General features: G+C 46.2%; 1 protein-coding gene across 1 annotated transcript; it reads left to right on the forward strand.

Annotated features, from left to right (window-relative positions):
- The first annotated feature begins 17,145 nt into the window (after positions 1–17,145).
- On the forward strand, positions 17,146–39,034 carry LOC120979780 (protein kinase C delta type-like). Its single transcript, XM_040408737.1, has 8 exons — positions 17,146–17,545; positions 30,578–30,858; positions 31,033–31,124; positions 31,753–31,954; positions 33,404–33,541; positions 36,138–36,263; positions 38,263–38,387; positions 38,977–39,034. Exons 1-8 carry the CDS (start codon positions 17,146–17,148, stop codon positions 39,032–39,034), a joined length of 1,422 nt encoding a protein of 473 aa, XP_040264671.1.
- The last annotated feature ends 23,633 nt before the right edge of the window (positions 39,035–62,667 follow it).

Here is a 62,667-nt window from a genome sequence, read left to right on the forward strand (position 1 = left end):
ATTGTTCTCCCCCCCCCCCCCCCCCCCGTTACGGTTCTTCTTGTGATGTAGCTGGGATGACCCGACAAGATTATCACACGCAGTAACTTAGAAGTTGGCTAAATCCCACAATACTGGGCAACTGTACAGGGAGTGCAGAATTATTAGGCAAGTTGTATTTTTGAGGATTAATTTTATTATTGAACAACAACCATGTTCTCAATGAACCCAAAAAACTCATTAATATCAAAGCTGAATATTTTAGTTTTAGCTATTTTAGGGGGATATATGTGTGTGCAGGTGACTATTACTGTGCATAATTATTAGGCAACTTAACAAAAAACAAATATATACCCATTTCAATTATTTATTTTTACCAGTGAAACCAATATAACATCTCAACATTCACAAATATACATTTCTGACATTCAAAAACAAATCAGTGACCAATATAGCCACCTTTCTTTGCAATGACACTCAAAAGCCTGCCATCCATGGATTCTGTCAGTGTTTTTATCTGTTCACCTTCAACATTGCGTGCAGCAGCAACCACAGCCTCCCAGACACTGTTCAGAGAGGTGTACGGTTTTCCCTCCTTGTAAATCTCACATTTGATGATGGACCACAGGTTCTCAATGGGGTTCAGATCAGGTGAACAAGGAGGCCATGTCATTAGATTTTCTTCTTTTATACCCTTTCTTGCCAGCCACGCTGTGGAGTACTTGGACGCGTGTGATGGAGCATTGTCCTGCATGAAAATCATGTTTTTCTTGAAGGATGCAGACTTCTTCCTGTACCACTGCTTGAAGAAGGTGTCTTCCAGAAACTGGCAGTAGGACTGGGAGTTGAGCTTGACTCCATCCTCAACCCGAAAAGGCCCCACAAGCTCATCTTTGATGATACCAGCCCAAACCAGTACTCCACCTCCACCTTGCTGGCGTCTGAGTCGGACTAGAGCTCTCTGCCCTTTACCAATCCAGCCACGGGCCCATCCATCTGGCCCATCAAGACTCACTCTCATTTCATCAGTCCATAAAACCTTAGAAAAATCAGTCTTGAGATATTTCTTGCCCCAGTCTTGACGTTTCAGCTTGTGTGTCTTGTTCAGTGGTGGTCGTCTTTCAGCCTTTCTTACCTTGGCCATGTCTCTGAGTATTGCACACCTTGTGCTTTTGGGCACTCCAGTGATGTTGCAGCTCTGAAATATGGCCAAACTGGTGGCAAGTGGCATCTTGGCAGCTGCACGCTTGACTTTTCTCAGTTCATGGGCAGTTATTTTGCGCCTTGGTTTTTCCACACGCTTCTTGCGACCCTGTTGACTATTTTGAATGAAACGCTTGATTGTTCGATGATCACGCTTCAGAAGCTTTGCAATTTTAAGAGTGCTGCATCCCTCTGCAAGATATCTCACTATTTTTGACTTTTCTGAGCCTGTCAAGTCCTTCTTTTGACCCATTTTGCCAAAGGAAAGGAAGTTGCCTAATAATTATGCACACCTGATATAGGGTGTTGATGTCATTAGACCACACCCCTTCTCATTACAGAGATGCACATCACCTAATATGCTTAATTGGTAGTAGGCTTTCGAGCCTATACAGCTTGGAGTAAGACAACATGCATAAAGAGGATGATGTGGTCAAAATACTCATTTGCCTAATAATTCTGCACGCAGTGTAGTGATATAGGAGCATAACAAATGGCAACTATGTTATCATCTAGTTAATAAAGACTGCGGTCCTAATTTGCTATTTGTTTGATTGTCACCCCAGCGTTAATAGTCATGGGTTCAATAACTTTAGAAAACTAAATACTTTCATCTCGTTACTTGATTGTTATATATTTTCAATGTAACACATGTCATGACATTAATGATATGTACACCATTCTGATCTATGTTTAAGATTTTGATTTACACTATCATTTTATTGTAATACAAATTTGTTCTTTGAACCTGGAAAATTTGAATAAAAAAAGAATTTAAACAGTGTGCCTCCAGCTGTTGCAAAACTACAACTCCCAGCATACCCGGACAGCCTTTGACTGTGCGGGCATGCTGGGAGATGTAGTTTTGCAACAGCTGGAGGCACACTGGTTGGGAAACACTGCTCTAAAGAGCACGCTGGGAGTTGTAGTTGCACAGCAGCTAGACCCAGTTGGTCATTTGCATATAATAAAACATATACAGATGGAGCAGGGTTAGCACTAAAGCTCTTAACTCAAGTTTATTAACTCATCGCATTATCTAGAGACGAAAGACATTGAAAATCAATTGAAGGTGTTTGCTTAGATTAGATAACACATCTCAGAAAACAGGAGTGTTAATTCTACTCCATTGTTTATATTTTACAGAAATTAAGGCAGCCAACTAAATAACCATGTACCCCAATAACAGAAGCCCTTAAAGAACCTTTGCATGTAGCAGAGCTGTATGGGTCTTTAGAGTAAAAAAAAACAATAAATACATTTAAATATAGGAAAGTAACAGGGGTCAGCAACCGCCGGCACTACAGGTGTTGGGAAACTACATCTCCCAGCATGCACAGTTGCTTGGCTGCTCTCTAAACTCACAAACACGTGGAAAGAGCACACTAGGAGTTGTAGTTGCACAGCAGCTGGAGTGCTGAAGGTTGCTGATCCATGATGCAGTTGTGGCAAAAACAGACCCAGTTGGTCGCAGAGGACCATTTGCATAGAATAAAACCTATATTTTTCACAGAAACTGAGGTACATTAAGGCAGCCAGCTAAATAACCATGTACCCCAATAACAGAAGCCCTTAAAGAACCTTTGCATGTAGCAGAACCGTATGTGCGCATATAGCAGAACCGCATGTAGCAGAGCTGTATGGGTCTTTAGAGTAAAAAACAAATTAATAAATTGAAATAAAGGCAAGTAACAGGGGTCAGCAACCGCCGGCACTACAGGTGTTGGGAAACTACATCTCCCAGCATGCACACTTGCTTGGCTGCTCTCTAAACTCACAAACACGTGGAAAGAGCACGCTGGGAGTTGTAGTTGCACAGCAGCTGGAGTGCTGAAGGTTGCTTATCCCTTACCTATAACCATGTTCTTAGCCAGACCTGACAGGAATGTTTAACTTACGGCCCTCCAGCTGTTGCAAAAACTACAACTCCCAGCATGCCAGTACAGCCTACAGCAGAGATGCCCAACTTTTGGGTCTCCAGCTGTTGTAAAACTATAACTCCCACCACGCCCTGCTGTAGGCTGACAGCAGTAGGCTGTCCGGGCATTCTGGGAGTTGTCGTTTTGCAACAGCTAAGACCGCAGGTTGAGCATCCCTGGCCTACGGCTATAAGGGCATACTGGGAGTTGTAGTTTTGCAATAGCTGGAGGGCCGCAGGTTGAGCATCCCTGCAAGCAAGGGAAACGTGTGTTGGTGGCGCCGAGGGGGTTAAGTGAAGGCGGCATAGACTGGGGAGACGGATACAAAAGGGTTAAGGCGATTCAGCAGCTAGCAGTTTGAGTATGGAAGTACCAATATACAAGGGGGGTAGCTCCCCAAACATGGTGGGCTGGTTATTATATTCTTGGGTGTCTCAAGTTTATCCGCCCCTTCCCCTGATTGGTTGCCATAAGTGGTAGGTACCACACAGGGTTAAATAGGGGTTTAGGCAAGGCTCTGCCTCTTCCTCTACGGCTCCAGCAGGCAGCTCTCTGCTCGCAGCAGGTATGGCCACAGAGGAGCAGCTTTTGCTGCACATTTTCAAAATGAGGGCCCGGCTTTTCTAGCCCGCATGATGGCGGGCTTACAAGCGCCCCAGTCACCTACTCCCCCGCCCGTCCCTTGCGCACAATCATCGGAGCGGCCGGGTGGTAGGCGGCCCATCAGAAATATCCGCCCACCCGCCCGACTCAGTCCCTCTCCTGCCCCAGTACCTCGCCGCACCAGGAGCCGGCGGCAGCAGCGGCGCGAAGATCCTCCGGCTTCCACTGTTCGGAGGACTCCTGCGCTTCGGCCGGCACGTCCGCAGGCCACGCCCACCACTCACCAACTTCCGGTACCGCGGGAACAGCAGCAGTTCCCGCTGGCCGAGTCACAGTCCCTCCTCCCTGCTCGCCCTGCACAGTTCAGTATGGGCAATCGTCACAGCGAGCGCTCCTCTGCTGAGGAGAATGTAACAATGTCAACTCAATCGCAGTCATTTGTCCCTACCGAGGAGGCCCATTTGGGGGAAGCTGTTTATAATGCTGCTGTGGTTGTAGCACCGCAGGTCACGCAGCCCATACAGCAGAGTATGCTCCCTCCAGGCCCTTCAATGCAGCTGCCTACTAGCTGTGTTCCTCCCCCCCCCCCCGCCACTGGTACAGTCAACCCCTCCTTCCCTTCCCACACCAATTGCATCTGCCAATGTACAGATGACCAGGCCGGCTACCGCTCCTGGACAGGAGTCTGCCCCACGCTACTCTTCCCAGCATAGATCACCTGCAGTTGCTCACGACCGTCGAGAAAGGCGCAGGTCGGGTTCTCACCGTTGCCGCCGTTCCCGCCATGCATCCAGCACCCATAGCCGTAGTAGCCGTTCGAAACGGTCTAGATCGGCGAGATGGAGGTCGCCTTAGTCTTCAGAGTTGAGCTCCTGCGGCTCGGATTCCGGCAGGTCACATTCTCGGAGTACGCGGGCCCCCAGACGTCAGTCAAGAAGGCCTTTCCGCGTGGCGGAGTCTGCCAGCGCGGTTCCACAGGCGAGTTTAGTCGCTCCTACACATCAGAATCCAGCTACCGGTGAGTACAATTTTACTGGGGCCTGGGGTGCGGATACAGTAGCCAAAGGTTTGGTTCCTGCGCTTAGGGCCTTGCTAGCACAATTAGACCCCGGTGCTTCCCTGACACAACCCTCCACAGAGGCTTCTCTGTCCAGCAAGTCCAGACCTAGCGATCATAAAGAATCCATATTTTGCGGCTTGACGCCGTTGGGAGCCCACCTAGATGATGACACCAAAAATAAAATATGGGCTAACCAGTATATTGACATCTGGTCGTTAATTTCGGTGGATCAGCATACGGTGGACAAAGAGAGGCGCCCCAATGCTGAGCGTTTCATAGACCGCAGACCAAAGGTGGCGCGTACCATAGGTAATTGGATACAAGAATTTGCGGTTTTGGGTTACACTATGGCTCAGCGCCGCCCTGAACTCTCGGCGGACCTCTTCGTCTACATGGACTCTATTTATAGCGTGTTTAAGGCGCATGGCGGTTCCGCTTGGTGGCGGTATGACGAAGAGTTCCGCCGAAGGTTAGCTTTACAACCTGATATAGGTTGGGGGGTAAAAGCAGCAGATTTATGGCTCCGTCTTATGATGTCACAGAGAACGCAACCCTTTCATCCCGCGGCCACTGCTCCATCAGCAAATGCATACGGCACAGTGGCCGTGCGCAGGCCAGGAGCCTGCTAGTTATACAACGAGGGACATTGTAAATTTTTTGCCCTATGCAAATACAAGCATGAGTGTTCCGTCTGCGGAGGCTCACATGCTGCTATCCGATGCCAGCGCCAGCTGCCAGTACATAAAGCCCACACTGCTGCCGGAGGGAAAGACCCCAGTGAGCGTGCACGCGATGTCCCCGTGGCTAGACCAATACCCCAATGAGCAGGCGTCCGCTCAACTGCGTTCTGGTTTCACGTCAGGGTTTTTCATTCCATTTTATTTTTCTTCCCTACCCACAATTTCTGATAATTTGAAGTCTGCAAAGGATAACCCGGAGCAATTGAGAAGCAAAGTAGCTAAAGAAGTCTCTCTAGGGCGTATAGTAGGACCATTTAAGTCCCCTCCGTTTAAAAACATACGTATTTCCCCTTTAGGCCTTATACCTAAAAAAGAGGCAGGTTCATTCAGATTGATACATCATTTGTCCTTTCCAAAGGGCGCATCTGTGAATGATGCTATTTCCAAGGAGGAATCTTCGGTGTCCTATGTGTCATTTGATAGGGCAGTAGCTTTAGTTAGCCGTGCCGGAACTGGCGCATTGTTGGCCAAATCTGACATTGAAGCAGCTTTTCGTTTACTCCCTGTACATCCTGATTGTTATCACCTATTAAGTCGTATGGTGGACGACGCCTATTACTATGACACATGCCTACCGATGGGCTGCTCGATATCATGCCATTATTTTGAATTGTTCAGCACCTTTTTGGAATGGGTCATCCGTTTTGAAACGGCCTCACAGAATATTATCCATTATTTAGATGATTTTCTATTTGTTTCTCCTGGCAATTCAAAACAATGTCAATTCCTCCTGGATACATTTCGTTTTTTCATGGCTCGATTTGGTGTCCCCCTCTCTGAGGATAAAACGGTTGGTCCGGCGACAATCATCACGTTTTTGGGTATTGAAATTGATACCAACCTGATGGTTTTTCGCCTACCAAGCGAAAAATTACAAAAATTTAATTATCGGCCTTGATATTGGGTTTCATTTCAGTAAAATCAGTGACGCTACGACAAATGCAGGAGTTATTAGGATTATTAGTATTTGCGTGTCGCATCATGCCGATGGCTCGTGTTTTTTCTCGTAGACTATCACTGTCCACTTGCGGGGTAAAAAAGCCTTCTCACCACATCCGGTTGACCAAGCAGCTGAAATTGGATTTGCACGTCTGGAAATCCTTTTTGACTCAGTATAATGGCCACACTTGTTATCAATCTGTACAGATTTCATCTCCGGATTTGTCATTATTCACGGACGCTGCTGGGTCTACCGGTTTTGGTGCCATATTAGGCAAGGAGTGGTGCGCTGCACCGTGGCCTGACTCTTGGCGTTCGCTGGGCCTCTGTTCCAACATCACTCTACTGGAATTATTCCCTATTATTGTAGCCATCAACGTATGGGGTCCCTGTTTTCGAAACAGGCGTGTCTGTTTTTACACGGACAACATGGCGGTAGTCTGCTGTATTAACTCATTAACCTCTTCTTCCCTCCCAGTTCTCTCGCTACTCCGCCACCTGGTCCTCCGATGCCTAGAGTTCAATGTCTGGTTCCGAGCCCAGCATGTGCCAGGCGTAAACAACCCTATAGCTGACGCTCTCTCTCGTTTTCGTTGGCAGGAATTCAGGTTCCTGTTGCCGGCGGCAATCCAAGATGGGATCCCATGCCCGACAACGCTTTGGGATTTGCCGATCAACGACTGATGAGTATGGTACAAGCTTCAGTGGCACCAGCCACATGGTCAGCACATGGTAAGGCGTGGGCAGAATGGAGGGCGGTGGCGGAGAATTCGGCAAATGTTATATTGCCAGCTGCATGTTTACAGGTGACCATTGCTTATATCTTGTCCCTGAAAGCCAAGGGAGTTAGTGCTTTGGTTGCGCAGCGTAAATTGTGGGGAGTTGCGTATTATCTTAAAATGCGAGGTTGGCAGGACGTGACTCAGCATTTCTTAATCAGGCAAGCTATTAGGGGTTGGCGTAAGGAGCATGTCCGCCGCGAATGTCGCCGCCCGGTATTATTTGCTTTGTTAGCCAGCATTTGTCAATTACTACCTTCCATTTGTTCATCTCCTTATGAGGTGTGTTTATTTAGGGCTGCTTTTTGCTTAGCCTTTTTTGCGGCCCTTCGTATTGGAGAGCTGGTTTCCCCTTCCCTCGCTCGCGCAGGAGGTTTGGCAGCTACAGACGTTTTCATCAGCGACTCGGCCCTAAGGGTCTTCATCAGGAGCTCTAAAACAGACGTTTTTGCGCGGGGGGCTTGGCTTCCATTGCATAAGATTGGCGGCCCAGCTGGTCCCCATGCCGCTGTAGCCCAGTTCGTGTCTACTCGACCTGAGGGAGCTACCTTCCTGATACATGCTGACGGCACCCCCCTTACTCGTTTTCAATTTAGTTCCATATTTCGCCGTTGCCTCCTTTTTCTTCACTTACCAGTTTCAGAATTTGGCACTCACTCTTTCAGAATTGGGGCAGCCACGGAGGCGGCTCGCGCTGGGTTGCCAGAGGCTGAGGTTCAGAGGATTGGGCGTTAGAAATCTGCCTGCTTTGCTTCATATGTTCGACCTCATTTACTGATTTGATTTTCTTTTAGATGCGGCCCAGATTACAGTATGTTTTTATCGGCCATTCGTACATTTTTTGGGCAGGACAGAGAGCAGTAAGTCGCCCGGGCAGGCGATGCCTTGGTTTCCGAAATATTCAAGCACGCTGGCGGGGTGTCCGGGGCTTACGCTGGTCTCAGGTTCTCCCGGAAGCGGTGGAATGTAGTCATCTAGTGCGATCCCCGGTGATATTAGTTATACATGCTAGGGGCAATTACCTGTGTCTGCTAAAAATAGCGGAATTGATCACATTGATAAGAGCTGATCTGGAGAGACTCCCTTCTTTCTTCCAAGAGGCGATTATTGTGTGGTCGGAAATTATTCCCCGGGTTACGTGGCAAGGTGCCAGGGATGCCACAGCCATAGAAAGGGCCAGGTGCACAGTCAATAACCGCATTTCACGTTTTATCCGATCCAGAGCTGGTGTAGTTGTACGCCATCGCCAGTTGGAAGGCGACAACGGGCGTTTGATGCGGCCCGATGGTGTCCACTTAAATGACATAGGGTTAGATATTTTCTTATCTTGTTTTACAGGATGGAATTGAGCAGGCCCAGTTCTTGTTGGGTGGGGTTCGGTGCGGCGTGTAGGAATACACGGGCCCCTCCGTGGAGGTCGGTGATAAAAGCAAAACGGAGAAGAAGGCGGACTTGCCCACAGAGGGAGTCTGTGGGGCATACCGCTTCTGGAGACTCCAAATTTGTTGATGTTGGTTTGAGATATAAAATAAAAGTTGGTCTGATAAAGAAATAAGTAATAAAGCTGTGACTGACTCTCACCCAACAAAAGAAGGTTGTCATGTCATTATTCCTAGCTGCTAAGTGTTAAGGGGGTCAGTTAGTTTCATTCTCCACAGTCTACTCTCACCGTTCAGACGGTTGATCTGTAAGTGTGCAACCGTGACGCTGCAAAAAATCAGCAAAGAAGTCCTGTGGGTCTGAAAAGTCGCTGTTCCGATAATTTAGGGATTTGTAGGAAACAATGCTCAAGTTCGCAACCATCTTCATCAAATTCTCCTTTGCCTCCATCATAGCTTGGTTGATGTCTTCAGCACTTTGCATTTTCATGCATACTCGGCGGAGATGGACCGACAGCTTGTCCTGAAGTTTGACGCAGTTCTTGCAGACAAGGCGGGTGTGCATTTCAACCTTGTGAGAGGCCATCTCTGCTGTATTCAAAATGGTGGCTCAGCTAGCAAAGACAGGAGAAAACAGAAAACAGTTCTTCCTCTAGCTTTTGCAAAAATGGTCTGAGGGCCAAATAGATTGATACTTTGTACACTGCTCAAAAAAATAAAGGGAACACAAAAATAACACATCCTAGATCTGAATTAATTAAATATTCTTCGGAAATACTTTGTTCTTTACATAGTTGAATGTGCTGACAACAAAATCACACAAAAAATAATAATATGGAAATCAAATTTTTTAACCCATGGAGGTCCAGATTTGGAGTCACCCTCAAAATTAAAGTGGAAAAACACACTACAGGCTGATCCAACTTTGATGTAATGTCCTTAAAACAAGTCAAAATGAGGCTCAGTAGTGTGTGTGGCCTCCACGTGCCTGTATGACCTCCCTACAACGCCTGTGCATGCTCCTGATGAGGTGGCAGACGGTCTCCTGAGGGATCTCCTCCCAGACCTGGACTAAAGTATCTGCCAACTCCTGGACAGTCTGTGGTGCAACGTGACGTTGGTGGATAGAGCGAGACATGATGTCCCAGATGTGCTCAATTGGATTCAGGTCTGGGGAACGGGCGGGCCAGTCCATAGCATCAATGCCTTCGTCTTGCAGGAACTGCTGACACACTCCAGCCACATGAGGTCTAGCATTGTCTTGCATTAGGAGGAACCCAGGGCCAACCGCTCCAGCATATGGTCTCACAAGGGGTCTGAGGATCTCATCTCGGTACCTAATGGCAGTCAGGCTACCTCTGGCGAGCACATGGAGGGCTGTGCGGCCTTCCAAAGAAATGCCACCCCACACCATTACTGACCCAATGCCAAACCGGTCATGCTGGAGGATGTTGCAGGCAGCAGAACGTTCTCCACGGTGTCTCCAGACTCTGTCACGTCTGTCACATGTGCTCAGTGTGAACCTGCTTTCATCTGTGAAGAGCACAGGGCGCCAGTGGCGAATTTGCCAATCTTGGTGTTTTTTGACAAATGCCAAACGTCCTGCACGGTGTTGGGCTGTAAGCACAACCCCCACCTGTGGACGTCGGGCCCTCATATCACCCTCATGGAGTCTGTTTCTGACCGTTTGAGCAGACACATTTGTGGCCTGCTGGAGGTCATTTTGCAGGGCTCTGGCAGTGCTCCTCCTGTTCCTCCTTTCACAAAGGCGGAGGTAGCGGTCCTGCTGCTTGGTTGTTGCCCTCCTATGGCCTCCTCCACGTCTCCTGATGTACTGGCCTGTCTCCTGGTAGCGCCTCCATGCTCTGGACACTACGCTGACAGACACAGCAAACCTTCTTGCCACAGCTCGCATTGATGTGCCATCCTGGATAAGCTGCACTACCTGAGCCACTTGTGTGGGTTGTAGACTCCGTCTCATGCTACCACTAGAGTGAAAGCACCGTCAGCATTCAAAAGTGACCAAAACATCAGCCAGGAAGCATAGGAACTGAGAAGTGGTCACCACCTGCAGAACCACTCCTTTATTGGTTGGTCAATACAAGCACATTGTTGGTGATCTGGATACCAGTGAAAGCGAAACTGGTTAGACTTATCGCGAGACTACGCGATCCCTGCACATTACTTCCTGGAAGGCGACACGCAAAGACATCACGTGGAACGCCGAGACCGGAGGGCAGTAAGCAGTGAATTTAAAGTACCGGATCCCACATCGTGACATAAAGGATCCAGCGACCATTGGCAGCATAAATCACACAGGCATTCTAAAAGGGCAAGGTAAGAGGGTTCACGGATAGGGGGACGCCCCATTCATAAAACCCGTCTACTTTAATATATACTGAACCCTGAGTGCGGACTTTGTATGCTGGTGAAACCGGATGGTTCACATCTCTATATTAGCGCTACATTAGTTGCTACATCAATCTACATGGACACAATTATCACCTAAGAAGACACATGCAAGTTCTTTACAGCTGCTCATTCAGCAGTTTTTTTCACTTTTGAATAACCCTTCATTCACAGGTATTAATGTGTCTTGCTAATTGCCTATAATTTCCACCTGTTGTCTATCCCATTTGCACAACAGCATGTGAAATTGATTGTCACTCAGTGTTGCTTCCTAAGTGGACAGTTTGATTTCACAGAAGTGTGATTGACTTGGAGTTACATTGTGTTGTTTAAGTGTTCCCTTTATTTTTTTGAGCAGTGTATATGCATGTCAACTGACCATGTGGTATGCCACCTGGAATGCTATTGGTCCACAGCTCACAACATTCAGACTTTGAAAAAAAATAGAAGTTCAACACCTATATCTAAGCCCACCATGGCACCTGGCTGTCTGGGACGAAGTTTAATCTTATTTTAACCCTTATGGTAATTGAGGGATCGTCCATGAACAGTTTCAGACTTCATTAAAACTAAGGCTCCATTCACACGTCCGCAAAATGTGTCCGCATCCGTTCCGCAATTTTGCGGAACGGGTGCGGACCCATTCATTCTCTATGGGGACGGAATGGATGCGGACAGCACACAGTGTGCTGTCTGCAGCCGCAATTGCGGAGCGCGGCCCCGTTTTTGGGTCGGCAGCTCCGCAAAAAAGATAGCGCATGTCCTATTCTTGTCCGCAGCTTGCGGACAAGAATAGGCATTTCTGCGGGGGTGACGGGCTGGTGTGTTGCGGACCCGCAATTTGCGGGTCCGCAACACACCACGGACGTGTGAATGTAGCCTTAGGCTCCTTTTACACCTGCGTTTAGGTGTGGATCCGTCTGCTATCTGCACAGACGGATCCGCACCCATAATGCAAATGCTGATATCCGTTCAGAACGGATCCGTCTGCATTACTCTGTCAAAAAAAAAAGGTCTAAGGCCTCATGCACACGACCGTTGTGTGCATCCACGTCTGTTCTGTCATTTTTCACAGTTTATGGGAGGTCCCATTCATTTCTATGTAGCTGTAAAAAAAAAATGATAGTTCTCAGTTTTTTCTCCGCATCCGTGATCCGTGATTCCGGTCCGTCAAAAAAATATAACCTGTCCTATTCTTGTCAGTGGAAAACAGAAGACGGACCCATAAAAAAAGAACGGATGCACAACTGGTATGTCATCCGTGTCCGTGTCCGTTTTTTTCTACAAGACCTTGGTGCAATAAAATTAAACTTTTCATTAACTTTCCTTTTTTTTCCCCCTGTCAGACAAAAAAAAAAAAAAAAGAGAAGAAGGAAGACACAAGGAAACACAACTGAAGCAAAATCGGACACGGACCACTGAAGCCAAATCACTGACCGTGAAAAAACACTGTTGTGTGCATGAGGCCTAAGTCTAAGGTCTCATGCACACGACAGTTGTTTTTTGCGTCCGCAATATGTCAGTCCAGAAAAAAAAAAAAAGGATGCGGCATCCGTTTTTTTTGGAGGATCCGTTTTTTTCCACAGATCCCTTGTCCACAAATGTAAAAAAAAATGTAGTACATGCACTACCTTTTTTTGCTGAAGGGAAACACTGACAATGGACGCGGAACACAAACGGATGAACTATCAGCATTTTTTTGTTTTGCTGACCCATTTAAATGAATGGGTCCCCATCCCATCCGCAGAAAAAAACGGAACGGAGGCCGAGAAAAACAACTGTCGTGTGCATGTGGCCTAAGTGTAAGTCAAACGGATCCGTCCTGACTTACATTGAAAGTCAATGGGGGATGGATCCGTTTACAATTGCACCACATTGTGTCAATGTAAACGGATCCGTCACCATTAACTTACATTGCAAGTCAGGACGGATCCGTTTGGCTCCACATCGCCAGGTGGACACCAAGACGCTGCAAGCAGCGTTTTAGTGTCCGCCTCCAGAGCATAGGCGTGCACAGCCTATTGCATTAGGGTGTGCGCCCTAAAGCACAAACGCAGACACCGCACGCGTGTATATGTATATATATATATATATATATTTATTATCAGCCCTTATGTCTCATTAGCCCCCCATTATGCCTCTCAATAGCCCCCATTATGCCTCATTAGCCCCCATTATGCCTCATATGCCCCCAGCAGCCTCATTTTTTATAAAATAAAATAAAAACACTTACCTCTCTGCTCCTGGACGTTGCCACTCCTCGACGCCCGCGATCCTCTACCTCCTGCTGTCGGCTGTGCTCTGAACTGGCGCGCACAGTGTGATGCCACAAAGCCCTGCACAGCCAAGGACCCAGAAGCGGTAAGAACATAGTGTTCACAGCTTCCTGGTCCTCCGGTACTAATGAGCGCTTCCAAAATGGAAGTGCTCATTAGTATTCGCCGGCCAGCAGGCTTAATTAGGGTGTGCACAGGAACACCCGGCACACCCCCTGCGCACGCCTATGCTCCAGAACGGAAAGGAGGTGGAACGGAGCCAAACTGATGCATTCTGAACGGATCCTTATCCATTCAGAATGCATTGGGGCTAAACTGATCCGTTTTGGGCCGCTTGTGAGAGCCTTGAAACGGATCTCACAGGCGGACTGAGAAACGGCAGTGTGAAAGTAGCCTTAGTGCAATGCAATGACAAGGACCAAGATACATCTCTCTCTTTCTAATATAACATGCAGTTACATAGTATGAATGTTATAAGGTCTGTATTGTACCAACAGATTAAGGGCACATTCACACGAACGTAGTGTTTATCGGATTCTCAAATTGCGGATCCGCAAAACATGGATACCAGGCGTGTGCGTTGCGCAATTTGCAGACTGCACATGTCCATTGCCATAATAGAATATGCATATTTCTGTCTATGAATGTGGGCAAGAATAGGACATGGTGTATCCTTTCCGCAGGCCGCAGAACTGAACCACAGATGCGGACAGCACAAGCTCTACGATTCTTTTGCAGCCCAATTAAAATCAATAGCAAAACAGGTGGGGACCCATTCATGCGGCCATCTGAATGGGCCAAAACTGTCATATATTCTAATCGTTGGTCAGATGGGCTATTACCCGCTGTCAATTGGTCAGAATGGACAGATGTTGGTCAGATAATCTGCTTTGTGAAATATAGACGCTGCTAGCCGTTGCCGGGAGGGAACCGAACCGTCCCGGCTATCGCTAGATAGCTAGCGCATGACAACGCTGCTGTTACATGCTGTGTGTGCTCTGTCACATGGAGAGGAGCGATCAACATGCTATCACTCATCCCCATACCGTATAAGAGCGATGCGATGGTACTGTGCCTCTCTGGGAGACTGTAATCTACTTCCTTGAATCAAGTTCTCTGAGGAGCAATGTCTGAAGACAAATTGTGCAGACAATTTTTGAATGATGTGACAGGCTTTCATTCAGTAATGACCAAGCAGTTTTTAAACACATAAATCCCCTGACATGAGTTTACAGCAGGCATCCTCTAACTGCGGCCCTCCAGCTGTTCCAAAACTACAACTCCCAGCATGCCCGAACAGCCTACAGGTAGGTAGGTGTGTGTGTGTATATATATATATATATATATATACACTCACCTAAAGAATTATTAGGAACACCATACTAATACGGTGTTGGACCCACTTTTGCCTTCAGAACTGCCTTAATTCTACGTGGCATTGATTCAACAAGGTGCTGATAGCATTCTTTAGAAATGTTGGCCCATATTGATAGGATAGCATCTTGCAGTTGATGGAGATTTGAGGGATGCACATCCAGGGCACGAAGCTCCCGTTCCACCACATCCCAAGGATGCTCTATTGGGTTGAGATCTGGTGACTGTGGGGGCCATTTTAGTACAGTGAACTCATTGTCATGTTCAAGAAACCAATTTGAAATGATTCAAGCTTTGTGACATGGTGCTGGAAGTAGCCATCAGAGGATGGATACATGTTCTCATTCTGTTTACGCCAAATTCGGACTCTACCATTTGAATGTCTCAACAGAAATCGAGACTCATCAGACCAGGCAACATTTTTCCAGTCTTCAACAGTCCAATTTTGGTGAGCTCGTGCAAATTGTAGCCTCTTTTTCCTATTTGTAGTGGAGATGAGTGGTACCCGGTGGGGTCTTCTGATGTTGTAGCCCATCCGCCTTAAGGTTGTGCGTGTTGTGGCTTCACAAATGCTTTGCTGCATACCTCGGTTGTAACGAGAGGTTATTTCAGTCAACGTTGCTCTTCTATCAGCTTGAATCAGTCGGCCCATTCTCCTCTGACCTCTAGCATCCACAAGGCATTTTTGCCCACAGGACTGACGCATACTGGATGTTTTTCCCTTTTCACACCATTCTTTGTAAACCCTAGAAATGGTTGTGCGTGAAAATCCCAGTAACTGAGCAGATTGTGAAATACTCAGACCGGCCCGTCTGGCACCAACAACCATGCCACGCTCAAAATTGCTTAAATCACCTTTCTTTCCCATTCTGACATTCAGTTTGGAGTTCAGGAGATTGTCTTGACCAGGAGCACCCCCCTAAATGCATTGAAGCAACTGCCATGTGATTGGTTGACTAGAGAATTGCATTAATGAGAAATAGAACAGGTGTTCCAAATAATTCTTTAGGTGAGTGTATACATATATATATATATATTTATTTTTTACTTCCCCCCACAGCATACAACATTCATTTACATACCAATGAACAGTATAAGGCCTCATGCACGCAAACATATTTTCTTTCCGTGTACGTTCCGTTTTTTTTTGTTTTTTTTGCTGACCTTAGATGGAATCATTCATTTCAATGGGTCCGGGGGGGGGGGGGAGTTTCTCCATTTTCATTCCGTTTCCGTATGTCTGTTCCACCAAACAATAGAACATGTCCTATTATTGTCAGCATTATGGACAAGCATAGCACTGTTCTATAAGGAGCCAACTGTTTGTTTCCGCAAAATACATAATGCACACGAAAATCATCCAGATTTTTCCCAGATCCGTATTTTTTGTATTTTCGCCGGACAGCACATGGACCCATTCATTTAAATGTGACACTGACATGGAAATGTGAACGAGGCCTAAGAGCACATTCACACAAAGTATGCTATTACATGCAGCAAACATGGAGAGGAGATAACAATGATTAGGCCCATACTTGTTGAACTTGGCGCAATGCAGCGCACATCATCTCACTTTTGCAGCACTGAGTTTTAAAAAATTCCTCTATACCAAGTTTACCAATGGGGAGTGACTTATCAAGGAAGAGATATGACTTAAAAGGAAATGGGGTGCATTCCAAGATATAACATTTTATTTTAAAAATTGCACATTTTGGTGCAAAATTCTGGCATTAAAAAATGCAACCAACAGGTCTGTCCTTGTGTTCTGATGCTATTACTCCAGGACATGTAAGAATAAGGCAGCACAACATGGAGAATTTTTGTCATGCATCTAATTGATTTTATCTATCACACTTTGGCGACAGTCTGAAGAAATACATTGCATTGTATGAAATCTTGTGGACTGCAGATAAAATGTGATAAACTCAATTAATAGTGCTACCAAAAGTTTCTGTGCAGCTCAACCCTAACTGACAAGTCTTGTTACCATTCCCCTTGTCCATAGGATCAGGTTATGTAGGGACACAGCCCTTTGACAAGAGTAATGGTAACACCCAGCTGCCAATCTATTCATAAATCTCTAGGAGGAAGGAGGAATAGTAGAAGATGCAGAGATTTATCATAAAAACAGAGCTCTTCCATAAATATGGTGCTTGTTTCTCCTGCCATTTTTATAATGAAAATTATTACTACACCTTTGTGGCACATTTTATTTGATAAAAGTCTTTAATGTGTTTCATAGAGATCAAAGTAAAAATGGAAAATTAAATCCATTATAATTCATATAAGAAATGTATTTTCATACAAAGTATTAAAAAAAAAAAAGCTGGCACATAAGGCTGAACGCTATTGGTCAGTTACTGGGCACATCACAAGTGTGTCGCCACGGCAACTGCGTGTCTAATGATAGGTGGCAGTTGGAAGTGGCAGTTGGAGTTGACTGGCGACGGTGGACATTTCTGCTTACCCCGAGGAAAGCGCAAAAATGGAGAAAGAGAAGATTGCGAGGAAGAGAGGAAGAAAGAAGAGGAGACAGATTTCTGACTCATCGGCTGATGAGCAGAACGTGATGGAGGAAGAAGAGGAGAGGATCATTGGGAGGAAACGATGGAAGAAGCAACGTACCATCCTGACCTCACCAGATGAAGAAAAGGAGACACCCAAGAGGAGCAAGAAGAGGAAGAAGAAAACCCCCAGCTCCTCTGAGAAGATGTCTCCTAAACAACAGATCGTTCCAGAGGAAGAAGATCTGACTACGAAGCCAAAATGTGCCAAGAAGAGGAAACTCAACCTGACCTCTTCAAACAAGGCAAAGAAGTCACTGATCAAGAAAGATGACGACGTCCTGAAGGCAGAAGACAAGCCGGAGGACCAGAGAGTCTCAGGTAGATGCACACATAGAGGAATACAGAAGCTACACATCCTGAACACATTGCTATAAGGGCTCATTCAGACGGCCGTATGCTGTCCGCAAAAATACTGAATGCTATCCGTTTTTTTGCAAAAAAATTGGATAGCATTCAGTATTTTTGCGGACACATAGACTTCAATGGGGCCATGTCCTGATTTTCACGGACAAGTATAGGACATGTTTCATTTGTTTTGCGGAACCGTGGAATAGAAAAGGGCCCCATAGAAGTGAATGGGTTAGCATCTAATCCACAAAAAACGGATCCGCATTTTTGCGGATAGGATACGGCCGTCTGATTGAGCCCTAACTTCACATTAATCTGTTCTGTAGAGCTAAGACCTGAGACAAGCAGAAGAAGGGGATTCCACATTTATAGCCGGGGAGTTACTAGGGGCAGGGGAGGGGTGCTAGCGGGTATGTATCCTGGCAGCGCCAACAAGTCTTTCTGCCTTGGTCAGGGTATTTAGATACTGGTCTAGGGCAGGGAGGTGTGAATTGGACCTTATACAGTTCCATGTTCAGTAATTATTTCCTTTAATGTTATTAAAGTGTCCTGTATGAGTTGTCAGCAGAGCCTGTGCATGGAAAGAATTCAGGCTGTCACAAACAGCAGCCTGTATTGTGTATAGTACAACACAGTAACAACCCTGCATGCACGGGAGTGATTCTGATACATGGGACAATGTGCCCCCTATTGTAAGTGATTAGAAGTCATCGGGGGAGATTTATCAAACTGGTGTAAAGTAAAACTGGCTTAGTTGCCCATAGCAACCAATCAGATTCCACCTTTTATTTTTGACAACTCTTTTGGAAAATCGAAGGTGGAATCTGATTGGTTGCTATGGGCAACAAGGCCAGTTCTACTTTACACCAGTTTGATAAATGTCCCCCATCATGTCCATATCAACATACAAGGCCGCACACCAAGCACATGTCTACATACCTTTCTAATATCAGGCGGTTGACCCCTATATGCAGTAGAATGGTATGGCCCATGTAGCAGCCCTGTGTAATGTATTCCTGGTATCAGTCACACCATTCAGTAAGCAGCAGTGTTACATGACATACGTGTGCTGGGTCAGAGCACAGGACACATCCAGGTGATCAGTACATAAGACTAGTGGTAGAATAACCATTTTATCTGGATATTACAGTTACTACATCACTATGTGTATTCATATGGATGCTTGTCTTTAGGTGAAGTTGTCATGTTGTTAATAAAGTTTACTGGGAAAAAAAAAAAAACACATAGAAATCTGCTTCTGGTCAGAGCCTGCAGACATGGGGCATCTGCTGCAGGCAGTAATACTGGACATGTTCTGCTCCTCAATACACCGCTATTCACCTGTCAGATACCCGGACAGTTAAAGGGGCTCTGCTTTTACTGATTACATTTGTTTCTTAAGGGAATAGGATGTCCAAAATGTTCTAATATTCATCTATGTAAAGATTTCCTCCAAGGCCCCGAGGCTGCAGTCACACGTGACTGATTAGCTGCAGATTTGATCTCGCAGATTTTCGTGTGACAAATCCACAACATGGTACAGAACCAGCAAAGTGAATGAGAAATTCTGAATTCTCCTCCGCAAGCTGCGTACAAAAAACACAGCGGAAAAGGTGCGGCATTGTGGATTTGAGAACATTATTCTTTATGATACTCACTTCAGCTGCTGCAGAACTTCTTTTTGAAGAGTCACTTTCACACTTGTGTATTTAGTTTAGTATTTGTAAGTCAAATCCGAATAGAGCCAACATACAGAAGAAATACAAAGGTTTCCATCATCTTCTGTCTGTGGAGTTTCTGACTTTCCATTTCAAACGTCCTTCATACTGTGGTCTCTACACAATGCCTAGGGGGTCATTGTACATGGCGGTTTTGTTTTGCGGTTTGAACCGTGATGTACAATAATCCCCAAAGACACAGATGTCTGCAGGGCTGTGCAGGGATGCAGGGCTGGAGGCTAAATTACCGCCCCTGCTGTCCTAGCACACCGCCTCACTTTCCCTAATTATAGATGCGCCCCGGATGTTATCTGTATTCTGTCACCAGTCCAATTCCAGTGATACCAAATGTGGAGTTTTAATATGTTTTATTAAATAAAAAGCTTTAAAAAAAACCTTTGTCACTGTATTCTAAGACCCATAACTTTGTTACTTCACCATCCATGGAGCTGTGGAAGGACCTGCTATTTTTCCAGTCTGCGTGCTAGTTTTTATTGGTTCCATTCTGGGGTAAGTATGATTTTTTGATCACCTCTTTTGGGAGGTGAGTAACCAAAAACCAGCAATTCTGGCAGCTTTTTTTTCATGTTCACTGTGTGAAATAAAACAATTATGTTTATTTTATTATTGTTTACATATTTTAGATGGTAAATAGGAATTTTTCTCAGATTTTAAAATGGATGACCTATCTCCAGAATAGGTCACCAAAATGAAACAACCAGACAAATAAACGATTCAGTTAAGAGTTATGCCATTTACTTAGAAAGTATGGTGCCACCTGGTGTTCAAATTATATAGCAATGTGCACATCCATCTGCTGAGCTGAGTGCTGCTGGTCACACATGCTCAGTCACTCTGCCACAGCCAGGTCTCTGCTCTGCATAATGATCCTCTGTTCCCTGCAGAGCAGTCAATTAGATACAACCTTCTGCATGAAAGAAGCCATTTTTTATTAGCTCCTCTGCAGTGATCACAGTGAAGGACGTGCAGCACTCAGCTCAGTACATGAAAGTGCTGATTTAAGCACCAGGTGGCGCCATACTATACAATGATCCCTCAAGATACAATGGCCTCAGGATACAGTATTTTCCACATACAATAGTCTTTTCTTGGCCATTGTAAGTTGAAACCAGACTCAACATACAATGCCTCAGACTCAGATCCAAACAATTAGTATGGCTATTTCTCTGGTAAAACCCCTTTATCGGTTGTCTAGTAGCTCCTCTGCAGTACTACTAAGTTCTGTACTGCCCCCTTGTCTGGTACATCTATGTACTATGCAAGACCCTGAAGAAGCTCATGTCCTCACCATAGAGAGTGATTTACAGCTTCCAGCATCTATTCCTGTCTGTTTTCCTTAAAGGGGTTTCCAGCCCCAAGTTAGAAATCTTTCTTAAAAATTGCCTGTGGAAGGAAGGATAGCCCGTCTTCTTCTCTTCCTCTGTGAAAGAGGAGACAGCGCGTCATCACTGACGTCACCTCCTCCTGCCGGCCTTCTTTATTCCCGACCCCTATACACTATTGCGCATGTGCCGGGGAAGCCAGCAGTCTTGTCGGCGCACACGCTGATATGTGACGCCTATACTTTTCTCACTCATGCACACAAGGGCGGACTGGGAACTAACAGTGGTCCTGGAAAAAACTAAAAGAAGCCCCATATTGTAGGCGGGTCCAAACTGAAAGTCAACACATAGTGATCAGCCTCTGTGCTGTCACTGTGCTGTGGGGCACTCTGGATAGCACTGTGGGGCACACAATGGATGGCAATGCAGGGGGGGCACTGTGGATGGCAATGTGGGGCTCATTGTTGATGGCACTGTGGACAGGCACTGTGGGGGGCACTGTGGGGCACTCTGGATGGCGTTGTGGAGGGCACTGTGGATGGAAATGGGGGCACTGTGGGGCACACTGTGGATGGCACTGTGGATGGCATTTATGGGGACACTGTGGATGGCACTGTGGGATACACTGTGGATGGCACTGTGGGGTGGCACTGTGGGTTACTCTTTGGATGGCACTGTGGGGCATACTGTGAATGGAATTGTGGATTAAACTGTGGGGCAAATTGTGGAAGGCACTGTGGGGGACACAGTGGATGGCACTGTGGGGCACTATAGATGGCACTGTGGGGAACTCTAGAAGGCAATAAGGGAAACACTTTGGATGGCACTGTGGGACATACTGTTGATGGCACTGTTGGGGAGCACAGTGGATGGCACTGTGGGGGGAGCACTGTGGATGACATTGTGGGGCACTATGGATGGCACTGTAGGGCACACTGTGGATGACACTGTGGATGGCATTGTAGGGCACATGTTGGATGGCACTGTGGATGGCACTGAAGATGGCACTGTAAGGCACTCTGGATAGCACTGAAGATGATACTGTGAGCTCTCTGGATGGCACTTTGGAGCACTCTGTGGGGCACACTGTGGATGGCACTGGGGGGATACTTGGCACTGGGGGGCACTATGGATGGCACTGTGGGGCGCTCTATGGATTGCACTGTGGATGTCACTGTTATAGGAGTGCAGTATTACGTTCACATGTGGGATTTTACAGCGGAATTTACAGCCAGTTTCTGCATCCTTTCTGCCTCCTATTCATGTCAATGGGGGGCAGCGGTGAGGATCCCGTGACTTTTCAGAGCTGCTGCTCTGTGATCCTCAATGCTGCATCCCATTGAAATGAATGAAAGGTAGAAAGGATAGGGTGGCGAAATTTCGGTGAGGCTGCCCACACCAAAATTCAGAGGTAAAACCCGCTATGTTTAATGGCCCCTAATAGGGCTGATGCACATGACTGTATTTTTTGGGGGCTTGAAAACACGGATCTGCACCATCCGTGTGCTTTCAACATCCGCATGTCTTTTCCACAAGGGATGTCGTATTCTGGTCCTCAAAATGCGAACTACAAACTTATTGAAGTCAATGATGGTATCCTTGTTTTGCACATCCGTGATTTGCACACCATTAAATGGATACAGTCATGTGTATGAGGCCTTAGATACACAGCTCAGCAGACAGAACCACATATACAAATCTTTGATACGGAACAGTAGACTGCAGGGGAGATGACAGACTTAGGGTACTTTCACACTTGCATTAAACTTTTCCGGTATTGAGTTCCGTCCTAGGGGCTCAATACCGGAAAAAAACTGATCAGTTTTATCCTAATGCATTCTAAATGGAGAGCAATCTGTTCAGTATGCATCAGGATGTCTTCAGTTCAGTCACTGTACGGTTTTTGGACGGAGAAAATACTGCAGCATGCTGCGGTATTTTCTCCATCCAAAATTCCGGAACACTTGCCAGATACAGCATTATTTTACATTGAACTGCATTAATGCTCAAGTGTTCCGGAAAAACGGATCCGGTTTTGCGGTCTGCGCATGCGCAGACCTATAAAGATGCGAAAAAGATAAATACCGGATCAGTTTTTCTGGATGACAAACGGAGAGACGGATCTAGTATTGCAATGCATTTGTGAGACGGATCCGCATCCGGATCCATCCACAAATGGTATCCGTTTGCATACAGATTGCAGGAATCCAGCAACGCAAGTGTGAAAGTACCCCTAGGCCTATTGCACACGAACTGTGCTACGGTCCCGAACACCCACCATTGGGCAGCCGCAGCGGAACACGGACCCATGCACTTAATGGGTCCGCAATCCAGCCGTTCCGCAAAACGATAGGACATGTTCTATCTTTTTGCGGAACGGAAGTACAGGACAAAACCCCACGGAAGCACTCTGTAGTGCTTCCGTAGGGTTCCGTTCCGTGCTTCCGTTCCGCACCATTCCGCATCTCCGGATTTGCGGACCCATGGAAAGTGAATGGGTCCGCATCCATGATGCGGAATGCACATGGAACGGTGCCCGTGTATTGCGGATCCGCAAATGCGGTCCGCAATACAACCATGGAGCGCACACGTTCGTGTGCAATTTTTGCTGATAAGGCAAGATATGCGGCAGTTTAAAGAAAGAGTGGGAGAGTTGGAGGGTCGCGTTAGCGACATGGAGGACCAGCTACCGCCTGTTAAAAGGGACTTGCAACGAGTTATACATAACGTATCCCTACTCATATCCAAATCTGACGATATGGAAAACCGTCTAAGACGGAATAATGTGCGGTTAATTGGAATACCGGAGCGTACTGAGGGCTCAGACCCTGTCTCATTTATGGAAAAGTGGCTGGTGGACATAATTGGGAAAGAAAAGTTATCCCCACTCTTTGCAATAGAACGTGCACATCGAGTGCCATTTCGCCCGCCGCCTCCGGGGGCGCCTCCAAGACCTCTCCTGATTAAAGTCCTACATTATAGAGACCGGGATGCCATACTTAAAGCAGCCAGGGATATCCCTGATATTCAAATTGGCGATAGCCGAGTTCTAATGTTCCCGGACTTTTCTGCAGAAATACAGAAGAGGAGAGCGAAATTTTTGGCAGTAAAGAAGAGATTGAGATCATTGCAGTGGCCTTATTCCATGTTGTATCCGGCAAAGCTTCGGGTGGTGGCGAATGGATCCACACATATGTTTGAGGATCCGCTAGAGGCAAGCCAGTGGCTGGACACTCATGAAAATGATCGGCGTGACAACAATACCTGATGAGATGGTGATATCTGCAATGGAACTGTTTTTGTTTTTTCTTGTGTCCTTTATTTGACACACAGTAATGCTAGAAATAGTATTGAGTTATCTAATGCTTTTCTAAAAAGGAAGGTTTTATATGTTGGTTTTTCACTGGTTTGGTTCTACACTGTATGGGTTAATATGTGGTCGGGGGGGAAGTTGGGTGAGCCAACACACTGGCGCATCCAGGGTGTAGCGCTGGTATAAGCTAAGCACTTATTTTTTTTCATCTGTGCCTTTAGTGTTAACCCATGACGGTTAGGTTCACTTTCAATGTCTATGGTGTACCCCTGTTTATTGGGTTCATGACTGACAGAATGTTTAGGGTAGTTTGGGGACAGTTGGGAGGGGGGAGGGTTAAGGTAGGATATATTTTCAGTATTACTACTAGGGGCAGGTTTGCTTGGGGTTGTCGGCACCACACTCTGCATTTGCTTATGAGATACCATGATGTCTTCCGTTAATATTTGTGCATGGAATGTGAGAGGAATGTCTTTGGCATCTAAACGTTCAGCTATTTTCCATGCTATAAAAGATATACAGCCAGCTATTGTATGTTTATCTGAGACCCACTTGACTGCCGATAAGACACACCTAGCACATAAAGCATGGGTGGGGTGTGAATTTCACTCTACATACTCCACACATGCTAGAGGGGTTAGCATTTTGGTGCATAAAGCTATTCCGTTTAATGCTCAGGAATCGTACGTTGATGATGATGGAAGATTTATATGCATAGACTGCTGTATTTTTCAGTTTAGGATTATCTTAGTGGCGGTGTATGTTCCCCCTCCATATTCGGCTGAAATTATGAAGATGGTTATTACCTTTACTTCTAAATTTCCGTTAGTTCCTACATTAATTGTAGGTGACTTTAACACCTATCTCAATGGTTTTTTGGATAAATTTCACAATGGGTCGGGAACATACACTGCTGCCCCTACCTCTCTGGCGAAACTGATGGGGGAGATAGACCTGTGTGATATATGGAGAACCAAATATCCTGATCGGCGTCAATATTCATGTTACTCAGCATCACATGGCTCCCTGTCCAGAATAGATTTGGCAATAGGATCCTCATCATTGGTAGCCCTAACAAAAGAGATTTTATATCTGCCACGTAGCCTTTCTGATCATTCTCCACTGTTGATTACACTGGAGGTGGGGAGGCACATATGTGCTCCTAGACCCATCTGGCGATTAAACCCATTCTGGCTATCAATAGTGGATACAGGAACTGATATATCTAAAGCTATCATTGACTTTTTAACTATTAATATAGGCTCGACTTCAGGGGCGGTGGTTTGGGACACCCTGAAGGCGTTTGTGAGAGGTTTATACATTAAGCGCATTAGTGTTAGGAAAACTAAAAGTCGTCTTCTGGACAGGGAGCTATCAGATAGAGTTACGCAACTGGAAACAACGTATATAACACAACCCACGTTGTCTAATGAAGCACAATGGAAGGAAGCTCAGAAGCTTTTGAGGGAACATATACAGAATAGAGCAGATGATAAACGTTTATTTATGGCCCAGAGGTATTTTGCTGAAGGGGAAAGTGTGGGGCATCTGTTGGCTACAATAACTAAAGCACAGAATGGTCCCTCCTGCATAGCCTCGCTCAGAGGAATAGATGGACAACTAATAACAGGAGATGAGAATATCCTGGGAGAATTTTATACCCACTTTGGAGAGGTGTATAGGTCCAGACTGGTCACCACTACTTCTGATAGAGCTGGTTATCTTGAAAGAATTAGTGTCCCTACCTTATCTATGGAGAATAGCTCACTTCTTGAGGAGGATATAACCCTGGAGGAACTGGAGATGGCCCTGAATTCTATGCCTAATGAAAAAGCACCTGGTGCCGATGGTCTTCCTGGGGAATTTTATAAAAGGCATGGGGAGATATTACTTCCACATTTATTAACGGTTTTTAAAGATGCATACGGTGAAGGTAAATTGCCATGTTCCATGAGAGAAGCCATAGTTGTAGTGATACCCAAGCCGGGAAAAGACCCTTCGCTCGTAGATTCATATAGGCCTATCTCACTCCTAACGGTGGATGTGAAAATTCTGGCCAAAGTCTTGGCTAATCGTTTGTCTAGGGTCATTCAATCTATTATTCATGATGATCAATCTGGGTTCATGCCTGGAAAATCCACGGCATTGAATCTTAGGCGCTTGTTTATAAACCTGCAGTTGGAGGGGAGGAAAGGTCAGGATAGTGAAGCTGCTGTGATCTCACTTGACGCTGCCAAAGCTTTTGACAGCGTTGAGTGGGAGTATTTGTGGGCGGTCATGACTAGGATGGGCTTTGGAATAAGTTTTCTAAAATGGGTCAAGCTTCTGTACAGTGAGCCCAGAGCCAGAATTAGAGTAAACGGACAATTATCACCCTCGGTTGCATTGGAGAGGGGGACGAGACAGGGCTGCCCGTTGTCTCCCTTGCTATTTGCAATAGCAATTGAGCCATTGGCGTGCCTTTTACGATCTACTCCACTGATGAGAGGGCTAGGGAGGGGCTCTAGTGAGGAGCGCGTATCTCTATATGCAGATGACATGCTAATCTATGTAGGTAATCTGGTGGATTCCATAGACTCCATAATCTCTATAATATCGCAGTTTGGTGATCAGTCTGGACTTCGTATAAACTGGGATAAGTCAGTAATTCTCCCGGTATCGTCTCGAATGCATACCACTCATGCTACTTTCTCTGAACTCAAGGTGGTGCAATCTTTTAAATATCTTGGAGTGACTGTGTCAATGAACCCTGCAGATTATATTCCTAGTAATTTAATACCCTTGTTAGGGAGGTTTAGAAGCAAGGTTGCTGTTTGGCATAAATTGCCTCTCTCTATGATCGGTAGGGGCAATTTGCTTAAAATGATATTCATGCCTCAGTTGCTTTATATTTTGCATAATTCCCCCATATGGATCCCAGTGCACTTCTTCCATAAAATACAGCAGCTGTTCCGATTTTTTATTTGGAAAAATAATAGAGGAAGAATAAAATATGAAATTCTGCAGAGGAATAAAGAAGCCGGTGGTCTGGCCTTGCCTAATCCTATGCTCTATTTTCTGTCGGCTCAACTCCAACATTTTAAAGGGTGGGGGGTAATAGATGACATGGGAGGGAAGAGTGGTCAGCTGATAAAGTGGGCTGCAAATAGGTCTCCCCCGTTGGTAGCCATTGAAGGAGAAATAAAAGGAGAAATGGGAAATATTCCGACCTTGATTCTTATGAGGAAAGTATGGAATAAGGCAAAGAGTATTTTAGGGATGACAGGATTGATGAACATCTCGCCCTTATGGCATAACCCCGCACTTCAGGAATTGGAAAATCTGAATGGATTCTCCCAGTGGAATAAAAAAGGGGTATGGAATCTGAGCCATATTTATTTTAAAGGAACTTTAAAACAATACCAACAATTGTGCTCTGAATATGGGCTGCCCTCTTCACAGTTCTATCGATACTTACAACTTAGACATGCTTTAGAAGCTCAATCTAAGATAGCCCCAGTGACATTTATGTCAAGCCAGACATTGAATATGGTGGTTGCAGCTGGTTCAGTGAAGGGAGCAATCTCCAGGGTGTATCAGGCCCTATTAGAGGACTTTCTTAAAGGGTATCCATTAACAAGTAGACGTCAGTGGGAAAAAGATCTAGGGGTACTCACGGATGAGCAGTGGACTGAGGCGGTGGAACTTACCCCTACTTTATCCCTTAGTGAGGCAGCACGGTTATCCCATCTATATTTAATACATAGGGTATATAAGACCCCAGTGTTCTTGCATAAAATAGGCTACAGAAATAGTCCAGCCTGTCCGAAGTGTGGAAGTGATGAAGCTGACCTTCTACACATGATGTGGTCATGTTCATCACTGTCATCTTATTGGAAAGCAATACTACATCTGGTGAACAAAGTATATAGTGCTAGTTTTAAGTTGGATCCCAAACTGTGTGTATTAGGCCTGGTACCAGATAATAATTTACAGTCTGTTATAACTACTGGAATAGGTAGAATGTTATATCAAGCTAGGAAAACATTGGCAGCAAAGTGGATCCAGCCCATACCTCCTGATATATCAGAATATGTTGCTAGATTAAATATTGTGATTCGTCTAGAAAGAGGAGTATATCAAAAAAGGAAGTGTCTGTCCAAATTCGAAGCAATCTGGGGCAGCTGGATTGATAATTCTGGGTGCTGTAGCTCCTGGCTGGCACTTACAAGGACTTTTTCTATGACAAGGTGAATGCAGTGAGAATGGATGATATATATAGAATATTGGATGGTGGCACGTGTGCAATAAGCCTTAGAGACATAGGCACAATGAACAGCATTGGACATGATGGGCTTAGATACACACCACACCAGACAGTATCCTACAAGATGGGATTAGATACACAGCACAACAGGCAGTATCACACAACAGATAATGTTACAGTCATAGCAGGCTGTATTGTACATGATAGGATTACATACAGAACAATTTTTATGTGCTTGCTGTTATTGCACTTCTAGATGGTGAGGAAGAAGCCTATGGACTGTTAGTGATGTGATATAGCAAGAGACAAGCAAGAAACTAGCAGGATTCATGTATGGGTGTAGAAAGATGGTCACAGGAGGTGCAGTGGTCGTACCTCCTGCAGACGGACCAGTGTGGGGGTGGGGTCAGCCTGCGACTCATCACTCTGCAGAGCAGCCAGGCTTGTTTATAAATAAAGCTAGGTAGTGAAGAAAACAGGAAGCACTGAATGTAAACAGACCTGCCAGGATACTCTGATACCCAGACAGGGAGAAAGAAAGCACAGACATGAAAAACAGGTATTGGGGCATATATATGCATTGTGAGAGGTGTTAGGAGCACATAAAATACATTTTTGGGCTTTGTAACCAATTGCTGGTTTTCCATAGAGTTATAGACTCAACATACAATGGTCGTCCCAGAACCGATTAAGGGCTTATTCACACGACCGTGCCGTTTTTTGCGGTCCGCAAATTGCGGATACGCAAAAAAAAATAATGCCTTCCGTGTGCCTTCCGCAATTTGCAGAACGGAACAGGAGGTCTATTATAGAAATGCCTATTCTTATCCGCAAAATGGATTTTTGCGGGGCAACGGGACAGAGCAACGGATGCGGACAGCACACAGAGTGCTGTCCGCATCTTTTGCGGACCCATTGAAATGAAGCGTTCCGTATTCGGACCTTATGCGGAATGCAGAAAACGGCCCGCAAAATACGTTCGTGTGAACGAGCCCTAATACTGTAATTTGAGTGATCTCTGTATAAGCAAATGTCATAACTTCAGTGGATAAGCAGCATGGTAATGGCACATAGGCTTCACTTTGTCATCTATAAAGTGAGTGTGACATGTAATGGTGGGACACCCTTTAAGGCACCTGGTGTGGGGTCTGTATTTATTTTGGGATCTGGTCTGAGTCTGTATTTATTTAGATGTGCTGGATTCTGTTGTATGGGATAGGGTCGTCTACTGCGCTGTTCCACACTCCTAAAGAAAACTGAAGTATACAGGCCAGACAGATGGAGAGTTGGGGGGATGCCCACTCAAGAAACTTTGCACTGGGCCCACCAATGTATTAAAACAGCCCCGTACCTGCTGTTGCTGCTGAAGAACTTTTTATAAAGTGGGGGAGCACTATACTTCCGTCAGTCAGTGGTGGCAAAGCAGAAGTAACTTACTACAAGAGTGATCGGTGACAGTAAGATCACTATGAAAATGTAATCACTGTGAGAATAATCACTTGTTCAGTATTTTCTCAGTGTTACGGGGTACATCTCCCTCCTAATGAATGGGACAAGATGCTGTAATTACCCTGTATCACTGCTACAATGTAGATGACATGCCGGTCAAGGCCTGGTGATTGGGGGTGACAGGAGTTGCACCCTCGCCGATCAAATATTGATGACGTTTCCTGAGGAGAGATCATCAATATCATGAAACAGAAAGGCCTCTTTAACAAGTTGACCGCTATATATAAGGCTCTGCTCATGGTGGGAACAGCACACGCATGCCACTAATTATAATCATTATTAACCTATCAGCAACAATGTCCAATGGTTTACTAAGAACAATTCATGTTTACACCCAGGTCCGTTATACCCCCTGCCGGAGCTGTGCTCTGCAAATGGCCGCTGATGGAGTATTCCATCCATCAACATCCTCCATCCTCCAGTGTAAATGAATTGAGGCCGCTGACGGACGAAACCCTCCATTAGTGGCCGTCACTGGTAGACAGGTTTGCGGACCTGCCTGTACACATGAATGATTCCTATTAAACCATCGGACATTGGTGCTAATGGTTTGATACTATTTATCACTAATATCATGCGTGTGATGTTTCCAGTGGTTAATCCGTTTAAGTAGATGTTAAACATATTCCCATTCACAGAAAATGTCATAAATGCCATACAGCTGCGGGTGCCACCTCTGACTGCTGACTGGCCTGCTGCCGCATTCTCTATACACTTCTACTGAAAGGAAGCTGTGCTTGTATGTAGCCCTCTCTACTGAAGTCTATGGGAGTTACAGAAAGAAACAAGAAAATACATATGCTATAAACGCCTTAGATGGAAAAATACCCCTTTAAATGTCTTCTCATGTCTTTCTATTATTTTTCGCCCTAGTTGAGGACAGTGGTGTTCGGCCAACCTGCTCTAGAAGCACACTCTCCGATAACATCAGGAAGAGATTAATATTCCACCATGTGCTCGGGCAGGGCAGTTATGGTAAAGTCGTCTTGGCAGAGGATACTTCTAACCATCAGAAGTATGCTGTCAAAGTCATCAGGAAGAAAGCCATGCTTGCCGACTGTGATGAGGCGGATGTGTTGGTGGAGCACCGAGTGTTACGGCTGGCATCTGGGAGCCCCTTCCTCGTCCACGCACCCTTTGCATTTCAGACCAAGGTACAGTATAGAATACTTTTATCAAATGACCCAACAGGTAACCCTAAATATAGTATAAAGAATAACCTTTACTTATTGAAATTGGAAGATCCCTTTAAGGATGAGAGAAGCCACTGCTGTATTCTGTATAGTATATGTGTAGATGGTTTGGTAATGGTGTCTTCTATGTCACAGATGCTTGTTCTACTTGGGCTGGAATACATGAGCTGCGGGGACTTTGATCAATTCCTAGAGATGAAGGGGCAGCTTGACATCCCCAGTGCAAGGTAAGGCTAAATAAAAACCTCAGCCAAACAGTCAGAAAATGACATGAAATATTAGATACAGTGTCTGGCCTTATCCACATCACGCTCATGAGACCTGCTCTCCCATGTGCCCTGCCATGATATTCCTGATATTAAAGGGATATTCGCATTTGAGCATTTATTACATATCGATAGAATAAGCCATTAATGTTCAATAGGTGCAAGTCCCACCTCTATCCCTGCTATGAGACTTCCAAACATAGATGAGCGCTCTCCCTTGACAATTTTTGAAAGTCCCATAGCCGTGAATGGAGCAGTGTACTCTTCCTTCATAGCAGGGCCCCATTATTGAAAAAGGAGCCAATGCTAGAAGGAGAATCCACACCTACTGGACATTTATGGCGGATCCTATGGACATACCATAAATGTCCAGATGGGACGATCCCTTTAAATGAAAAACTGGAAACCAGATCTCCTCAATGTGTTGTGATATTAGTGTTATTATGTGATTTTGTGTGTGATTTTGAGCCATCATTCAGCTCCAGACATGTCCCATCAGGTGTTAGTGATAAGAAGAACATGTTACCTGTTATTTGTGAGTCTCTTGTGTTATCCCCATATTATAGTCACTTATTTTCTTTTCTGACAGATTCTATGCCGCCGAACTCGTGTGTGGCATCCAATTTCTACATTCTAAGGGCATCATCCACCGAGACCTCAAGCCAGAGAACATCCTGGTGGCTGATAATGGTCATATTAAGATCACAGATTTTGGTCTCGCACTTGAGAACATGTTTGGAGACCGTACAGCCACCGAATATGCTGGAACAGAAGGCTATGTGGCTCCTGAGGTGAGAAAAGGAGAATGTTCCTCATTTTCACTGATCCAGTTGTATCAAAGGGGTTTTCTAGGTATCAATATACCTGGTGGGAGTGCATTGGCAGGAGTCTAACTACTGGCAACATCACTGATTAGCTGTTTGAAGGTGTCACAGTGATTCTTTGATGGCTACAACCTCTTCAAAGCCATCTGCATCGTATTGTGGCTTCTTCCCTTTGAAGTGAATGGTAAAAAGCTGCAATAACCTGCAATATCCCAGGTAGTACAGTAGCTCCACAAACACTTGACCAGTGGGGATGTCCCACAGATATCATATTGATCGCCTATTCTGATGAAAGATAATCAATATTTTAAACGAGGAAAACTTCTTTACTGGTTTTGGACCATGCACTGGCAAAGTTTAGGAATGTAGACAATACAAATTCAAGAGACATGAAAATCAGAATTACTGTCTGCAAAGTAATTCGTTTAAGACTAGTTCTAAAGTCATACCATTCATTATTTATTTCCTGTCCATTCTGTAAAGTTGAAGGCCCCCTCTTAGTAGCAGCGGCAAGTGTTCATCAAGTAGCTCTAGTTATTGTAAAGAATTAAGGTCAATACAGGGTGAAACAGGCTGCTTTCCAGGACAAGAAACTTTCTTTACTTACAGACATATGTATAAGGGCTAAGTGATCTTCCAGTTCTTGTGATTGGATATTTACTCAGTATACCTACAGGGGCTGTCCCATCTGGACCACCTCTTTTTAGATTGAAGCCACCCCAATAGTCAACAGGACACAGTGGGTATGGCATTTCTATCTATTAGAGATCACCTGTTACCACTGCCACCACACTGGGTGCTGATGGGGAAACATCATATTTTAATGTGCCCCTTCAAATGAATGAGCCACCATGTAACACTTGGTCACACTGAGCCTACAAGAGTTAGGTTCCTTCTGTCGCTATCACTTGACGAGACGTTTATCAGAAAAATTAGCACTGTTAGGGTCCATTCACACGTCCGTAGTGTATTGCGGATCCGCAATACACCCGGCCAGCACCCCCATAGAACTGCCTATTCTTGTCCGCAATTGCGGACAAGAATAGGACATGTTCTATTTTTTGCGGAGCCGCGGCCTGGAAGTTCGGGGCCGCGCTCCTGAAATGCGGATGCTCTCCACATCTCTTCTGGCCCCATAGAGAATGAATGGGTAATTACCCGTTCCCGATATTGCGGAATGGATGCGGACCCATTTGCGGACATGTGAATGGAGCCTAAGGCAATGTCTGTCCCTACAGCAGCAGATGACTTTGTGGTTGCAGTTTATCTGCAGCTGGGTGGACGAAGAACATCATTCAGCTAAACACCTTTGTGCTACTCATTATACACTATGTTGGCAATGGCCAAAGCCTCAGCGATTACAATGTGGGTTTCACAGTATGAGCTGTGTAATAACTCTTCTCTCCTTTCTGGCAGATGTTGGCTAAGGAGGAGTATGGCGTTGGAGTGGACTGGTATTCATTTGGTGTCATCTTAAATCAAATGATTACCAGTGAGTGTACTTACGATCCTACACTATTGACACGCTCCAGCGCTGCAGACATTATTAAAGAGGTCAGTATGTTACTGCATGACACAACTGTATTTTATATAATGTTATATGACAAACTGTGATAGGAAGACATCTCCCTTACAATACCCCCTAGTGCGCCATAAACTACTTTACAAATATCGTATTTTTCGCCCCATAAGACGCAAAAGTGGGGGGGAAACGGCAGTGCGTCTTATGGGGCGAATGCTGCCATTTTTACTCTGCTGACACTGATACATCGCGGGCTGTAATGCTGCACAGCACGGACTGCAATGTATCAGCGAGGAGGGGCTGGAGGCCGCCAACTGCTGGAATCACGGCGGGGCCCGGTGCAGTCACTGTACTCTATTACACCGGACCCCGCACACAGCAGTATTCATATATAAAGTGTAGGCAATCCATATGTAAAGTGTAAAAATCCTCTGCGGTAGGGCAATCCACCTAGTACTCACTATGAATCTCCCGTACTAGCAGGCAGGCTGGCCAATCACTGACTTCGTCAGGCGCATTCTCCCCCTGCTTCAAGGGGGAGGAGCATGTGCATGGCGAAGTGAGTGACCGGCTAGCCAGCCTGCTAGTACAAGTTTCATAGTGAGTACTAGGTGGATTGCCCTACGCAGAGGATTTCTACACTTTACATATGGATTGCCTACAGATCCCAGAGGCCCCGCCGCGATTTCAACACCAGTTGTCGGCCCGCACCCCCTGTATTGGGGGGTCACTACACAGGGACACTGTTATGGGGGGGGGGATCTGTGAATGACACATATATAGCATAAGATGCTATATATGTGTCATCCACAGATCCCCCATAGCAGTGTCATCCACAGATGCCCCCATAACAGTGTCATCCACAGATGCCCCCATAACAGTGTCATCCACAGATGCCCCCATAACAGTATCATCCACAGATCCGCAATTACAGTGCGTCATCCACAGATCCCCCATAATAGTGTCATCCACAGACCACCATTAGTTCAAAACCCACCTAAAGCACACCTTTTGGTTAAAAATATTTTTTTTCTTGGTTTCCTCTTTAAAAACCTCGGTGCGTCTTATGGGCAGGTGCGTCTTATAGGGCGAAAAATATGGTACTTGCCATTGTAGTGTTTAGAACTTAGGTTGCCCCTCGGAGGTGCTGGTAGCACAACGAGTGCTGATGTAGTATTCAAGGCTACAATATTGGTCTCCACAAGAGGACATGCTGAGTAGTCACCCCTGGAGCCACAACCTGACCAGAGCCAGTCTCAGCAGTAACAAAATGTCTAACTTGCCCCGGAGCCTGGTTAAATAGCAGCACGAACTACCACTTTTATAAGCAAGAAGGGGAACATTATAGTGGTTCTCCCATCGTAGAATATTTAAGAAAAACTGACATAAAGGATAATTTGAATGAGAGTCAGGTAGTGAATGTACTGAGGACACATTTACTATACATACCTAGGGGCTCATTTATTAGCTGATATATGACACTTTTGTAGTGACAGAGGAAACCTCACTCTTGCAGATTTTGGTGCAAGGCATTTTGAGACAAAATCTGTGACCCCACTTGCGCTACTTTGCTGACAGGTCTAAAAAAGGGGGTAGCAGGCCCATTTCATTCATCATTTTGTACACCAGTTTTTGGCGCAAAAAATTACTTAAATCTATGCCAGGAAGGGAGCTGGTGTAGATTTAAGATTGTCGCACGTCCTGCTGGAGGAAGTGCCAAAGTTATGTAGATGCCTGCACTTCCACAGCACTGAAGACACAATTAAGGGTACTTTCACACTAGAGCTTTTCTTTTCCGGCATAGAGTTCCGTCACAGGGGCTCTATACCGGAAAAGAACTGATCAGGCATATCCCCATGCATTCTGAATGGAGAGTAATCCGTTCAGGATGCATCAGGATGTCTTCAGTTCAGTCATTTTGACTGATCAGGCAAAAGAGAAATCCATAGCATGCTACGGTTTTATCTCCGGCGGAAAAAACTGAAGACTTGCCAGAATGCCGGATCCGGCATTTTTCCCCATAGGAATGTATTAGTGCCGGATCCGGCATTCAAAATACCGGAATGCCGGATCCATCCTTCCGGTCTGCGCATGCGCAGACAGGTAAAAATTCTAAAAAAGATACAAGACGGATCCGTCTGTCCGCATGACAAGCGGAGAGACTGATCCGTTCTCGCAATGCATTTGTGAGACGGATCCGCATCCGGATGCGTCTCACAAATGCTTTCAGTCACATCCAGATCGGCGGATCCGGCAGGCGGTTCCGAAGACGGAACTGCTTGCCGGATCACACTGCCGCAAGTGTGAAAGTAGCCTTAGACCGGCGGGTAAATTGCCTATCTTAATAAATAAGCCCCTTGTGCACCCCCTCTGAATTTATGCAAGAAGCAGCCATAGATTTCTAAAATCTCCCATTGCTGACACTACAGCATAAGTCCAACATTCAGATAGAATAAACATTGGGGCACATTTCTCAAAATTGTCAGAAAAGAAGAGTGGAGATGTCTCCCATAGAAACCAGATTACTGATTTCATTTAACTAGTCCCTGAAAAAGTAGTTCTGGGATCTGTCTGGTCATTGTGGTCAGAGGAAACTGTGGTCATTTATAATTACATTTCCATTTTCAGCTCCTCCAGAGAGATCCTGCCAACCGCTTAGGAGTCCACGGTAACATCCGAGGCCATCATTTCTTCCAGCATATTGACTGGGTCTCAGTGGAAGCCCTTCGGATGACTCCACCACACATCCCTGTAGTAAGTACATAAACAGAAAGTCTACCCTGCTATAAATACACTTTATATACTATATATTAATCTTAGTATCAGAGGCTGAATAAGGGGACATGTGGGCAGGTGCTGAGGAGGAGGCATAGACATAGGATTTAGTGGGCAAGAGCACTACAAACTAAACTACATATGACTACTGAGGGTATAATGGATGGCCAAACACTACTAAATTAATATGTCAGGTTCTCGGCAGTGCTCAAGGTCCTGTCCTGTCACATATATCCTTAAAGGGGTTTTCTCACCTTGCAATTTGAGCACAGCGTGGATCTTTAGCTGTGCACTTTCAGTTCATTCTGGGGATGGTCACACTTTACTTGATTGATGGCATAGGCAGCGCTGTAATCACGCCCACAGCTTGTCTGTGCCCTGCTTGCTCCCCTGGCTGCGAATGAAAGGGCACACTATATTACTAAGTTAAAAGCAGGTCGAACTGCCCTGAACAGCTGTCTTCTAGCACCAGATGACAGCCTAGATCCTGCACATATAATAGGTTCGTCCCCCCATGCCTGGAGCTGCTTTTTCTTGTGTTGAAAAGCAGTGGCGTTGCGAGGGGGTGTGGGTGACACCAATCTGATAAGGTGAGTGCCGTCACCCACCGGACCCAACACCACTAACACCTCCCCCCGGTAAGCGATCTGGCTGCTAGCACCCCCCCGTAGGCGATCTGTCTGCTAGCACCCCCAACCCCTAGACGCCCCCACCCCGTCGGCGAGCTGTCTGCTTAGCCCCCCCCACGTCAGCGGTCTGTTTACTATCTAAACCCCCGTTAGTGCTTGGGTCGGTCGGCAGGCTCAGTGAAGGACGTGAAAGGACGTCAGCGGCGCCGCTGCAGTAGGGCGGAGCTTGATGGACATCCTCTACGTGACTCGTCCGCACAGGTCAGAACACGATGACCACACAAAGAAACGGTCACCAGAAGAAATTGAACAGCATTTGGTGTCTCGGTCAGCCAGCCAGCGAAAGTTGGGTGCATCTGACCTAGGTGAGCTGCTGCTGGCAGGGGGGAAAGGGGGTGCTGGGGCTCTAAGCTTTGGGGGAGTCTGCTGAGCTAATGGATGCCCCCCTACAGCAGTAGCACCCCCATCATCCACCAGCAACACCCCGCCAGAATAGGTCCCAGTACAGATCACTGAGGTACCCCACTGGTAAAGACCTTGCTCTGAATATACCCCATTGACCACAACCCTCTGTTGTCTGTCCCTCAGCCACTGCCTAATCCACTCAACAATATGGGAGTCCAAGTGCAAAGACTGCAGTTTATTGATAAGTCTTCTATGTGGACAGTGTCAGAAGCCTTACTAAAATCTAGATAAGAAATGTCTACTGCACCTCTGTTATCTATTATTTTAGTGACCCAATCAAAAGAAAAATATATATACAATGACCTTTCCAGTTTTACCACAACAAAAAGTGCATGCTTGGGGGGGGGATGGTGACTCCATTTTCTACCGCAGCGGGTGACACCAGCCCTAGCAACGCCACTGTTGAACAGCTCCAAGGCTTCTGACATTGGTGGGAGCTGTTCAACACAGTACATAGGAGGTGGCCGGGGCAGGAGGGAGCTAGTGCGCATGTGCAGGTATGAGAGCTCGCTCCCCTGATCCCTGCCACCATACAATCCAGCGCTGTACTTTCTAATGAGCAGAGGCAGCTACGGCTGCTACATTGCAGAGGTGGCCGTAACCCCTGACAACGGGCATGATCTAAAGCAAGATGAGGATTATCTAGGAGAGGACCCAGCTTTGAAACATGAAGTATATTAGTAAGTTGTTTATTATGGGCTTATATTGAATATAACTATCATTGTGCCAAGTGAGACAACCCCTTTAATGATTTTCAAATGTTCTTTTTGGAGCACTTAAAAAGCGGTTGTCCAAAGATGACAACTTTGTCTGAGATTCCTATCAGGTTTGTGATCACCTGTAATGACTGTTTTCTCATTTTTGTTTATTGCTTTTTCTTATAGCCATCTATACCTCAAAACAGTGCAACATGTTTCAACCTGAAAAGAATGGAGGCAGTAGAGGCCAAAAAGCGACGTTTACCACTGAAACATCAGGCCATTTTCAGAGGGTTTTCATTTGTCACCTGGTAAACCCTCCACCAGCTCTAATGTCACCAGAGCAAGATGTCCTCCTGGACTACTGAAGACAACGAACACCGATGGATGCCTTGAAACCTGCACAGTTGGCCGTAAGTATGAGCGCAAGAACATCTGCGCTCATTTCTAATCGTAGGTATTTGTAATTCACCGGCAACTGATCTTCTCAAATTCATGATAGCGCCACCTTGTGATGCTGTCTTGGGTTGGAGAAAATCAAGACAACCCGGCTATTAAGGGGTGGAGGAGGCCGGATTTTTTTTTTTTTTAACCACATGCCTACGATTATTTTACGTTTGACCCACTATATATAGAGTTATTCTCTGTATATAGTCATTTTTTTAAAGTTACCGGTATTAAGATTTCCTCTTGTCCATGACAGCATTGTCCTAGGTGAGGGGAAATAGGCGCGGAATGGCCGGCTATTAAGGGGTGGAGGAGGCCGGATCTTTTTTTTTTTTTCAGACTAACACCTGTCAACAAAGGACACCAATGAACCCAGCAAGTAGAAAGCAGAAGACAAGAACATCCATAAGTAAGTATAAGCAACATAACATCTTTTCTCCTTTCTATTCACAGGCATGTTGAATTCACCGGTAACCGATCTCCTCAAATTCACGACAGCGTCACATTGTGATGCTATCTTGGATTGGAGAAAGTCAAGAATGGCCCGCTATTAAAGGGTGGATTGGTTGGATTTTTTTAACCACATGCCTGTGATCATTTTAAATATGACCCACTATATACAGAGTTATACTCTGTATAAAGGAATTTTTTGTTCAATTACCGGTAATAAGATTTCCTCTTGTCCATGACATTGCTGTCCTAGGTGAGGGGAAATAGGCGGGGAATGGCTGGCTATTAAGGGGTGGAGAAGGCCTAATCTTTTTTTATTTTTATTTTTTCAGACTAACACCTGTCAACGGAGGACACCAATGAACCCAGCAAGTAGAAAGCAGAAGACAAGAACATCCATAAGTAAGTATAAGCAACATAACATCTTTTCTCCTTTCTATTCACAGGCATGTTGAATTCACCGGTAACCGATCTCCTCAAATTCACGACAGCGTCACATTGTGATGCTATCTTGGATTGGAGAAAGTCAAGAATGGCCCGCTATTAAAGGGTGGATTGGTTGGATTTTTTTAACCACATGCCTGTGATCATTTTAAATATGACCCACTATATACAGAGTTATACTCTGTATATAGGAATTTTTTGTTCAATTACCGGTAATAAGATTTCCTCTTGTCCATGACATTGCTGTCCTAGGTGAGGGGAAATAGGCGGGGAATGGCTGACTATTAAGGGATGGAGAAGGCCTAATCTTTTTTTTTTTTTTTCAGACTAACACCTGTCAACAGAGGACACCAATGAACCCAGCAAGCAGAAAGCAGAAGACCAGAAAATCCATAAGTAAGTATATGCAACATAATATCTTTTCTCCTTTCTATTCACAGGCATGTTGAATTCACCAGTAACCGATCTCCTCAAATTCACGACAGCGTCACATTGTGATGCTATCTTGGATTGGAGAAAGTCAAAAATGGCCCGCTATTAAAGGGTAGAGGTGGTTGGAATTTTTTAACCACATGCCTGTGATCATTTTAAATATGACCCACTATATACAGAGTTATACTCTGTATATAGGAATTTTTTGTTCAATTACCGGTAATAAGATTTCCTCTTGTCCATGACATTGCTATCCTAGGTGAGGGGAAATAGGCGGGGAATGGCTGACTATTAAGGGGTTGAGAAGGCCTAATCTTCTTTTCTTTTTTTTTTCAGACTAACACCTGTCAACAGAGGACACTAATGAACACAGCAAGTAGAAAGCAGAAGACCAGAGCATCCATAAGTAAGTATATGCAACATAATATCTTTTCTCCTTTCTATTCACAGGCATGTTGAATTCACTGGTAACCGATCTCCTCAAATTCACAACAGCGTCACATTGTGATGCTATCTTGGATTGGAGAAAGTCAAGAATGGCCCACTATTAAAGGGTGGAGGTGGTTGGATTTTTTTAACCACATGCCTGTGATCATTTTAAATATGACCCACTATATACAGAGTTATACTCTGTATATAGTCATTTTTTTAAAGTTACCGGTAATAAGATTTCCTCTTATCCATGACAGCATTGTCCTAGGTGAGGGGAAATAGGCGCGGAATGGCCGGCTATTAAGGGGTGGAGGAGGCCGGATCTTTTTATTTTTTTCAGACTAACACCTGTCAACAGAGGACACCAATGAACCCAGCAAGTAGAAAGCAGAAGACCAGAACATCCATAAGTAAGTATATGCAACATAATATCTTTTCTCCTTTCTATTCACAGGCATGTTGAATTCACCGGTAACCGATCTCCTCAAATTCACGACAGCGTCACATTGTGATGCTATCTTCGATTGGAGAAAGTCAAGAATGGCCCGCTATTAAAGGGTGGAGGTGGTTGGAATTTTTTAACCACATGCCTGTGATCATTTTAAATATGACCCACTATATACAGAGTTATACTCTGTATATAGGAATTTTTTGTTCAATTACCGGTAATAAGATTTCCTCTTGTCCATGACATTGCTGTCCTAGGTGAGGGGAAATAGGCGGGGAATGGCTGGCTATTAAGGGGTGGAGAAGGCCTTATCTTTATTTTTTTTTCAGACTAACACCTGTCAACAGAGGACACCAATGAACCCAGCAAGTAGAAAGCAGAAGACCAGAACATCCATAAGTAAGTATATGCAACATAATATCTTTTCTCCTTTTAATTCACAGGCATGTTGAATTCACCGGTAGCCGATCTCCTCAAATTCACGACAGCGTCACATTGTGATGCTATCTTGGATTTGAGAAAGTCAAGAATGGCCCGCTATTAAAGGGTGGAGGTGGTTGGAATTTTTTAACCACATGCCTGCGATCATTTTAAATATGACCCACTATATACAGAGTTATACTCTGTATATAGTCATGTTTTTTAAAGTTACCGGTAATAAGATTTCCTCTTGTCCATGACAGCATTGTCCTAGGTGAGGGGAAATAGGCGCGGAATGGCCGGCTATTAAGGGGTGGAGGAGGCCGGATCTTTTTTTTTTTTCAGACTAACACCTGTCAACAGAGAACACCAATGAACCCAACAAGTAGAAAGCAGAAGACCAGAACATCCATAAGTAAGTATAAGCAACATAACATCTTTTCTCCTTTCTATTCACAGGCATGTTGAATTCACCAGTAACCAATCTCCTCAAATTCACGACAGCGTCACATTGTGATGCTATCTTGGATTGGAGAAAGTAAAGAATGGCCCGCTATTAAAGGGTGGAGGTGGTTGTTTTGTTTTTTTAACCACATGCCTGTGATCATTTTAAATATGACCCACTATATACAGTGTTATACTCTGTATATAGTAATTTTTTGTTCAATTACTGGTAATAGTATTTCCTCTTATCCATGACATTGCTGTCCTAGGTGAGGTGAAATAGGTGTGGAATGACTGACTATTAAGGGGTGGAGAAGGCCGAATCGTATTATTATTATTATTTTTTCAGACTAACACCTGTCAACAGAGGACACCAATGAACCCAGCAAGTAGAAACCAGAAGAGCAGCACATCCATAAGTAAGTATAAGCAACATAACATCTTTTCTCCTTTCTAATCACAGGCATGTTGAATTCACTGATAACTGACCTCCTCAAATTCATGACAGTGACACCTTGTGATGCTATCTTGGATTGGAGAAAGTCAAGAATGGCCCGCTATTAAAGGGTGGAGGTGGTTGTTTTTTTTTTTAACCACATGCCTGAGATCATTTTAAATGTCACTCACTATGTACAAGGTCATACTCTGTACATAGTATTTGTTTAACATTACCAGTAATAATATTTAATGTTGTCCATGACAGTACTGTCCTAGGTGAGAGTAAATAGGCGCAGAAAGGGGTGGAAGAGGTCAGATCTTTTCAAAATAACACAAAATAAAGAAGAAAAAAAAAAGAACAAAAATAGTAAGAAAGTTATGAAGAATGAGGAAAAAAAAGAAAGGGGAAAATCCTTTTTATCGTTACTTAAGGGCGTACTTGCTCGGCAGTGGAGTCCGTGCATGGGACGTTGGGAGCGGAGTTGGACGTAGCTTGTAATTAGGGACTGTGTAGTCCCAGGCTTGGAAATTAGGGGCCTTCTGAGGCGCTGCCGTGCTTGGCACATCCTTAGGCACCGTAGGGAAAATCAGCCCAACATGGGGTAGTTGACAGCTCTAAGAGTGAAGTGTGCCATTGCGTATATCCTTGAAAAGGCCACCGGGTGGCGTGTGCCTGGACGCCGAGCATGTGGTAGTCAACACCTATAGGAGTCATCTCTGCCATTGGGGGAATAGTATAGAGATTAGTAGGAAATAAATAAAATAAAAAATAAAATAAAAATTGTAAGAAGGTTAAAATTAACAATCAGAAAATGTAAAACGGAAAACCTTTTTTATCCTAAAGGGCGTACTTGCTCGGAGGTGGTGTCTGTGAGTCAAGCTTTGGGAGCAGAGTTGGACGCAGCTTGTAATTAGGGACTGTGTAGTCCCAGGCTTGGAAATTAGGGGCCTTCTGAGGCGCTGCCGTGCTTGGCACCTCCTGAGGCACCATAGGGAAAATCAGCCCAACATGGGGTAGTTGACAGCTCTAAGAGTGAACTGTGCCATTGGGTATATCCTGGAAAAGGCCACCGGGTGGCGTGTGCCTGGACGCCGAGCATGTGGTAGGCAACACCTATAGGAGTCATCTCTGCCATTGGGGGAATAGTATAGAGATTAGTAGGAAATAAATAAAATAAAAAATAAAATAAAAATTGTAAGAAGGTTAAAATTAACAATCAGAAAATGTAAGGCCATTGGTATATCCTGGAAAAGGCCACCGGGTGGCGTGTGCCTGGACGCCGAGCATGTGGTAGGCAACACCTATAGGAGTCATCTCTGCCATTGGGGGAATAGTATAGAGATTAGTAGGAAATAAATAAAATAAAAAATAAAATAAAAATTGTAAGAAGGTTAAAATTAACAATCAGAAAATGTAAAACGGAAAACCTTTTTTATCCTAAAGGGCGTACTTGCTCGGAGGTGGTGTCTGTGAGTCAAGCTTTGGGAGCAGAGTTGGACGCAGCTTGTAATTAGGGACTGTGTAGTCCCAGGCTTGGAAATTAGGGGCCTTCTGAGGCGCTGCCGTGCTTGGCACCTCCTGAGGCACCATAGGGAAAATCAGCCCAACATGGGGTAGTTGACAGCTCTAAGAGTGAACTGTGCCATTGGGTATATCCTGGAAAAGGCCACCGGGTGGCGTGTGCCTGGACGCCGAGCATGTGGTAGGCAACACCTCTAAGAGTGAACTCTGCCATTAGGGGGAATAGTATAGAGCAGGGGTAGGCAACCTCCGTCAATCCAGCTGTTGTGAAACTACAACTCCCAGCATGCATACTTGTTCTGCTCTTCTAAGAACTCTCATATAAATGAATGAAGCATGCTGGGAATTGTAGCTTCGCAACAGCTGGAGTGCCGAAGGTTGCTGATCCCTGGTATAGAGGTTAGTAGGAAATAAATAAATAACAATTAAAAATAAAATAAAATAAATTAGTAAGAAGATTAAAATCAACAATCAGGAAATGCTAAAGGGAAAACCTTTTTATCCTGAAGGGCGTACTTGCTCGGAGTTGGTGTCCGTGCGTCGGGCTTTTGGAGCAGAGTTGGACGCAGCTTGTAATTTGGGACTGTGTAGTCCCAGGCCTGGAAATTAGGGGCCTTCTGAGGCGCTGATGTGCTTGGCACCTCCTGAGGCACCATAGGTAAAATCAGCCGAGCATGGGGTAGTTGACAGCTCTAAGAGTGAACTCTGCCATTGGTGGAATAGTATAGAGGTTAGTAGGAAATAAATAAATAAATAAAATAAACAAAATTAGTAAGGAGATTAAAATCAGCAATCAGAAAATATAAAAGGGAAAACCTTTTTATCCTGAAGGGTGTACTTGCTCGGAGGTGGTGTCCGTGCGTCGGGCTTTTGGAGCAGAGTTGGACGCAACTTGTAATTAGGGACTGTCTAGTCCCAGGCCTGGAAATTAGGGGCCTTCTGAGGCGCTGCAGTGCTTGGCACATCCTTAGGCACCGTAGGGAAAATCAGCCGAGCATGGGGAAGTTGACAGCTCTAAGAGTGAAGTCTGCCATTGGGTATATTCCGGAGAAGGCCACCGGGTGGCGTGTGGCTGGACGCCAAGCATGTGTGGTAGGCGACAACTATAAGAGTGAACTCTTTGGATCCACGATCCCTGGATACATTTTCACAAACTGCCTCTCCTCCTTGAAAGTCGCCTCCGGCGACCCCCTTTAAGGTTAGGAAGCGGTGCCATCACCAAGGGGGGCCCACAGGCAACTAGGACAGGTTGAAATCATAGTGAAGTTCCATCCAGCTGCCTCCTTTGTGGCTAGGAACATCCAAACTTTGAGGGGTTGTAGCGGAGGGGCATTGCTTCAAGAGGACTATTCTGTGGAACTTTCCCTCGAAGAACAACAGCGGATTAAAGTCTGTGTTTCTTAGCCAGCTTAGCATGAATCTTTCCAGGGTATAGATTTCCATAAAATGAGTATTATGAGGATCTGTAGCAGCTGCAGACACTGGAGATGTGGAGGAGGAAATTAATGCACAGCCGCCGTCTACCCAAGAACCTCCCGGGGCTCCCTGCTACAAATTAGTGCTGCTGCATCGCCGGAGCCTATAAATCGGTGCCGCTCACTCCCCGGACCCCATAAATCAGTGCTGATCCCTGACCGGGGCCCATAAATCAGTGCCGCTCCCTCCCCGGAGCCCATAATTCAGTGCTGCTCACTTAACGGAGCAAATAAATCAGTGCTGCCCTCCCTCCTCGGAGCCTATAAATCAGCGCTGCTCCCTCCACAAGAGCTTATAAATCAGGGCTGCTCCCTCCCCGGAGCCTATAAATCAGTGCTGCTCCCTCCCTGGAGCCTATAAATCAGGACTGCTCCATCCCTGGAGCCTATAAATCAGTGCTGCTCCCTCCCCAGAGCCTATAAATCATTGCTGCTCCCTCCCCAGAGACCATAAATCAGCGCTGCTCCCTCCCCCAGAGCCTATAAATCAGGACTGCTCCATCCCTGGAGCCTATAAATCAGTGCTGCTCCCTCCCCAGGGCCCATAAATCAGCGCTGCTCCCTCCCCCAAAGCCTATAAATCAGGGCTGCTCCCTCCCCCAAAGCCTATAAATCAGGGCTGCTCCCTCCCCGGAGCCTATAAACCAGTGCTGCTCCCTCCCCGGAGCCTATAAATCAGCGCTGCTCCCTCCACAAGAGCTTATAAATCAGGGCTGCTCCCTCCCCGGAGCCTATAAATCATTGCTGCTCCCTCCCCAGAGACCATAAATCAGCACTGCTCCCTCCCCCAGAGCCTATAAATCAGGACTGCTCCATCCCTGGAGCCTATAAATCAGCGCTGCTCCCTCCACAAGAGCTTATAAATCAGGGCTGCTCCCTCCCCGGAGCCTATAAATCATTGCTGCTCCCTCCCCAGAGACCATAAATCAGCGCTGCTCCCTCCCCCAGAGCCTATAAATCAGGACTGCTCCATCCCTGGAGCCTATAAATCAGTGCTGCTCCCTCCCCAGGGCCCATAAATCAGCGCTGCTCCCTCCCCCAAAGCCTATAAATCAGGGCTGCTCCCTCCCCGGAGCCTATAAACCAGTGCTTCTCCCTCCCCGGAGCCTATAAATCAGTGCTGCTCCCTCCCCAGGGCCCATAAATCAGCGCTGCTCCCTCCACAAGAGCTTATAAATCAGGGCTGCTCCCTCCCCGGAGCCTATAAATCAGTGCTGCTCCCTCCCCGGAGCCTATAAATCAGTGCTGCTCCCTCCCCAGAGACCATAAATCAGCGCTGCTCCCTCCCCCAGAGCCTATAAATCAGGACTGCTCCATCCCTGGAGCCTATAAATCAGTGCTGCTCCCTCCCCAGGGCCCATAAATCAGCGCTGCTCCCTCCCCCAAAGCCTATAAATCAGGGCTGCTCCCTCCCCGGAGCCTATAAATCAGCGCTGCTCCCTCCCCAAAGACCATAAACCAGTGCTGCTCCCTCCCCGCAGCCTATAAATCAGCGCTGCTCCCTCCCCAGAGACCATAAATCAGCGCTGCTCCCTCCCCCAGAGCCTATAAATCAGGACTGCTCCATCCCTGGAGCCTATAAATCAGTGCTGCTCCCTCCCCAGGGCCCATAAATCAGCGCTGCTCCCTCCCCCAAAGCCTATAAATCAGCGCTGCTCCCTCCCCGGAGCCTATAAACCAGTGCTGCTCCCTCCCCGGAGCCTATAAATCAGTGCTGCTGACTCCCAGGTGCTCCTATAATGCAGACGATGGGATCCGTTCAGAACGGATCCGTCTGCATTATATTTCAGAAAAAAAATCTAAGTCTGAAAGTTAGTCAGACGGATCCGTCCAGACTTTACATTGAAAGTCAATGGGGGAAGGATCCGTTTGAAATTGAGCCATATTGTGTCAACTTCAAACGGATCCGTTACCATTGACTTACATTGTATGTCTGGACGGATCCGTTTGGTTCCGCACGGCCAGGCGCTGAGCGGAACGGAGGTCAAACGGTGCCAGACTGAGGCATTCTGAGCGGATCCGCATCCACTCAGAATGCATTGGGGCCGTACGGATGCGTTCGGGGCTGCTTGTGAGAGCCTTCAAACGGAACTCACAAGCGGAAGCCCCAACGCAAGTGTGAAAGTAGCCTAATACAAATACTTGCATCCGTTCATAACGGATCCGTTATTCATTTAAAAAAGTCTAAGTCAAAACGGATCCGTCTTGACTTGCATTGAAAGTGAATGGGGGACGGATACAATTTCCATTGCACCATATTGTGTCAGTGAAAACGGATCCGTCCCCATTGACTTAGGCTGCTTTCACACTAGCGTTCGGTGCGGATGCGTCTTGTATCTGCACAGACGGATCCGCTACAATAATACAAACACTCGCATCCATTCATAACGGATCCGTTTGGACTTAGACTTTTCTTTTATGAATAATGCAAACGGATCCGTTATGAACGGATGCCAGCATTTGCATTATTGAAGCGGATCCAAGTCAAAACGCATCCGTCCCCATTGACTTAGGCTCTTTTCACACTGGCGTTCGGTGCTGATGCGTCTATCTGCACAGACGGATCCGCTTCAATAATGCAAAAGCTTGCATCCGTTCATAACGGATCCGTTTGCATTATTCATAAAAAAAAGTCTAAGTCAAAACGGATCCGTCTTTACTTGCATTGAAAGTGAATGGGGGACGAATCCGTTTTCAATTGCACCATATTGTGTCAGTGAAAACGGATCCGTCACCCATTGACTTAGGCTGCTTTAACACTGGCGTTCGGTGCGGATGCGGGTAGGTCATGAGATATTTATATAGAGCAGGTTGGTATGGACGTGGGGATGCAGGATCAGATTTTTATTATTTTTTCTATTTTTTTTATTTAATTTATAGTTTTTTAAAGTGTTTTATTTTTATTTTTTTATTCCAGCGCTGCCAGAGCAGCTCAGAGCCCTGATGTCGAAGTGAGGGATCTAGCCTCCTGTCACACTTCAAACACACTTGCGCAGCAAGCAAAGCGGCACAAATGGGGGAGGGCTCCCTGATAAACCCTTCCATACAGCGGTACCTACGGCATAGAATGGATTAAACGGCCGCCATCCACCATGACAGCACCGTTTCAGGTGTATATTACAAAATAACACTATGCTCACAGTTCGGCCATCATGAATTTTTGGGGCGGGGGTAAAGGGCGTGGGCGTAGCAAGACGATCAGCTATCCTGCATTATTTTATAGAGATCACTTGTATAAGGTAAATCCCGGTATTCGGCAGCAGAGGGCGTCAAATGAGCTAATCTGCACCTCAGGTAGAGATCAATGGTATAAAATAAATCCCGGTATTCGGCAGCAGAGGGCGTCAAATGAGCTAATCTGCACCTCAGGTAGAGATCAATGGTATAAAATAAATCCCGGTATTCGGCAGCAGAGGGCGTCAAATGAGCTAATCTGCACCTCAGGTAGAGATCAATGGTATAAAATAAATCCCAGTAAATCCCGGTATTCGGCAGCAGAGGGCGTCAAATTAGCGAATCTGCACCTCAGGTAGAGAACACTCGTAAAAGATCAATAGTATATAATATATGCCGGTTGTGGCCAGCAGGGGGCGTGTGCACTCTATGTAAGACAGTACTCTAGTCTTTGATGGGTTAAAACATGTCCTGCAAGCCAGCTCGATTCATTAATCCTAGTGCCCTGGATGATGAAAATGACCTGTGGTGACATCACAGGTGACGTGATGAGCAAAAGAGGCATTGTGGGGGGTGAAGGACCTTCGGTGATGTCACGATCATGTGACCGGACGGACCGGACGAGTTCAGCAGAGGACGGCAGTGCAGAGGAAAAAAAGAAGCTATGGTGATGTCTGCTACGATTGATGAGGTAAGTGAGAGGAGAGGCAGAGCAATGCTGGGAGCTGGGATTATTTAACTGGGACTGTATGTTAGGGCTTAAGGGAGGGAAGTTATTTACATGGAACTGTGTGTTGCAGCTGCCTGGTTGGTGGGGGTGATGTTATTTACATAGGACTGAATGTTGAAGGGGTCATGTTTACATGGGATTGCATGTTGTAGGTGGCTGGGGAGGATGATATGTTATTTACATGGGGCTGTATATTGGAGGGGGCTGTAGATAGAGAGGGGTATTATTTACATGGGACTGACTATATGTTGAAGGGGTCATGTTTACATAGGATTGCATGTTGTAGGTGGCTGGGGAGGATGCTATGTTATTTACATGGGGCTGTAGATAGAGAGGGGTATTATTTACATGGGGCTGTACTTTGGAGGAGGCTGTAGATAGAGAGCGATATTATTTACATGGGGCTGTACATTGGAGGGGGCTGTAGATTGAGAGGGATATTATTTACATGGGACTATATGTTGCAGCTGCCTGGTTGGGGGGGGGGGTGCTATTTACATACGACTGAATGTTGAAGGGGTGATGTTTACATGGGATTGCATGTTGGAGGCGGCTGGGGAGGAGGTGATGTTATTTACATGGGGCTGTATATTGGAAGGGGCTGTAGATAGAGAGGGGTATTATTTACATGGGGCTGTACTTTGGAGGAGGCTGTAGATAGAGAGTGATATTATTTACATGGGGCTGTACATTGGAGGGGGCTGTAGATTGAGAGGGATATTATTTACATGGGACTATATGTTGCAGCTGCCTGGTTGGGGGGGGGGGTGCTATTTACATACGACTGAACGTTGAAGGGGTGATGTTTACATGGGATTGCATGTTGGAGGCGGCTGGGGAGGAGGTGATGTTATTTACATGGGGCTGTATATTGGAAGGGGCTGTAGATAGAGAGGGGTATTATTTACATGGGGCTGTACTTTGGAGGAGGCTGTAGATAGAGAGCGATATTGCTTACATGGGGCTGTATATTGGCGGGGGCTGTAGATAGAGAGGGATATTATTTACATGGGACTGTTTATTGGAGGGGGCTGTAGATAGAGAGTGATATTTACACGTGACTGTACATCGGAGGGGGCTGTAGATAGAGAGCGATATTATTTACATGGGACTGTATATTGGAGGTGGATGGAGAGATGGTGTGATTTTAATTAACATGGCACTGCATGGCAGGGTGAGGGAAATAGTGTTGTTTACATGGGACTGTATGTTGGAGAGACTGGAAGGAGGGGAGTGATGTTGTTTACAAAGGACTGTATTTTGGAGAGGGCACAAGAAATGATGTGATGTTATTTAGATGGGACTGTATGGTGGAGGCAGGAATATAACTACAGGGAACACCGCAGCGGGTATTATCAATACCGGGGGCACTTCAGGGTGAGTATTATAACAGTAGGGACCAGTATTAATAATGGGGACACTGTAGGGGTATAATAAATCCAGGAGACATTATAGGCGTTCTTATTACTACTGGGGGCTCTATAGGAGGGACTTATAGATCGTCCTTATTTCTACTAATAGCCCTATGGGGGGGGGGGGGGGGGTTGGTTTACTACTGAGGGGTCTGTAGAGAACTTTATTACCACTATAGAGAGTCCTTATTTCTACTGGGAGCTCTGTGAGGGTTATTATTATTAATACTGGAGGGCTCTTCTACTAATGGGGGCACTCTTGGAGAGCATTATCAATGTTGGGGGCATTGTAGGGGGCAGTATTACTAACGAGGGCACTCTAGAAGGGATTTGCTATTAGTGGTATTATGAGGAGCGCTGTTACTAGAGGGGGGTGGGGACTCATTTTTTATCAGGATAGTATTTGGGGGTATTAGGGAGAATAGCGAGGAGCAGGATAACAATGGGGGGACTCCAGGTTGGGGGATGATGATAGAAAAGTGAGGAAGCTAATACGTCTGTGTGTCACACTCTGCAGAGACGAGGCGAGGCTGAAAGAAGTTGTACGGACCAAATTAAGAAGATGAGGACAGAAAAGATCTACATCAGAGGAGACGTCACCTGGGAGGCCCTGGATGTGACAGGTATGTGCTGCTGTATAGCGAGTACAGCAAAAAGGTGATGTGCGGGGGGGTGGGGGCAGGGCTTGAGTCTTGCGGGAACGTGTGGGAACTGCATTCCTGCACTTTCTTGATAGCAGAAACGCCGTTCCCTTTCAGGGCCGCCTGTCTTTAACGCCGGGCAAAAGGATCAGGAAGCGGTGAAGGCTTTGTACTCACCGCTTCCTGGTCCTCTGTAGGTAACGCTAGAAGTTAAAATATACCATCGGATTGGAGAAAACTCGGATCCGATGGTATATTCTATATCCAAGAGGTTCCCATGCTGCATCATTGGTGGGCAGTGCACCCTCCCCCTCCCTCCTGGGATTGAAATCATTGGTGGGCAGTGCGCCCTCCCCCCGCCCTTGCCAGTATTAAAATCATGCACTGTGGCCTCCCGGTTGCTCCTTCTTCTTGTATCTCACAGGTCTGCGTGGCGCATTGCTATAAGCATAAGCAATGCACCGCGCAGACCTCTGCGTTAGAAGAAGAAGAAGGAGCACCGGGTGGCCACAGCGCATCTAAGTATTCTGCTGAATAACTGACCATGGCAGGCAGACAGGACTTCAGTAGCGTCCTGACTTCAGTAGCATCCTGGCTGCCATGGTAACCGATCGGAACTGAAACTGACACCAATGATGGCGGGAGGGCGCACTGCCCACCAATGATTTTAATACTGGGGAGGGAGAGGGCACACTGCCCAACAATAATTTTAATACGGGGGGGGGGGGGGGGCACTGCCCACCAATGATTTTAATACTGGGGAGGGCGCAATGCCCACCAATGATTTCTCGCCCATATTTATTGGGGGACACAGGAACCGTGTGTATAGTTATGTCCTATAGGCGTCGTTGACACTAGTAAAAGCTGTTAGCTCGTCCCCTGGCAGCTATACCCCCTCCATCCTGAAGAGAGAGCTTCAGTTTTTTCTAATGTCAATAGGAGGCAAGACCTCCCTGGGTAGCTCCTGCTGATTTTTTTTATTTTAGTTTCATATTTCCTTTCTTTTTCAGGTGGGAAACGGTGGACGCCTCGCCTCCCTGTTCTCCCGAGGCAGCACACCAGCGTTGGTCCGCCACACTGCCTCCTCCCCCACAAGAAGACAAGGTGGACCAGGGCAGCCTCGCTACCCTGCATCCCGCGAGCAGAAGGGTCACCCATCCAAACCCCATTTTCCAGCGTCCTGCTGTGCAAGTAGCTGAAGGGGTGACCCTGCTGGAGAAGAGAAAGGGCAAGATGGCGGCAGGGAAGAGAAGAGAGGTGAGTACACTGGACTAGGTGAGGATGTTAACCCTCCTGGCCCTCCCTCCCTCTTGGTGACAATAGTCTTCAACAGCACAGGGTTTTAGCATAGCCCAGCACCCCTGATGCCATTCCCAGCTCCCCTCAGGCCATTGCCAGCTCTGGAATCATTCCTAGCACCCCTGAAGCCATCAGCACCTCTGATGTCATACCCTTCGCTCCCCCTCTTGTTGTACTCCAAGAAGGGACATAGGCACATAGGGGGTTAATACCGCCGTCCTGAGCGCACATGCAGAGAGGGGAGCGCAGGGGGCTCCCGATCCACGACAGTAATTTTCCACATACGGAAGGGAGTGCACTCTTGCAGCACCTACCTCACTGCCACCCCTTTCGGGAACGGACGCATCGGTGCTCCGGCAGCGATATTGTTTGCCCGGCCCGCCGGGTGCAGCCCCCGTCCGTTGCCGGGCGGGCACATTCGCCAGCTGCTCTCTTCATGTGGCCGGCCGATGCAGGGGCTAGCATGCCCTAATCGGCTGTTCACAGGGGTTTGGTTCGCCTTTTTGCAGCCCGCTAGGCCGCAAACTTCGTCCCCCGGAGGAGGGGGGGGGGCTCTCTGGCACAAATTATTCCCGCCCTACTTCCCCTTCCCACAGAAACATGCTGAGCTCCGCCCCGGTCCTCAAGTGGCCTTAACCCTTTCTGCCCAGCCAGCACTTAGGCCGGCGTATCTGGGGATGTAGCCTAGTGCAGGTTTTCTAATGGGAAAAAAACCTAACCCCTTCCTGCCTCTTGTGCGCTTGAGGCCGGCATCTTAGTTTAAAAAAATAAAATAAAAATGTGCGCCATACGGGTCCCTCTCCTCTGCCCTCACTACCGCAGGACCACCCTGTCTGGTGGTATCACGCTGGGCCCGTGTCATATCGGACAAGGAGGACCTCTCATAGTTCCCAATCCTCCCTCCGGCCAACGGTACTTGTCGCCCTTCCATAGGGGGAATATTTGCAATACTTCGGGATGCAGTACTTGCCTTACCTTATTGTCCCCTGCCACAGATGGACTAGTATAGTATCACTGTTTCAGTGCCGGACGTATGATTTCCCCCTTCTGTAGGTGGCGTAATTGCATCTCCGCTGGGTTCAGTACCTGCCGTATGCGTTAGCCCCTTCCTTAGGTTGCGCAATGACATTATCACTGGCTACAATGTGTGCTGTATACATTACCCCATTAATTAGGTGAATTAATTGCACTCCCACGGGGTACAGGACTCACCGCAAGCACTATTTCTCGCCGTTGGCATTAACCCACTTTATTGGTGTCATATTTTACCTACCACTGGCTTAGGTACTTGCCGTATGCATTCCACCTTCCATAAGTATGGTAATTGCACCACCATTGGATACCGTCCGACTGTCGCGCTATCCTTCCATAGGCGGAGTGTTACACATCACCGTGCTTCCTGGTGCATTTCCCCTTCCAAATTGATCCACTAGCAGGGGAATAACTAAGCGTCTTGGGATGCTGCAATTCAACTGGCAACGGACAGTACCCGCGGGTGCCTGTTACTCTCTCACTAGTGGTATATGGGTGCCGCCAGTGGATACGTTGGCTATTCCTTATTGTATCCTTCTTTTCCTTTGGTGCTGGTTTTGGGCAGGGGGTTATCTACCATCACCTCTGTGTCATGGAGACCCCTCATCTCCCTGGGTCTCCATTGTTACAGTCGGTCATGATATGGTCCGCATCAATACGTAGTGCGTACACCATTGCACATATATGGTGAGTACGTTCCAGCGGGTCGAGTGTTCATTGACTCTGTATTCTCTAGCCACCACTCCTTCTTTGGGAAGTGGTTATGCTGGCACTTTGGTTAAGATGCTACAGCTTGTTCTCCTCCCCAGGTGCAGCTTTTCGCTAATGCTCGAGTTCGTGGTCGCTGCAGTGGGACATTCCCCTCAGGTAGGGGTCCTACCCTGGCGCTAGCTTGGCAGTTGCACCTCTTCAGCGCCCTTCCGGGTAGAGTTTCAAAGGTTCGCTCTACCTAACTGTGGCAGTATAGTAGGTGGCTTCCCCTCCCTGTGGACTGCTTTTGGACGTCCCACGGTTCCTGTGTCCCCAAATGAATATGGGCGAGAAAAGGAGATTTTTGTATAGCTTACCAGTAAAATCTCTTTCTCGCTCTTCATTGGGGGACACAGCACCCACCCAGTATTGTTGTCTGGCCAGGGTTGTGGCTGTTGCTGGTTAGAACCCCGTTGGGTCTTTTGACATGGTTGGTGTGCCACATGTTTTCTTGGTTGGCTTGCTTCACCTACTGCTTGTAGGGGGCTGATGGAGAGGCGCAGATGGGGAGGCACTGGGGTCTGGTGAGAGGCATGGGGGGTCCTATCTGAGGTCTGATTGGGGGTCATTTATATTGGGATCTGAGTTGAGGTGTGATCTGAGGTCTTATTGGGGTCTTAACATTGGTGATCTTTTTGGGGCTGTTAGCTGAGGTCTGATTAACATTGGGGGTCTGATTGGTGGTCTGACATGAGGTGTAATGAAATTTTTTTTTTTTTACGCAGCAGCTTGGAGAAAAAAGGCCTCACAGTCTCCCACACTCCTTCTGCCCGGCCAAGCCTGTCAAGCACCCCTGAGGCCGAGCCTGTCAGCACCCCTGAGGCCAAGCTTGCCAGCACCCCTGAGTCTTCAGAAATGTAAGTAATTTATATATAAGGGGAGCATATGATATGAATTATGTCTGAACATAATAGCGCAAATTCCAGTTTTTGTTTACGTTTTATGTTGCACTGAATATTCTGCGGGGGGATCGGGGTGGCAGTGGGTATTGGGTGAGTTCCCACACTTTTTTCTCCAGGACTTAACCCCTGGATTGGGGGGGGGGGGGGGGTCCGCGACTTAGAAAACTGGGCCATATTCAATGGGGCTTGGGCCCTGGTTCTTTTCAGACCATAGCTACCCACCCTGAGTGGGAGGAGCCTGTAGCTCAGAAACCCAACTAAGCTCCTACCACACAGTGCTGAGGAGCTGTCTGTGCCTTCATAGAAGAGCTGACCGTGAAGAACGGGACAAGGTAAGTAGTTAGTGTGGTTGGTTGGTTTGTTTTTAACACTGAGGGCATGACTGAAGCGGGCACAATGGGAAGTCGTTTTGGGGGGATCTGACACCTGATGGCATGGCAGGAAATGCTGATGGCAGCCTGATGGTACTGGGAGGCAGCTGATGGCATCTTGGGGGGGGGGGGGGGGGGACAATGGCACTGGGAGGGGAGGTCAGGGGGCTCGACGGCAGCTGAAGCTGATGGCACTGGGGAGGAGCCTGGCATCTACAGGGTGCAGATGATGGCACTGGGAGGGGAAGTCAGGGGGTGGGGGCTCTCCGGCAACTGAAGCTGATGGCACTGGGGAGAGGAGAGCCTGGCATCTGGAGGGTGCAGATGGGGGCATGTAGGGGGAGCGTTCATGGCGGTGGTGTTAATACGTTTTTAAATATTAATTTTTAATTATTTTCTTATTAGAGTAGTCAATTAGTGGTTGGATTAAATCGATAGAATACATGCTGACACTGTTATGGGAGTATCAGATGCCGACCTACTGCCCAGAGATTGCTTTTATAGCTCTGGACTCAATTTGCCCACTTTGATCAGGGGTCGGTTTCGAGATGACCATGGGCTAGGCAATGGCACTCATCACCTCGTTGATGCGGCCTGCAAGAGGGCTGGCAGGCCAAGCTCATTTTCAAGCCCGGGATGACTTCCATAGCTCTGGGCTGAGTTTTCAAAGTTTGAGCAGGAGTCAATTTCCACATGAACATTGGCTTCAAAACGCCAGTAGAACTTCCATGGACCAGTATGAAAGAAGATAACACCAAATTTAACTCCCCTTCTCCCAGGGGGTCACAGTAAAGCCGGTCCGAGGGTCATTGTACTAAGAAGAGCGGGGCACGCTGGGAAAGGACCCAGACGCTAAATAGGGCCAGGACACTAAAGATAGATTACACGCTGCTTTGTCACCTTGTTCTGTGAGTGATTTATGTAGTGCATTTTGTAATGTTTGTAGTGGAGTGTGGGTGACCATCACATCACACACATCACACCCTGCGCCACATACATCGTAAACTGATGTGTGTAGTGAATGCAGGCTATTTCAGCCAGGTGATAAAGTACAGGGAGGATCCACTATACTTGAATGGACACTTTATCACTTCGTTATAACAACCTGATGTTATTTAGATTCATATTGTTTCCTGCATACCCATCTCTTAAACCCAGTTCACACCAACGCTATTTATTTCTATTGTTCTGCGCCAGTACAACGAAAATAACAGCATACCCAAAAACTGTATACATTAACGGGCGCTTCAGACAGACGCCACACTGTGGCATCCGTCATCATGGAGTTCTATTGTAAAAAAAAATATATGGTCAGGTCATTTTTGACAGAAGCTGCGACAGGCACCACTAACGGAGCCTCCGATGCAGATATGAACAAGTGTAGTCCTACGTATTCTGTATTTGAGTCACAGCAAGTTTCGTATTCCTCCTCCGATAAATATACTGCTGAAAAATAGTATGAAGAGTATTTTTACTCTTCCTGGGGGAAAAGGAGGAAGTGTGGTTTCTCCCTGCTGCTCGCCATTAACGTCAGAGCTTGTAACACTGACGAGTCACATGACACTGGGGCAAATTGGGCACGGTTTAGCTATTTTCACTTATGGGTGAGCTCACTTTTGTTGCCTGGTGGATTTTACATTAATGGCTGTGTAGCAATCTACTTTTAGGGCACACCAAATTTACACTTATTCAACACTGTACACTGACTACTTCACATATATCTTGAGTGCTGTCCCGTGAATAGATACGATAAAGCATTTACAAAAATGTGAGGGTTGTACTCACTGTTGTGAGATACTGGTAGCTTGTGGGGTTGTTCACACTTCATTTGACAAAAGAGCATGACGCCCGCTGAGATCTGTACAGAGCAAGAGACACATTTAACTGCGGCCTTGCTCCTGTGAACCGGACCGCACGGCATCGTAGCAGTCCGCTTCCGTTCAAAGAGGAGATGCCACACAAGGAAATATGCCCCGCACACATCTCACGGGCGGCATACCTTGGCGTGAAAACTGCAGTTTTCCTCAACTACAATTTATTGGCTTGGTATCGCAAGGAAAACACACAGCTATTTAATGCAGGAAATAAAAACAATTTTAATGGCAACGTAAAATACATTCAATATCGTGGTAATAGTGGTAGGTGTACACCGGCCTACATCCGTGAAAAAGGCTTGTTGACACAGGTAATCAAAACGGAGTCTATATAGGAGATGAAAAAAACCTACTGTGTAATGGGCTCACAGTAGGAAAAAAAACCCTATATAGTGGAAAAAGGAGAGAAGAAAGAAAAGTAGGAAAAGGAACCAAAAACAGACAGATTGTTGATCTTGATGTCTTCTTCCTCACGTCGTGAAATGAAGCTTTCGGTCCTTCGGTGGAGTCTATTGGCCGAAGCTCAGCTGCATTTCGAGGACTGCCGATATTCCATCTAGAACGAAGAAAAAAAAAAAAAGTACCCAAGAAACGAGCACGGTCTTCAAAAACTCTCTATTATTCCCTGATTTCCACAAGCTATATTAGGCATTAAAAAGAGGAATATCCTGATTATAAGTGTAACACTAACATCAGGGGTGGGAATACAGCCTGTGCAGCTGGCGGAACAGGGGCCCGCGTGTGGGGGGGGGTAGCAGGAGATGAGCGTTTACATTGTGGAAGCGCATATCTCTATATTCAATTGCATTGCTGTCGATACAAATGAATGGTGGGGCAGGGAAGGGGCGTCTCCTTTCCCCGTTTCTCCGATAGACCGCAGGCTTTATGGCGCCACCTGAGACGGGCAGCGTACAGCGAGGGACACAGGCCGAATGAGGCCTGCATCACATAGCTGAAAGTGGCATGGAGGTAAGTATTTATTATGGATAGTGTTTATTTAATTTTTCATTATTTTTTTTATAATAGTAAGGGGAAGTGGCTCTATGTAGAAGTTGGTTGGGGGCATCCATGTGGGGGGGGTTATTTAAAGGGGTTGTCCACGTTATGCAAAAATTAAATAAATCTGTAGCACTGTAAATCTGATGAACAGGAATCTATGCAAGTTTTATTCGAAAAAAGAAAAAAAATCTATTTCCTAATTTCCCTGGTTCTGTAATCGTCCTTTGTTTACCTTCAATAAAAAGAATCTCTGAGGTTTTGATTGTGAATATTTGGGAAACCACCAACCCCCCACACGCACGCACACACACACACACCCCGGGGCAAAATGAGTTAGGGCTGCAGTAAACGATTATTTTAGTAAGTAATCTAATAAGAAAAAAATAATAGACTGTTTTCCTTTATAAAAACTTAGACCCCCTGCCATTTGTCCCCAACACCCTTTGTTCCCCCCTGTGCGATCAGCCCAAGTGCATCAGCTCCACTATCCCCCAGTGCCATCAGCTCTCCCCACCCAGTGCCATCCGCTCTCCCTCACCCCAGTGCCATCCGCTCTCCCTCACCCCAGTGCCATCAGCTCTCCCTCACCCCAGTGCCATCAGCTCTCCCTCACCCCAGTGCCATCAGCTCTGCTGCCATGCTCCTCCTGACACCCGGATTGCACAGCGTCACTGGTTTCTATGACGCTGTGCACTCCAGGCGCCTGGCCTTAGTTGCGCCCCCACCCCCTCGGTTTCACCAACTTACCTTTCCAGCAGGGGCGCTGCCGACACTCCATAGTTCTGCACTGCTCTGCCCCTGACGTCACACAGTGAGTCAGGTCACGGCGTGCGTACGTCAGGAGGTCAGAGCAGCGCGGGACCATGGACGTGCTGTGGAGTTTCCGGAGGCCGCCTGCTGGAAAGGTAAGTATTCCAAGCGCCGCGGGAGACCACGGAGCGGGAGTAATAGCAAGCGCTTCACTCCCGCTCCGTGGTCACATGACACAAACGAATCTTCGATGCAAAAAATTTGCATCAAGGATTTTTTTGTCGAATTACTCGATTTAATCGAGTAATCGTTTCAGCCCTAAAATGAGTGAATGCTAGTCCTGCCCTGAGTGACATGTCTGACAGATGGTAGACTCATCAGCGTGTTGTATGTGTAGGACTACAAGTCCAAGCACAGTGACGTCTCGTATACAGAAACATATCTGCTTTCTCAGGCTTGTTCACAAGAATTATTAATATTGTTGCGATTTTGGAAGCAATATTACAATTTGGGGAGGGGGATAGTATCAGCTAGGTACAGTTATTTTTAGGGGGCATTATGTTTACACTGTTAGGGGCACTATTTGCTTGGTGCAGTTTTGTTTTTTAAATAGGGCCTTGTGTTCCAATAATTGAAGGGGCACTATATGTGTGTAATTAGTATTTTCAGGGGGTTTATTGGTTTCTGCAGTATAGTTTTGGGGAACATAGCAGGCACAGTATTGGTGATGCATGATGGGATGTTGAGAAGGTGGGAGGATGATGTAGGAAAGTAATATGCCTGTTTATCAAACTCTGCAGAGACGAGAGGTGGCTGAAAGAGATCATCATGGTAGCCTGGTCTGAATGGAAAAGGAACATCGAAGGAGACGTCGCAGGATGTAAGAGATATGTGGCTCTGTATTAGGCTACCTTGACATCTACATTAGTGATTCACTAGATCCGGCACTGCTGGATGCAGACGGCATGCCCGCCGCGCCATTAACTATAATGGGGTCCGGCAGACGTACGGCCACAATATTGCAAAGATGCAGAGAATCAGCGGGACACAAACCGATGCGTGCTGCAGATTGTGTCCAGGCGATTACTTGCATTTTGTGCCGCAGGTGTGAAAGTAGCCTTACCCTGTATGTTTTGTATTGCTGTATGTATATATGTGTATATATCATTTATATCTCGATTAACAATTATACACAGTGAAGGAACACAGTCACCTGATGCCTGGAGTCGAGCGATGGTCAACATTTCATATGGCGTTTTCTTGCCGACTCACTCTTCCAGCATCCGAAACGGCCCTGGGTGTATGTTCGGATAAGGAAGGACTAATCTGCGCCTCCGGTGGGACCCAGTATTCAGACTAAAAGACATATTTTATATGTTAACATAACATTTTATTAAAAACATCAAACCTAATATTGTATATAAAATATAACTCTTATAAAACAACTTTGCTTTCCTGTATCGACAGCCTATCTTCAGGATAAGGGCAAGGACTTGAAAAAAGCTCTATTCACTGTTCTCCTGCTAAACGTCGATATTGCGTTGGCGGGCGGGGGTAATTACAGCTCCTTCCATCCCCAGTCAATTGAACGCGACGAGACGGGAGGAGCTGCAATTGCACCTACTTTCCTCTGCAATAACAACCCAGAGTCCAACCCCTGCCAGTCTGATATTGCTGCCCAATCGAGATGATAGGATATGGATATAGGAAAACGGACAGCCCCTTGCAATTTGGTTACAGCAGGGTTGTTCTAAAAATAACAATTAAATATTAGCACTAATATCAAAATAACGTATTAACAGAACCGGAAAAATCAAGAGACAGACACAATATGCACAGAAGGACTTCAAATGAAAGCCAGCTTTCCTATATATCGACGGCCTATCTTCAGGATAAGTGCAAGGATTGGAAAGAGCTCTAGTCAATGTTCGCCTGCTCGCCGTCGACATTGCGTTGGCGGGCGGGGGTAATTGCTGCTCCTTCCGTGTCTCAGTCGCTAGAACGCGGCGAGACGGGAGGAGCTGCAATTGCACCTGCTCTCCGCTGCAACGACGACTCCTGGTCCGGCTCCTGACACTCTGATGACGTTGACCTATCGCGAGAATAGGATATCGGTATAGGAAGACTGACAGTTCCTTACAATCTGGGTGCAGCAGGGCTGTTCTAACAGAACAATCAAATATTCATGGGGTTGTCTCGCTTCAGTAAGTGGCATTTATCAGGTAGAGGAAGTTAATACAAGCCACTTACTAATCTATTGTTATTATCCGTACTGCTCACTTTGCTGGCTGGATTCATTTTTCAAATCACATTATACACTAGTAGTCAGTGGTGGTCGTGCTTGCACAACATAGGAAAAACGGAGGACTAGCCTATGTGCACTGTCATGGTCACGGCCACCAGAGGGGCTTACGCTTTTTCCTTTAGTGTGCAAGTACGACCATCACTGATGCATTGCAGGGTGGTCTGTAACCATGGAAATGAGCAGAGTATAATGTGATGGAAAAATAAATCTAGCCAGCAAAGTAGGAAATATGCACGATCACAATACTTTAGGAAATGCCTGGTATTAACTTTCTCTAGATTATAAATGAAAGTTACCAAAGTGAGACAAAACCCCTTTAAAGAGTAAGTTGACCTTTTGAATGAAATTTTAATATGATGTCCCTAGTGCCATAAAAAAAAAAAAAATAATACAATATACTTCATTGACAAATTTTATATTTGTATGATGCTTTTACTTCACTAAAGCGCAACATTCCCTGTGGCTTGAAACTCAGCTTTCTGCTCAGCGGAGTACAGAGTGTGAGATTCATGAGTGAGGGCACAGGATCACTGTGAGTACGGGCGGGAGCACGTATTTCTGCTCCTGCCCGTGCTCCCGGGAGGATTACTAACTCCTGGCATGGCACATGAGAGTTCTGTACCCATTACCATCTAACTGAGTGAAGTGGGCTCCTACTTCAGGCTGCTCCTCTAGGCTAAATGCTGACATGCAGTTCTCTTAGCTTAGAGGAGCAGGCAGGAGCCCGCTCTGCTCAGCTAATCCTGGCATGGTACAGGTTACCGAAGTGCTATGCCAGGAGTCGGTAAACATCAAGGGAGCATAGGCAGGATCAGCAATATGCGCTCCTGCCCATACTCACAGCGCAGCTGCGGCCCCATTCAAGAATTTCTCACTCCGTACCCCGCTGAGCAGTCAACGGTGTACAGAGAACCGACTTAGAAGAGCACGGTGGATGGTGCGCTTTAGGTAGGGAAAGCTCTAATAAAAATACTAAATTAGTAAAGATAGTAGATCGGAATAAATAAAATTAGGGCATTAGGGACATCTTATTTAATTCAAAGGTTTAGTTACTCTTTAACGTTTCTATAAAAAAAAAAATATATATATATATATATATAAATAATCACGCTTTAACAGAACCGGTACAATCACGAAACTGACATAATATGCATAGAACGTCTACGAATGGAACCCTGCTTTCCTATATCGACGGCCTATCTTCAGGATAAGGGCAAGGATTGGAAAGAGCTCTATTCACTGTTCGCCCCCGATATTGCGGAGGCGGGCGGGGGTAATTGCAGCTCCTTCGTTGTCCCAGTCGCTTGAAGGCGGCGAGACAGGAGGAACTGCAATGTCACCTGGTCTCCGCCGCAACAACAACTCGGGGTCCGGCCCCAGGCAGTCTGATATCGCTGATC

The sequence above is a fragment of the Bufo bufo genome, chromosome 9, assembly GCF_905171765.1.
Source record: "Bufo bufo chromosome 9, aBufBuf1.1, whole genome shotgun sequence".
Lineage (NCBI taxonomy): Eukaryota > Metazoa > Chordata > Amphibia > Anura > Bufonidae > Bufo > Bufo bufo.

Coding starts and splice junctions, on each gene's coding strand:
- LOC120979780 (XM_040408737.1), top strand. CDS start 17,146: ATGGAGAAAGAGAAGATTGCGAGGAAGAGAGGAAGAAAGAAGAGGAGA. Junction 31,955..33,403: donor AAGGCTATGTGGCTCCTGAG/GTGAGAAAAGGA, acceptor CCTTTCTGGCAG/ATGTTGGCTAAGGAGGAGTA. Junction 36,264..38,262: donor CTCCACCACACATCCCTGTA/GTAAGTACATAA, acceptor TTTTTCTTATAG/CCATCTATACCTCAAAACAG.